Genomic DNA, 72,089 nt, shown 5'->3' with positions numbered 1-72,089 from the left:
TTTGAGCATTGTTGTTTTCTTTAACTATAGTTTTTGGAACCTTTATGGTGCCATATGGAGAACTATTTTATTCTGCTGCTGGTAGCTTTCTCAGTACAGGCTATAAATTAGATAATTTTCCTTGTGTCTGATAGCCACACACTATCAGTCAGACACATTTGCTCTCACAGGAAAATCCAGGAGAATTCAAAAGAAAGAGATAATCTTCCCACCATATAGAATCTAATGGAAATTTTTATTCCCTACTCTAATACTTACAAGAGTTGATTTAAAAAAAGTGCCATGTATTTCACTGTCCATTAAGCTCACAGGTTTGTAGACTGCTTTTTACAGAAGTCTCCTCACACTGCTCCTGTCCAGCCCCTGTCTTTTGACAGGGATACGTGCTGGCAGATACTCTGGCCGGGCTTTTTAAGGGCTCCTGAGGGGACCAAGAACTCCTGTGCATTTTGGGGAGACTTAAGGAGGTCGCCCAGCAGGGTAAGAATGGCCTCAAGAAGCAGTTAGGCTGCCATGAGTTGCAATCTGGGCTGCTGTGGCTTTCTTCGGGAATGCAAACCCAAGGGGAGATTCATTAAATGTTTTTGATAATGCAGTCCAGTGAGTGACATCCCCGAAATAGCAGGGTATGTAACCACGAGAAAAGAGATCTTTTTTCAGCCATCCGTGCTCCTGGGAAATTATCAGACACTGAGGAACAGGAACAGTATCCTTGCTTTTATTTGTTCATTTTCAAAATCCCTAAGTAGTTTACAAGGTCGTACTATAAAGTACTTTCATTTGCTGGAAGTCCCAATTGGACCAGGTTCCTGAAAAAAGAGTCTGTTTTGCCAGTAGAAATTGGTCCAGTGCAGGCCTAATGTATTATTTACACAGAGTTGTGCTCCATCCTTGCCTTTTCAGTATATACTGCCCTGCTTGACCTGGAAATAAATTCTCAGTGAGACTATAGAATAACTGGTGGGATAAGTAGCTTCAACAGCCCTTCACCCAAACTCCTGCATCTAAACTGAATTTACATGGGAAGAACTTTATATGTTTCACTTAAGAAAGGGCATCTCTGTTGTCTGCCAGTGCAAATCCCCCAGAATCAGTCTGGATCTACCCTGGAACAGGAGAGAGGTGAATCAGACCAGCAGCAGGGACTTCTTTTTTAAAGAAATGAGGCTGAACACTGAGAGCTTTGACAGTCCATTCCTGTCTTAGTGTCCATCTGAGTCAATCCAAGGAAAGTGGAGGGAAGGGTCAGTGAAATTCTCCCAGGCAGCACTGCTGGGATGGAGAGCAGAGTTGGTCTCTTATACGTCATTCCTCAGACTGCCAAGCTATGAGGACATTTCTCTGAGGCACACATGACATCCACGTTAATGGCTGAAGATGTCACTGCAATCTGAGCTATTACAGTGAATTTATCGCTGTTCTATCACTTTAAAATAAACTATGCCCTTACTAAGTGAAATTAAGAGTACTTTATCAGTGTGGGTGTGAAGCACATTTTCTTTTTGTAATTTCCTTTCTCTGAAGTGACTCTAGACTTTTGCTTATCTTACTGGGTTGATAAACTAGCATGCTGTGTTGTCAATATGCATTATAAAAATACTGTCTAGGTGGTAAGGGAGAGAATGTGTGGAAAAGACCAAGGTCACCTGGGCACAAGTATGTGCTTTGCCCCGGCTATTAAGCTGAAGCATTTTACCATTTTCACAGCTCTTTTTTAAACCCAGTTTTTGTTTTTGACTGGCTGAGTGCTTTTCCTGCTCTCTCAAACTCCCCTGCATTGCATCCAGTTTGCTCTTCCAGAACTGATTGACTAGTACAGCAGGTCACCACCCCTGCTGAAATCAGCCAACAAGCCGACCATAACCCCAGCAGATGTTTGTGGTTTATAGGCCAAATGAGAGCCCTGCAGACCAGTGAAATACCAGCACCACAGATGTGGAACCTGGCCACTCGACACGAGCAGCACAAAGCCCCGTCCTGCCCAGCTGGGCTGGGACTTCCAGAGGAGCAGAAGGTCTGAGAGACTAATTAGCCTGCAGAGCCAGCACGCTGGCCTATGCTCCATCATTCTGATCGGCACAAAGTCCTCTAATGACACGCCACATGAGCGAAGTCAGATGAGGCCCCTCTGTAACTTCACCTCGGAGTCTGGCAATCACCTGGGTTCGTGATGTTCCCCAGAATGTGCCAGCCAGCTCTGCCAGGCTCTGCCACTCACCCCAGCTGGGCTGGGGTGGCCAGCCAGACTCATTACCACAGTCTGCACTGCTCCTGTACTCCAAATGAAAAGTGGGGACGTAAAACCATGACACCTCCGAGAAAAAATGTATGTCGGGTTTTTTCTTTTTTGGTTACAGACACTGCTGGTAAATTACTGAGGAAAAGAAAGACCAGCAGATCTCAGCAGGACCCCAAAGAGATGGAGGACGGCACAGCCCATGTTCAACCAGCCTCTTTTGTGCAAAGCACATGCTATTTCTCTGATAAAAAAAAAAGCCAAGCCACGTTCTTGTGCTTTCTGACAAGACAGACACAAATGATCTTTGTGGTTAACATTACCTCCCGAAATCTGCGAGGCGCCTTGCGGCGCAGATTGCCGCTGGAGCATGGGGAAGGCCCCTGTGGTTCAGAGAGAAGGCAGGGGAACAGCAGCAGCGCCGAGACCCACTGCCAGGCACACAGAGACCGCGAGCCCGTGTCCTGCTGCCGCAACGGGCCCTTCCCACGTCCCGGCTCTGGCACCGAGCGATCTGCGGCAGCAGGAGCGGGCTGGGGCTGTGAGGGGCGGGGGCGGCAGGGATGCTCGCTGAGGAAGGAAGGTCAGACGGACGGACGGACGGACGGACGAGCGCGGTGCGGCGAGCGCGGCTGATCCCCGCCGCCCTCCGGCGCCACCTGCGGGCCGCTCCCGGGCACGGCGGCTCCCGGCGGGGCTGCCCGGCGGGATGGGAGCGGGATGGGAGCGGGTCCGAGCCCGTGGTCCCCTCAGGGGGTGGTGGGTGGCGAGAGGCGCCTCTCGCAGCCCCTGCTGCCGGGATGGCTGTGAGCCGTCAGATGTCGGCCGTGGGTGATGCCCGGGGCTCCGCGGGGTCCTGCGGACACGGAAATCTCCGTGTTCAGGGTAGATCCATCGAGGATGCCGAAGAACCTACTCGCGTCAAAGGCATTGAGATCTCGGAGAGGTTTCAAGGAAGCGAAGCGCTTCAGAAGGAATTAGAGACCCAATGTTGTCAGATTGTGTGTGGTTCAGGGGCAGAAGCGCCACTGTAGAGCTCTGGGACCAGCTCTGCCGTGTTTTGAGCTGGCAGAACAAGTCCCTGAACTGGCCCTGAAATGCCCTCACACCGAGGTTTGTGGGGCTGCAGGGTTTTACACCAGCTGTGGGCAGGTGCATCTGCTGCAGGGCTGCTCTAATGGCACACTTGGTCTCCGAAGGAATGAGATTGCCAAGGTCCCTGCCATGGGATACCTCTCATTCCTCTAGGCAGCCCTCAGGCTTCTCTTCTCCAGGCCTTGATTCCCTGCTGGGAAGCCATCACAGGATCTGGCAGCTCCAATAAACCCGGAGTCAGTGAGCTGGTGGATTTTGCCAACAAGATCCAACAGGTCTTTGTAAAAATTGAGTGGCTCTGTTGGAGACCAATATACATCATACTTAAAATAAGTCTCCTTTTATTGGTAGGAGACAGGAAACAACAAGAGTGATTAACTTATTCCTAAAGTATGTGCTTAACTCATGGAAACAGAGAAGCCTTTTTTTTTTCTGCTTTGTGCGTGGTTATTTATGATGTCTACTGAGGAGCCAGGTCCCAAAACAGTGTTCCTTGTCCCCCAGGTAAAGAGCAGGAAACTGATTTCTCACCTGTTCTTCATTATGAACTCTAGAGTTCATTGTGGATTGACATTGGCTTCTACTGTGCATAAACTTACAGCCAACCTTTGCAGGCCTGTGAGCAGTCAAATGATGTCTCAGAAAATGCTTTGTCTGCACCTGGAAATGCAAACCCTGGAAGGGAAAGCAGAGCACATTGAAAAGGAAGTGATCCCATTCCGCGATTGTATCTGATCCAAAGAATCCTTTAGAGGTGACGATTTCTTGGATTAGCCCTGTTAATCCCAGATGATGTCAGGATGATCTCCCCATGGCTCTCCTTTTGAGTTATGCTCTCAGAGCAGAGGGTGAAGCATGGTCTGCTACAGCTAGAGAGAAATGGTGTTTTTGGCAGAGGATAGCTCTGGGTTGTGCTTCCATGTAACTGCTTTTATATTCTGCTCTCCAAAGTATTCAAGCACAGAGAGTGCCTCATTGAAGAGGTTTCTTCTTCTCAAATAAAAAGGCAAATGCAGATTTCCTGCAGATTATATTTCATAGAAACAAAAACAAAACCAAAGAGGATATATATAAATAAGCCTTCTTGTAGGATGCCCTGAGTCAGGTGGGGTGTGCAAGGCACCCCTCAACCTTAAAGAGAGAAACTAATATGAGAAATTTCACTTCAGAATCAGAGTTAACCTAAACTGGATGTAGAAAGCAACTTGAAAGATAAAAAGAAACTAAAAATTAATATTTCTTCATGTCCAAAGAGTTATTATTGTAAATGTAAATGTGATCAGAGAAAAACAGTTATTTCCACAGTTCTAATAAAATTACAAAGGGGGTGTAGATCTTTAAAGAGTAGTTCCCACATACTCCTTTGGGATTTTATCTGTGAAACGTTCTGTAAACTTTCTGGATCTCTAGCTGTACTGTTAATCTCCATCATTAAAATTAATTGACAAAACACCAATTACCACTATCTTTAAAAAAAAGAATACTTTTCTGCACATTTTTTTTTCATCCAGGAATCCTTTTTGGAAAAGTACAAGAAACATTTAGGGTGAAGAGCAGTAACACTGTTTCTTTGAAATATTTTTGCTGCCCCTGTCCTGCCCATGTCCTTGACAGTCCCTTTATTTTTATGGCTTTCCCCACTTTTTCTGACTCAGAGGGCAAAAAGACCTGATCTTGTTCAGCAGGCAACACTGGGAGAAATAATGCTGTGACTCCTAGACCACCTACTTACAGGTGTGTGCATCTTTATGGCTGTTCCTAGGGCAGGCTCCATCCCCTGAGGAAGAAACCCTTCCTCAGCAGCTGTGGATAGCTTCGGAGTGCTGGAACAGAGCACAGCTAATGAATTGCCTGTTAATGCCCCATCCCTGCTTATGACAGTTAGTAAAGGCACTGGTGACAAGGTAATTTTTAATAGGATGAGCAGCGTGTCAGAATACTAATAAGGCACTAAAAGAAGTGATTTCCAGGGCAGTCACCTCATTGCTCAAGTGAAAGAGGGGATAATTCCCTCCGGCCCTTCCCTCAGAGCTCCCAAGGACTGTCACCTATAACGATCCAAATTCCACAGCCTCTTCTGAACTTACTACTTAATTGGAAAAGTACTTCAGAGGAAAAAAAAAAAAAGAAGAGAAAATTCTGTAAGCCATCGATTTTCCCAAACCTCACTGAGCTTAACTTAAGCCTTGCTTAAGGGTTCAGCTAGATTTGGAGGTTGCAGCTAGTTAAGGGTTAATTGTTCGTGTTGTCAAAATAGTCCCTGCCAATGACTGAGCCCCTCAGGGCCAGAGACTGTCTAGAAAATAGGAAAAAACAATTCAAAGACCTTGTTGGCACAGAATAAGATGAATGCCAACCCCTACACATGGACTGGCACAGGAATATTATAAAATATGCTGTGGTTGAGTTGGACCTGCTTACCTGGGCATAACTGTGGGGGAAATAAATGGATACTGAGGATGGGTAGCAAAAACAGTTGGCAGTGTGAAAAGGTTTACATGCAAAGGACGGGTGGATGGATACATCTATCCTTGCAAGGAGAGAACCACAGAAGAATGGCAAAGGAAGGCTAGGTTAAACAGTGCTACTTACCTTTCACAGCATGGAAAGAAATAAAGAAGTCAGTATGAGGATTTCTTAGCATTGCATATTAATCTGAGGATACCATTGCCCCAGTACTTCAGAGGCAGAGGAAATTTTAGAAGCATAACATGCTTACAGAAAGATAAACAGAGTTAGCTTTTCCAGAGCACAAGCCAGCTGTTAGCTGACAGGGACTGGCCAAACACCTGGGTATATCTGTGGTTTTTACATCTTCTTCTGATGCTTCCATTGAGGGCCAGTCAGAGAGATGCTACACTCTGAAATGGACTTGGAGCTCCTAGGCAACACTGCCATGGCTAAGGCAACCACATGCACACATAAGAACCAGACCAAGTCAATCCTTTGATGATACAATGGTTAACCCTGAAGATACACACACTCAGTTGTTGGCATTTTGTGAGCCTTGTGTCCTTATTTTTCACCCACTGGTGCAGTAAATGCAGGGTGCAAGACTTGATAATATTGGAAAGGTTATTCCCTTGTGTGGCAGGGAAACCATCACATCTTACCTGCTGGCAGGAAATGTATCAAGGACTACTCTGTGGAAAAATGCTGTCTGTTGTAGATCACTGGCTTAATAATGGAAAAGAAACACACTGACCCCTCAGTCTGGAAAAGTAACTACATTTTACTGCAAATGTGCCTGAAATACATTGCAAAAATTGTGTCCCGGTCAGATTTCTTTGGAAGAAACATTACAATCCTCACTTCTGCAAGGAACCCTACCAAAATCAATGAAACCATTCACTTTAAAAGCTTATTAATGTGAGAGCACGTTTACTTTACAGGAACCAGTGGCAAGAGTCCTCTCTTACCAACCAAAGATTTATCTACCTCATGAGGATTTATTGCTCTGAAGCTAAGGTTGAAACATGTATATCTGTATATCCCTGTAATTACAGTATGTGTCCTTTCAATTGCTTCATATATCTTAGAGACTCTGAGTGGCCTGATAGCTGTATGTCAGTGTGATGTGAACTGATCCTCTGAGAGCCTTTGTGCTTAAATGTAATGTTTTCCAAGGACTTAGCATCACTGATGTCCCTGGTTTTTATATTAGTATCATCCTGGTCACAGGTAGGGTTGTTAAACAGTAGCCAGTCTGCCTTTTACAAATGATAACTGCTTTTTATTCATATTTTACATTTTCCTCTAACCTCTGCCAGCAGCCCCAGCTGTTTGTTCCAAACCTCTCCTGGAAGCTTTTAGCCCTGACTTGGATTAGCTCTGCAAAAATCACTGTTGCTGTTTGGTTCATCCTGGGGGAGGAAGGGATTTGGAGGAGGAGGAAGAGGAGGAGGGAGGGAGGCAAAAATGAGCAGTGAAGCAGGGGAGGCAGCAGCCTTGTGTCAAGCAGCTTCTGACACAGAGAAACTTTCTCCACCCATAGTAGATTTGCTGTTAGAGGATCCTTTACCCTTTCTTTCCCATACCTCAGTTATGCTGGATGCAAAATCAACTGTTTTTCTGGCAATCCTCAAGCTGTGGGGTCAGAAACTTCCCTCCTTTAAGGGGACAAGAGGAACAACACACAATCTTTGTTTTTTAACATATTCTTCCAAATCAATGATCAATTGCATTTACAGAGGAAAACTGGCAGCTGTCACCACAAGTCTGACATCCTCCTGATTGACAGACACCAAAAAATCCGTGTATATCAATATAAACCAACACTCACCTGTCACCACCCAACCTGGCCCTGCACATTTACAGGGATGGGGCATTCACTACCTCTCTGGGCAACCTGTTCCAGTATTTCACCAGTCTCACTGTGAAACATTTTTTCCTTATATCTTGTCTAAATCTATCCCTTTTAGGTTAAAAACCATCACTCCTTGTCTTATTGCTACAGACCCTGCTAAACCTGATAACAAAGTTTGTCCCTATATCTTTCTTACAAGCCCTTTAGTACTGGAATGTGCTCTAAGGTCTCTCTGGAGCCTTTTCTTCTCTGGCTGAGCAACCCCAGCTATCTCAGCCCTCTCAGTCTTCACAGGGAAGATGCTCCAGCACTCTAATAATTTTTGTGGTCCTCCTCTGGACCTGCTCCAACAGTTCCATGTCCTTCCTTTGGAGACCTGGATGCAGCATTCCGGGTGGGGGTCTCACAAGAACAGTGTAAAGGGGCAGAATCCCCTTCCCCAACCTCCTGGTCACAACCCTTGATGCAGCTCAGAGCATGGTTGGGTTTCTGGGCTGTGAGTGCACATTGTTGGCTCAGGTGCAGCTTCTCAGCCACCAGAACCCCCAAGACATTCACCACAGGGCTGCCCTCAGTCCTTTCCTCCCCCAGCCTGTATTGACACTGGGAGTTTTCCCAGCCCAGGTGCAGGACCTTGTGAAGTAATGAGGAAAACTCTTTTATTTGAATTCTTGAAGTTGAGCAGTGCTGTAAAAGTCTGGGCCAAAAAATAATTATCTAAAGTGGCAAATACTAAATCAATATCTTGGTTTTATCTGAATGAGATTCTCAGGTAACAGAGTTACAAGTGATGATGAGTAGAGAGCTGGTGAGGTTTTGCTCTCCCTGGAAGCCACTGGGATAGTGCTGTGGAGTTTCAAGACAATACAGTTCATGTGGATTGCCAGTGGGGTATCATGTGAGGTGGACTTTGATGATGCTTGTGGGTCATCAAACCTTCCAACTCAGGATGTTCTATGACTCTGTAGCCTAGAGCACCTTTTACTCCTACACGTTGCAAACCAGCCAGCAATGCAGAACACACCAGGAACCTTTCTCAGAAATGCCAGCTGGACACCCAGAGCAAATGCAGAGCTTTTGGGGGCCAAGGGTGCCTACTTCCTGAACTGGATTAGATGGACATGGTGGAGTTCTGTTTCTTTGTCTGGGACTGCTGTGGACAGGCTGTGGTGGGAGAAGTTTTGGTGCACCCTTTCCTGCTTGGCTGAGGCTCACGCTCTTGACCTTGCAGGGTCAGGGGTGCCCTGTGAGGGAAGGCAAGCCAGGAGCCAAGAACTGTTTGTCTGAGTCTGCTGGGAGTCCAGAAGTTCAGCACACAACATCTCTGTCTCCTGTCAGGCGAGGCTGAGTGTCCTTTCCATGGAAACTTGGCGGGTGGTAGGGTGGTAGGTCCAGGGAAGCTGGCCAGAACTGCACTGCTGGTGCTCAGGGATTACCAAACAGGATTTTTTGCAAACCAGGAATGCAGAAAGCTCTTGTCCTGGGCAAGTCATTGTGGCCTCTCACCCCAAGGTGAAGGGAAATAAATCCTGGGCAGAAATAACATTCTGATTTACAGATGCAAGCCCCTTCCAACACGGAACATGGCAGCTTGAGCAGCTCTCTCTGTCTCAGGGGCTCAGCCTGCCTGCAAACCACAGCAAGGTCAGGAAAGGCCCTCTTTGGGTTAATTCCTTTACCCCAGCCTCACTTCAGGAAAGTTTTCATTAAGGCTGGAACGTTGGTGACAGCTATAACTAAGTCTGCCAAAGTTTTTTCCATTATGTTATATCTCCCTGTTTTCACTTTCTTGCAACTATCCAAAAGTTTCACCTAGAAGGCTGAAATTTTCCAGGCCTCCTCTCTAGCTGGAGGTGAAGGTTTTTGTGGAAAGTTGGAAAAAAATAAAAAGAGAGGGAAAAAATGATTCTGCTCTTTTTGAAACAGCAACATCCAGGCAGAGGTCATAATTTGAAAGAACAAAATTGAATAAAAGCAAACAGTACTATTGTGCACTCAGAAATTACTGACACTGAATTTTGGATGAATCTCCAAATATTTTTTTTAGTATTAGAAGATATAACTAATTTTTACCTTTTTTTTCTGCATCCTTTCCTTTTAGCTCAAGACATCTTTAAGCAGTGCTGCCTGCCTTGTGCTGCTCCCTCTTCTCTCTATGCACAGCTCCAGGCTTGACACAGGCTCTGTGACTTGAAGCTCCTCTCAAACCCCAAATCTGATCCTGGATGGTTCCTGTGGCCAGCAGGGCTCTTCCCTCAGTGCACATTTGCTCATTGCCTGAGGATAGGTCTGGTGAATTTGGGAAACCTCTGTTGTGCTGAACTCTTTGTCATGGTGGGTGTTTAACTTGCAGAATACTTCATGTGGAGCTTTAATGCAAGCATGTGTTCTGAGCCAGAGGTGGGCTGCAGACTGTTAAACCACATGGCCATGTAGCATGAAACTGTAGGTGATAAATTTACAATACAAAAATCAATTAACACAAATAGTGTTTTTATTTGCAGCCAATGTAGGTGCTGGGATTTCTCTGGTAAGCAAGCAAAGCAGAGAAATCTGAAGCTAAGTAAACTGTAGCAACTAATCATGCTTTCTAATTCAGTTTACTTCTTTAACTGGGGAGTGTCTTACTCAGATTGCTCATTTGAAATTGGTTCTGAGCTAAACAAGGGTTGCAGTTCTAGGTCCTTGCAGCTGGTGTGTGGAACTATACAATAGCCTTAAAATGAACCAGTTCACATTTGAAACCCCCTGTTTTACAGTTCTCTGCAAAAGAAGCAACCAGTCACCTCAGTAACCACCAAAGGAAACCCACAGTGCACCATTTGTTCTAACGGAGGGGTTTTTTCTTCTAATATCACAGATTGCCTTGGAGTTTTGCATGCTTTTTTGGATAGTTTTTCTCTGGAGAAAGGGGAAGACCATTGCTGCCCATGGCTCCTGTTGATGCTTCTTGTCCACAGGCAGTGATGGGACGTGGGTTTGGCTGTGAAGGACCCTTCTCAGTCCCTGCTGATGAGGGAAGGTAAAGCCAACAAAAATACCCAAGTCAATAAACTCAAGACCAAGTTGAAATACTTCAAACTGGATAAATAAAACACAGGAGACAGCTTCATGTGTGGAAATGGAAAATTAAGACCTAGAAATTTGTAGAAAAAACACCCCCTTCCTGCCTCCCCCATCCCTGCAGTCAACTCTGAGTTTGTTGCTTTCAGATTAAGGTTTTCTTGCAACTCAGCTGGGCTAGCTGACTCTGTTAAATATGCAGGAGGAGATTTGCAAACCATCCATTTCAGAACAGTACTCAAAACTCTATGATCTGACTTTCATGCTCCTGTCCCTGCACAAGATGCCCCTTCATTTGTGAGTGTGTATGAAGGCTGAGATCTTCCTGAAGCTTGCTGAGAAGCATTACAGACTAGGGCTCATCTTCAGCTTTATGCCGTCATCCCAGAGTGGGTGAGCTCTATTTGCTGGAGGAGGTACTTTATTTCAATCAGAATTCATAGCCTTAAACCTCCTGGAATGAGAGAAGAAAGCATTTTTGTTCAGAAACTCAGAAGAGCCCAGTCCTTTCAAAAGACAACTTGGTGACATGGTGGAAGGTCTTTTATTTGGCAGCTTGGTGGCTAGATGGCTTATTGAGGTGTGGAATATGCCATCATAAATTTACAGCCCCAGTGAAGGGTGTTATCATTTCTCTGTTTTGCATGCTAGACAGTGAGGTGATTGGAATCTGCATCTCCCAGGAGAAAGCTTTAAAACCCCTGCCAGGTGACACGAGGCAGAAGAATGTTTATTTTTTATTTTTTTTCAAAGAGTAAGGTGGAGATTCTTTTTCTGGTGCAGGCTTAGAAACCACTGCCCATACTCAAAATCAAGTTGTTAGGGTTTCCAGGACACTTTCCTGGTGAAGGATATGGTCCTTAGGAACCTTTTGGTGGAAGTGACATTAAAAACAGCCCTGAGGATCACAGTTTGGGATGTTTGTCCCTGAAATAGAAGTAGCTGCTCATGGCAATGGACAGACAAGTCACAGTAACAGTGGGACTGGCAGCTTCACAGAGAAAGGGTTTTGTGTCAGTGCAGGGACTTCATGGGTAAAACTTGCAGGATCTCAGCATCCCTGAGCCTCTGCCCTCTGGCTGAATTGTGCAAACTGGTCAAAGGGCTAGCAGGTAGAAGGCTAAAAGGAGATAGACAGGACATAGTCAGGAAGACAAGCTGGAAAGAATTTCACTGGCTTGGATCCACCTGAAGCTCTTTCAGTGCAACACATGGAGGAGCAGTTTGGGAAGGCTGAATGCTTTGTCAATCAGAGTGCTTGGAAGAGACTGCAAACAGAAAACCAGGTTCATCTCCTATCTCTGGGATGTGCAGTTTGCTGTACATGGTGATCACTGCATCAATGCGTATGTGTGTGTGTGTGTGTGTATAAATATATGTATATGTCTCTCTGTATAAGACAATTTATCCTATTTCACTCTGCCTAATTTTAAGCTTGTGACAGTTAAAACTTCAGGTGGATGCCAGCACCTGAGAAATACTGTCTAAAAATATTCATTCAGAGAAGAATTGATATTAATTTTTATTGTGTGCAGGTTGGTGCACTGAGGTAAAACCGAGGTGACTTGACAGAGTTAACTTAATACTGAGCATCCTTGGCAATAGGAAGAGAAGAACTGAGAACTGCAGTGGAGGCCACTTACAGCCTTCATATTGTACAGCTGCAACAGAAAATGAGTTCCCAGCTTTCTAGACCTGTTCCTTGGAACTTGAATTTCATGGCTGTCAGCATTTTCCAGTTCAAGGCAGAAAACTCCTAGCTGACATTTTGTTTCCTAGACAGTGATCTTGAAGGAGGGATCCACCTGGAAGCAGATTTTCTGGTAGAAAATACAAAGTTGTAAGAGAAGAACCAAGCTGTTCTAAGTGAGGGGAGCAAGGGACAGGGAAGCAATGATTAATATAAGGCTAGATGCTAAGTGAAGGAAGGACACAGAGGTGCGAGCAAAAGTGGCAAAATATGTGCAGAAAATGCAGAAAGTAGAGCACAGCAAAAAAATACAGAATTCCACCTGAAAGGAAGCTGCTTTCTCTTTCTCTAAGAGAAAGCAGAAGATGTGTTAACAGAAATGAAAGTGAAGAAGAAAACACCAGACATCACCAGCCGGCATCGTCTTGACTGAGAAATTCACAAGCGAGTTTTTCAGTGCCAAGAAAACACAGCACCAGGGATTCAAAAGGCATTTTGGTATCAGGCTCTGACCCTCTGGTCTTGAGCACTTCTTGACTTCTGACAGGCACTGCTTGCTCCAGTGAGGGTATCACAGAGTGCACAACATATTTTGTCTTTTCCTGGGCCACATATGCTTCTCCTTCAAAACAACTGTTGTCTTTTAGCTTTTTCCCTGTGGGGGAAAAACTTCCCTTGAATCAAAGCACAATATTTCCTGTTTGCTGCCCGTGCACCATTACACCACTTCTCCTTCCCCAGAGGATCATGGCTTTTTTGCATGCTCCAGAAAGTGGCTGCCCATCAGCATTGGAAAAAAAGGGGGTTTGGTTCCAAACACTAATGGGGAAAGAGAGGAGAATAGGCAAACACCCCCATCATCACCCACAGTGAGGGCCTCCTGCCTGCACCCACCCAAGCACAGAGGCTGAACAGTGTGCTCCCCAGGCCAACCAACATCCACCAACCCTGAGTGGATCCATGCTCACTGCTGGGGGGTTGGCAGGTGTCTGCCTGTGTGTGTGCACCAGTCCCATGCAGAATTAGGAGTGCAGGGCAAAATCCCACTCTTACCAGCAGCCCAGTAAGACTGAAGTTGCTGCTGAAAGTCATGGAGGGGTGTCAGTCATGTGGACATTTTCTTATGAAATAATTGGACAGCAAAAGTGAGGTTGCCGTGTCCCTGCAAACCTGGTTTGGCACTGGAGGGAGGAGTTTTGCCTAAAGCAGCTGACTTTTGCATGACTGTCTCTGGAAATGTAGATAAAGAACACTTCAGACTGGAGAAAAGCCCTGCTGTCGAGTTAGCTATTGGCACTCTTCATCTTCCATTTCCAAGCAACTGGATGGGCTCTGAATTTGGCTGTGTCTGGGATGGGGAAAGCAGTACAAAGGGGACTGGTAATCAAGCAGCGCCTCCAGCTCTCTAACCATAATAAAACACATTTCTGTATTCTTCTTTGGACACTGATGGCAAAAATCCTACTCTCTTAGTAAGATAGTTGAAATCTGGACTGATGATTGCATCAGTGGAAGGAAGCCAGACTTGCAATGCTGTAAGCGAGCAAAAGATCTGGATGACAATCAACATGCAGCATTATAATGAAACTTTTTGGGTTGTTTTCTTTTTAATTTTGTCTTGTGACAGCAGCCAGTTCTGATTTCACTTACATCAGGCTATGACTGACTTTAGGATGCCTCTCATGCAACAGCAGCAGCATGCCTGAAATCAAAACTAAGCATCCATGGTTTCCATTCCCCTCCTAAATATAAATTTCAAGGTGGCAATAAATACCAAAACAAAAAAGATATGTAATTTTAGTGACAGTGGAGCAAATTGATGCAGAATGTGTGTGACATTTTTTCAATTTTCCTCTTGTTTTTCCTGATGGTGTTTTGTGCTAAACATTACATTTGCAGATGCAGAATTTAAAGAACACTTTATCTTCAGCACCAAGAAACATAACATGTAATTTGCGGCTTCAGCCAAGAGCGATGTCCTTATTAGTAATGGGAATTTACTGATTAACTGCTGTTAGCAAAACATCATCTTCAAACCCGTTAGTCTCAAACTGGCAGCCGCTCTGTCGGCAGGAGCTTTTTTTATTTCGTCTCGGGGGAGTTCTGTAGAAATATTTCTAATTTAAACAGCTTTAGCCTTGGCCTTTCAGTAATTTTTATGGTCTCCACTAATAGGTTAACAATTGGTTAAGAGCAACTATCAGCTTAATGTCAAGTCATTCACAGGGAAAAGTTCAAGGAGAGAAGTAACACTATTTCAAAAGAGAGCTTATTTTTGAACAAAGAGCTCCCATCAGTTTAAAAAGCCAGAGGGATAAAAATGAATGCAAGAGAGAAAAGGAAAAATCAGCACTGGGGAGGAAAAGCCAGGGATCTGTGTGGGACCAGAAGAGGGGTGCCAGGGTTAATGGGTGGGGGTGGAGGTGCACCAGAGTGCCCCATGCTCTTCAGTGGCTGGCATGGTGTCACAGGGAACGTGTGTTTGTGGGCTGGGGAGAGCTAATGCAGATTCAGCCTCTGCTGCTTGCAGTTCTTCATGGGTGCTCCAGGTCCCTGCAGTGATTCCCAGGTTCAGAGAACCCTAAAAACCAGCACCGTCTTCTTACAAACCATCACATTCTCTTCTCTGTTTGTCCATAGTTCCTTCACCGACCTGTCCCACTTTTTTTTTGTTTGCATGTTTGTTTCAGCATATTCCCATTTTGCTTACAATTCTTGTCTTTCCTATTTTCTCCCAGTCTCAAGCAGTACCACCAGCTCCCAGTGTCTCATTTATGTCCAAGCTTTTGTCCATTCTCCTACCAGCCTGTCCCTCAGACCCAACTCTGCAACCCTGCTCAGGATAGGTCTTTCTCCTTCATGCTCTCTAGGCTCTAACAGGGTACTGAGCAAGTTTTCAAAGGATATGTGTGCTCTTGCTCTTTGCTTCTGTGCCAGGTGCCAAAGTGGCCTCCACAGCTGGGCAGGGAAGTCCTGGTGGCATGAGTGCAATCAAGAAGGCATTGGCAGATAGATGCGTCCATCAGAATGAATCCCATTGCTGGGGCATGAACAGGGCTTGTTTTTTCCTCCCAGAGATCTCATACAGACAGATCCTGGAATTATTTACTGTGTTGCAAAAGTGCACAATATTGCCTCCAGAGTAAATCTTTGAGCTCTCTGATCCTTCTCCTGGTAGTGCAGAGTGAGGCAAGGGCATGGGAAGCAGCTCTCATCTCTCAGCAGTTTTTTCCAGCTTAATAACTCATCTTGTCTGGACATAATTTTTAACCAGAAGTTTCCCTCACAATAGCAGCATATGAAAATCCTTCCTAGTGTTAGCGTAGATTGCCATGGCGAAGCTGGACAGGCTTTCCTTCCAGAAATCTGAAAAACATGGAAATATCCTGGTATATTACACTGCCCTTTTGCCTGGTAATACCAGATAAACAGTCTGTGCAGAGGGTTGTGTAAAACATCATCACTTTCCACATCCCAGCTCTTGGACCACAGGTTCCTGACAGATGTGCAAGAGGCAGACAGCTGCATGAGAAAGTGGCTCATATGGACTTGTATAGGGAGAGTCCCTGTATGGGGAAGGACAGCCAAGCCCCTGTGGCCATCACACCAGGTAACCAGGGGAAGAAAAACAAAATAAAAATTTGCATAGTAGTTACAGAAAGTACCCATATATTTTGTTTGCTTTGCATTACCAGTTTTGTCAAATGGTTTCTTGCTTTCTCCATATAGTGCATGTATATACTTTTATAAACACATCTCTATATGTATATAGACATACACACATGTCTATATACATATATATATATATATGTATATAGACACACACACATGTGTCTATATACATATATATATATATTCATCCATTGCCCAAAATCTAAATCGTGTTCTGTTTGCTGTGCAAGGCAGGAATGCTGATGTCTTATTTCCTTGTGTGATTCCTTGTGGAGCTGGGATGTGAGGCCCAGCTGGGATCTTTAGACAGAATAGTAAATGAAAGTGCCTCGTGGCCCATGTTATTCAGTGATCTTCAAGATCAATGCTGGCTTCCTGAAGTCCAGTCTACTCTGTACACTTCTTATAATCAAAGGAAGGAGCTATCTCCCTCCCCCAACTATTTATTACAGACAGTGTCTGAGCTTCAAACTGAGGCCACAGAGCCCTTTGCCGACACATAAACCCACGATGAAGTTGAATTGCTTCACCTCAGAAACCAGGCTCTAAATGACTTCAGACAGCTTCTAAATATATTCAGTCAGAAGAAAAACTTTCTTCTGGCTTTAAAGCCTGGAGAGAAAAGAACTGTCAGGTGAAAAAAAAGGCAAATTTCTCCTCGTCAGAAGAGCCAAAATACTGCACTTGATTGTTTAGGGGCACAAGGGAAATACATGGCTTAATTCAGGCTTGCTGTATGAACTGGGACCTAATTCTGTGACTCACTCAGAATATGAGCATCCATACCAGGCAGAGGAACCTCTGGCCATCAGCAAGAGTTGGCCCAGGGCCTCCTGTCAACTCTGCCAAGGCCTTTGGCCTCTCAGAAGTGGGATATCTACTTTCTCTTTCTACTGTCCCTGGAATAGAAGCACAGCAACAAGCCACAGCTGGGGATGAGCAGCAGCTGGGTTGCTGTACATCTCACAAGCCTTCATTTTTGGTCTTAGCATGCAAAGGCATAGCGTAAGAAGAAACAGCTTTAAAACTTTTTTTTTAAGTCTGTCTTAAAATTCAGGATTCATAAAGAGAGTCCAGAATCAATGAAATAAAGGGGTGTACTGGTTCATCTACTTTTTCTGTAACATTAGTTTTTGCACCTGATTTCTGTCTGATTAGGGAGAGCAATAAGAAGATAGGACCCAAAGACTATTATCCAAGGTCTGTACTCACTTTCACTGACATGGATGGCAAATTGACTTCAAGGGAAACTTCATCAGGCTGTAGATTTGAGAGCATCATGGAGGAAAGTGTAATCAAAGGGCAGAAAAGAGGGGAATCATCCAATGCAGTGTATTTCTTGGATAGTTAAAGCTGACTCTATACAACAGGGAAAGAATTTTTTATTTTCTAGGAGAAGATTTTTAATGGTATTTGAGCTATTTTTGGCTGTTCTTCAGGCTTTTCATTGAGACATTGCTAGAGTATTCCACTAGCCACCAGAGTATAAAGGGGGCAGATCAACCTTGAGATATTATGGTCTTGGGACAACTCTTGCTCTTGTTACCTCCCCAGTGCAAATCCAGAATAACCATAATGACTTCAGCTGAGCCACCTCAGATTTACATCAACACAAATGAGAGCAAGGCATGCCCGTGCAGAGGCAGCCTGAGGGATTAGGCATCTGCCTGTGTGTTGTGCCCTTGCCTCAAACTGACACCCCAGCCTTAGTTCAGTGGAGAACGAAGGAACCGCTTGCCCTGCAAATGAGCGCTGATGCTAATGTACCGCAGCAGGGATTTATCAAGAGGCTGGCACCTCGGTATCCTGCTCTTATTTGCATAGCAGAGAAAGGTGCATAAATACATGAGATTAGTTCTGCACTGGGCAGGATAGGAGGCAATTCTGGCATTGGGAGAGCTGCAGGCTCAGCCTCAGGGAGTGTGGTAGGTGAAAGTGCTTTGTGTGTTGAACACAATGAACATTGCAGATGCTAAAGACTGAGCCCAGATCCTTATTTAAAAAATAAGGTTTATTAGATAAAACATACATAGAACCAAGTAAATCCAATTCTTTATTAAAAAATACAGAAATAATTTTGCAATAGTAAAAGAAAGTACTGGCTTTTTCTATGAAACATAAATCTGAAGTTTTAGGACCTTTTTACTTTATCACAGCCGGTCCCCTTCCATACTACATTCTTCAACATACTCCATCAAATTGTGAAACCCAAGCAAAAGTCTGCTGTACAAAATTAAGAACATTTAGACCAGAAATACTCAGATTATTTAAGATGCAAACAGTATTATACAGCACACAGAACAGGCAATATACAGCTATACATTAAAACATGCCTCTAAATAGTGACAGAGAATCCACTGGAAGGAATGAGCTGCAGTTAATAAAGAACAGTGTCTGAAGAAATAGAAAAAGAATCACAGTTTCACACTATATTTGGTAAATGTCTGCACATGTATTGAAACACTGTACATACAAAGAATGATTATATTGGACCCACCCATACAGAACATGCTAAAATAAGTTATTATTTGGCTCAGATGCATGAATATTTATGAGGTGTACACATGGTGGGCAGGTGCATATCTGTGTACATACATCAGACCAGTGTGTACATACACGTAGAAAGGCACACACCTCCACAGCTGAAGACAAATCACTTCAAAAAACCCTTTGAGGCAGGGTGAGAGCAATACTAATACACTGTTTGTCATAATCGAGCCACTCCTGGGATTCCAGGCATTTTATTCACATGTTATCCCCACCTGTAAGTTCCACATTCATTTTACCTCAGCTCTCCCAAGTTTGCATATTGGCAAAGTGAATACAAAACTATCCAGTATAATGCAATGTTCACTGTTAGAGAGGATTTACTGAGGGAGGATTTGATAGCTGAGAAACAGCAAAGTATGAAAGGGTTTGCATTGTTTTTCCAATAAGTGGAACTAAGGGACAGATGTATTTTCCCTGATGATTGTTAGCATCATATGGTAATCCTGGCATAATTAACAATATATCCTGTATGTCACCTTTAGTAAGACTTTTTGGTCAAAATTGGAAAAGGCTTGTATTAAGAAGAGCTGTAGGCATCTAAATCTATGTAGGCATCTAAGCAGCCCAAATTGTTTATTATCGCCTGACAATAAGAAAAAAATAATGTTAAAATACGGTGATAAGTAAAATGAGTGGACAGCAGAGTGAACGTTAGGCTTTCCAGAATCAGAAATTACCTATTTTCAGCATGTCGAGCATTCAGCTTGAGACAAAGCTCAAGACTTATGGCAATGGTACAAATGCTCAGGCTTGGCATTGCCTGGCACAGAACTGCATTGCTGCATGGGGGCCTTGAAACTGCTCACAGGCTAAGATGCTTTCTTGTTCCTTGTTGAAAGAAAGCAAAACAAAACAGCGTTAAGGCAAAGATGTGTAAAAGATGAATACAGAAACCCTGACTGTTCTCTCGTCAGTCAGTGGGCCATGAGTAGCCTTGCACTGATGCTGGTGGGGATGATCTGGATTTATACCAGCATCAGGAAGAAAGCAGTGAAGAAGATTTAAATGCTCAAACACCCTGTAAAGCTGCGTGGTGCTATGGACTGGGGATAGGGGTGGGAGAACTCTGAGAGGAGTTGACGTGGTCTTTTCTTTCCAAGGGGTCACTCAGGCAGCATCACTGCTGTCACGGCCCACAGGGCTGCCCTTGACAATGCTGTACTGCCAGCACAAATAAATAAAGAAATAAATAAACCTTGCTGCCTTTTGCCAGCAGGAATAGAGTAGGAGGCTGGTGACAGCAGCACAGTAGTGTCAAGTAAAACCACACAGGGCAATGAAAGGAGGGGGACCATCTGAGCCAAGGACATTCAAAAGTCCTCAGCCTTATACACACCTCACATAGAGTCAGAGAATCGTAGAACAGAATCATAGAATAGTTTGCTTGAGTCATCAGCATCATTCAAGCCCATAATCTTATCATGACAGTATATTTTTAATAAATAGGAAATCTAGCTGTTTACATTCTATTTTTAATATATAGTGTGTCAGGTGAAGGAACCCTGGTGAGCTACTGTATGCGAACTGATTTCTCTGAGAGCAGTCACTGACGAGAAACTTGTGCCATGTGCTGGACAAGCTCCTGTTATCTCCTATGGGATTTGGATGAGAGCAGTCACCAATGTGTTTTTCTAATGATGTGAAATGTGGAGATGTTGTGTCTATCAACAGTAAGTGGTACAGGCTGTAATAAATTTGGGAGTGTCAGAATGCAAGACTGTGAGTGTTAACTCTTGATTGCAACCAAATTGCTTGTCTAGTCAGGTTTAACTCTCTCTAGCAGATTTTATATATGCTTGAAAAAATTAAAATATCTATATCATCCCTTTATATGTGATTCCTGTTACAAATATCTACTCTCTAAGTTTGTACAGTACCAGGAAAGAGCTGTCATTCATCTTTCAAGGTTAGTAGATATATAAACAATACCAACATTATAAAATATCTGCAAAATGTGATGAAAGATGCCCTACCTATATAGCTGCTGCAGAAATGGAGGCTTATATAGCAAATTACAGAACACTAAAAATCAAAGTTAACACACTTGGAGCCCAATTAGCAATACAAAAACTGATAGCTGTACATACATCAAAAAAAAGCCCTGTACATGCTTCACTAGCCCTGGAAGCTAATGCTGAGGAATTGGAAGAGAGCTCAGAGCAGCATTTAAAGAAAAAAATTAAAAAGTGTGGACAGGAGTTGCTCTGTTTTGTGGCCTGATTTAAGGTTGCCACTTTCCAGCTGGATAGAAACTGTTCTGCTCTCATCCTTTGCACTATTTGGAAACAGAGACCCAGAGCCAAGATCTGATCTCATTCCTACTGGTAGAAGTATGCAGTAGCCCCACAGAAGCTACAGCCATTACTGTAAACTCACACTTGTGTGCACCCATGCATGCTCTGCCCTGCATTATTGCATGTATTTCAGTGTGAAGGATGATGCTGTCATTATTGAAATGCCAGTTGCCACACAGATTTCTTTCCCGTCCTCAATATAGGCTTGCAAGCATGGCCTTCCCTCACTGCTGATTTTGTCTATCCTACCACCACCTTCCAGCTGGCCAATGCCACTTCTCTTCTTCCTCCAACTGGATGGCTCTTTCCTGCCTTCTGTTGCCCTCATCATTGGCAGTGGGCACCCCTTCTTTCCAACCAACTTTCTGATGCTGGCTGAAAGCAAGCTGGACCTTCTCCAAGGCTGGGGAAGCAATGCTGGTGGCTCTGCACACATCAATGCTCACACCTGCCTAATGGTGTGCCATTAGGTCCAAGCCTGGTCCCTGTGGCCATCAGCTACAGGGTGGGAGCCAAGGATTCATCCCAGTGAGCAGTGCAAAGAGGGACTCTTCAGAACAAGGAGAATTTTAGCGGCTTGAATATCAATAGGCAGCACAGGAAAAGATGGAAGCTAGAGGGAGAAGCTGTGCTTATCCTTCATAAAAATGCTGAGCTTTTAATGAGATATTTATTGCAAATAGTCATCAGCCAACTAGTTAAAGACTATTCTCAAGAAGTGCCTTTCATGCTGGTGAATGAAAGCAGCAGAAGAGTTTTTGTATGAGATAAAGAGTGTGTCAAAAAATGTACAGACAACCTAATTCAAAGATGTCAGTGCATGGTAGTCTCTGTCACAACAGAACTGGTACAAGATTATCCTGTAAAGGGCACTTGATTGAAAGGAAAGAAAGGGTTGCAGAAAACTAGATAAAGAGATATGGGAAATGGAAGAACAGGGAAGAGCCACAAGGTAGAGAAGGAGTTGTAGTAAGGGTGGAGGAGACACATGTGTGGTTACTGAGAGAGGGAAAGGAAGAAAAAGAAGCAATGCTGCAGGAATGGAACTGGGGAGATAAAAATGAAACTAAATACAGTGGGAAGATAGGAATGGAAAGGGGTGGGAAGCTCCAGGGATAAAACTAGATAACAGAGGAAGACTGAGGTGGAGAAGAATGAGCGCAGGGTGAAGGACTAAGTGACTTTTGAAGACCCATTTTGTTGCTATTTTCAGATTCATAAGGATGTAGTTAAGGGATGTGTGAGGACACAGATGTGGACAGCACTGGGAGAAAAGCCAGAGTACAGTGAGAGCAGAGGGTCTTGTGGGTAAGGCACTAGATTCAACCAGGAGGCTTGGGTTCAGATCCTGGGCTTCACCAAAGGCCAGGCTTAAGAGTGTTGGGAAGGAGGCAATGCTGCTCACCTTCATGGAAGTTTTCCTTCATTTTTCTCAGTTTTTCCATATTTTCCACTCACATCACTGTGGGAAATTCATGCCATTTACTTGTATTTGTTTTCAGCATTTATCTACAACAGGAAACAAAAACTGCTTCCAGGAAACCCTTCTCCTTAGGTTGTCTCTTTTGCCCTAAGAAGATGTCAAGTCTCCAAGGCAGGCTGAGCATCTCACAGTATCCCTGCACAGCACTGGACACGATCCTTACATGTTATTGTGACACAAATACTGAGGGCAAGTTTTGATAACAGCAGCCAAACCAGCTTGCATTTAAATTTCAGTATTGTCAGAGTACAGGTCTATCAAATGAGATACAGATTTTGTTTAAACTGATACGAATGTGTAACAACTCTATTAAATTTAGACCATCAATAACTCTACTATATTTAACATTTCCATTTACAGGGTCAGTGGAAGTCTGGAATCTAGGTTGGCTTCTTGTATGTACATAGACAAAGTAAGCAAAAGATTTTTTACTATTAGGTTTCTGAGAGGCATAAAATGAAAAGCTGGGTATGTTGACCTGCTACACAGCTGTGGCTGTTGCTGCTTTCTGAAGTTTTGTGCCACAAGATTAAAAAATAAAAAAAAAAAAAAAGGAAAAAAAAAGAGATTTTTTTCTTTAAATACTGACTCTTACCAAGCTGATCAGAAGCTTTCTGGATGCTACAGCATATTAGAAGAACCATGAAGAAGACAGATAGTTTTTAGATACAGTAATTTGGTTTGAGTGGAACCTGGACACGCAGATCAATTCACTGCACTGCCACTACAGCAAATGCTCAGGGCTATAAAAGACATTACAGATCAGGAAACCATCAAAGTGAGGGGATAATATTAATCACTAGTCTTTCAGTGGCTTGCATTCACTTCAATTCAGAAGTTCTTTTTCTCTCCTTCCACGTTTCAGCTGGAAGACACTAAAACCTGTGAAACTGCTCCACCCTGAAATGTCCTCATTCCTGTACCACTTGGGCTTCAGATTTTTGCTATTCCCCAATATTTTAGAGATGTCTGACAAAACGGAGTTGGTTGCACATATTTCATGTTCACAAAGGGCAGCACGATCCCACTTTTATACAACACTAAGGGAAGACTCTGGGTAATAAAGGCATGCTGTGCTATGGAGGGCAAGTTCAATCCAGACAGGGCTGCCTGTAGACAGGGCACAAACTCCATGGGAACCCCAGTGAAGTCGGGAGCCTTCCTATTTTTAAAAGCCCCTCCTTCCTAGATGTTCTGTCCTTCTATTATTTCACTCACTTCACAGCCTGTCTGTGCAGCCAGGCAAGCCTCTCTGAGCAACACACAGACACTCACACATTCTCCCCAAATGCTGCTTTTTGGCAACTGCCCACAGACCAAGAGGAGCAGGACTCTGTAGTCAGGGATGGAGTCTCTTCTGAAGTTCTTTGAGCTATTCCTGTCCGATTATGGCACTACCAAGAGACTTGACCATTTAAAGTATGATGAAGTGTGGTGGATGCTAAAGGAGCCAAAAGCTGTGGGTCACTGAGACTCATTTTGAAAAGTTTTATTTTTAAATTCCACCTCAGCCTTTGCCTCAGGAACATGTGGAAATCTCCCAGTACAGTCATGTTCAAATCAGTGCAAGTTTCTGCCTAGTGGCACAGCTGAAATCCTCAGGGCATGGGCTTTGGTTTGCTCCAAAGTGGAAAACCCAAACCACCTTCCACGAAACTCATAGCTAAAATGCAAAGCTAACAGGAGAAGGTGTTGGGGTCAGGTAGAGGTGCAGCTGGAAGAACTGTGTTCCAGTAAGCTAGCAGCTCTCCTGGGAGCAGGGGAGAGGGGGCTGGCCAGCAGCGGCTGGTCTCTGCTCTTTATAAGAGAGGATGGAATAGCTTGTTAGGCTCTGGTTACTATGGGATATGGCTGAAGCTTGACCTGGTTCATGAGCCAAGCCCCAGTCTTATGAATTCAATAGAAAAACTTATGCAGACCTCAGTGGGACCTGGGTTTGGCCTAACATGCTTTATTTAGAGTCTTGAGTGAGGGAAACATTTTTCTTCAGATTACAGTTGAAGGATTCTTGGGTTTCAGCTTAAGTCTTATGGTGGCAGCGTATTGCACACTCATATTTCTTTCTTTTTCTTTAATAAATCACTTTTCTCCTGTACTTAGCCTCTGACCAAGACCTGTCTGCTTGAACTGCAATAAACCTGGCTGGTCAATGATATCTGTGCTGAAAGCAATCTGCTACAACCACACCATGCATGCACTGGCTCACCCCCAGGCTGCCACAGCCCCCCCAGCCCCGACCCCTTTTGCTCCAGGTACCTGGTGGGGAGCAGAGTCTTTGGGAATGAAGGGAGACAGAGACTGTAAATACATCTTTCTGTAGCTGTACTTCTGAGACACAGGGATTTGCTGGAGCTGGGGCCAGAATGAGTGAGCTGTGCTTGAGTCTATCGGATTTGTGGAGTACAGATGTGATAATTCTGCTGCAACCACAAAAGAATTTACAACAGGAAGTGTTGCAGCTGTTGCTTATTAGCATTAGTACAAATTATGTGAAGCAAATTGTTAGCAGTCATGTTTCCATGATATTTAACTCATGGCAGTGAATAAAAGTGATTCTTTCTCAAGGAAAAATTTAGATTTCCAAGGGAATCGAATTCCAATTGTCCATGAAGGAAGCATGGATTGAAGAACAGCATGCAACTTCTTCAAGGCATCAGAGGCAGTGTGTGCAGCTACATGCTTGCCTTCTCTGGTAAAGGTGTGTGAATTTAGGACCATATTTCTTGGTGAGAGAGGGAAAATCCCTATGGCTCCATATGACCCAGTTGCCAGTGGAGAGGGGTAATGGTGTGTGTGTGTCATGTTCTAACTCTACCTCAGCCAAAAATCAGCACATTCTGCCCCATTGTGGAGCTGCTGAGTAAAATTCTGCCCACAGAAGTGCCTGGAAAGGGGAGGAGGATCTTGCTGATCTGCCGTTTCCCTGAATTTTTACTGTCAATGTGCTTGTTATGACTTACTTCCCTAGCAACCCCAAGCCTGTTCATGTGGAAGCAGCCTGTGCAAGCAGAGCAGCTCCATAACACAAGCTCAAGAAGGTGGATTTGGAGTAAAAATCCACACTGCAACAGAGAGTTGAACATGCAACTGACTGAAGGTGCAGACTGAAATGGGGCACAACCTGCATGTGTCTGACAGGAAAATCCCCCAGACCAAATCCCTGGGCATGACACCTCTCCCCAGCCAAACCAGTTTCAAACCAGGGGAGCAGCTGGTTTTGGTCCTTCCATACCTGCTGCCTTGCTGGATCAGCCAGCAGCAGGCAATCCTTTCGGGAACCCTCCTGTCTCCCTCCTTGCTGCTTTGGGAATAAGTGAGAAACTGGCCCTGTGGAAGGAGGTTGTAGGTCAGAGAGGGAAAGAACCTGAAAAGCATTAAATTTTCATTAATAAAAAAAGGGTACATTTATTTCTTGCCTCCCTTTCCGGTGCTGGGGGAGGATCAGTTGTATCCAGGCAGATGTCTGACCCTGGAGATGCTCCTCTGTGGGCTGAGCTGAGGAGTCATTCACAGGCTGCTTGAAGGACCTGGGGGATCTCCCTCGTGGTGTCTTTCTTTCAAACAGAAGCTATTCAAATGAAAAGAGAGAGTAGGCAGGCAAATAAAGAAGGCACTAACTAATTAACTGAGAGTTTTAGGTATGTTTTGGGGCAGTAAGAGCTGCCAGACTCCTCCCTGAGATTGCTCAGCCCCCAAGGAGTGCAGCCAGTGATGGGGCGTGCTGCATCCCATGGGCAGGAATGAGCCATGGGGTGGCTGTGCCAGGGCAAGAGGAATGGCCAGCCAGGGCTGCTGCAGCCAGGACCAGGCTTTGGAGGAGGATGTGTGCCCCTGCTGCTGATCCAACAGCGGCATTCTTTCCACACAAAAACTTTATCAGTCATTTTCTTGTTGTTTTACTAATTATTGCTGGTTTTGCTAATAATGTTCCATTTAATCTCTCGCAGCCATCCGTTCTCTACAAAGGCATGAAGTGTAACTCATGAAGACTGCTGACAACCTATGGAAATCCAGCCATCAGTTTAAGGCCAATAACAGCCCAGAGTGATGCTTTACATGCCGGTCCCAAGGGTGCCTGTCTGCATGAATCATGCTGAGCAAAGCTGCTGACGCTGCAAAGGCTGCTGCGCTCAGCCTGCCAAGCAAGGCAGTGGGCTCAGAGAGGTGGAGGCATTCCCAGAGGCATTTCTTGAAATGCAATTAGGTCTGGCTGGGGAAGGAGGCATTTGCTGGTGCGAGAGAAGAGGCAGGTGGATGGGAAGCAGCGAGGCTGGCCAGTTCTGGCAGCTGAGGCTGAGCTGGTGAGCCATGGGAGATCCAAGAAGATGGTCTGCCAGGGAGCAGTGGCTCCGTGCTCCCAGTACCCTGTAACCACCACTCAAACACGAGAAGAATGGTCCCCAAGTCCTTGGACTTCAACTGCTTGCTTTTTTAAGCAAAAAAAAGAGTGAAAGCTCACAAAGAGTTGAAACTCCCTGGAGCAACCAAAGTGCCTTTTGATCCAACTACAAGTGCTTAGAAGAAGAAAAGAGGCACATGTGTTGCTTTTAAAGGTATCACACATCCACCCACCTGTTGGGAACAGTTAAAAAATACAACTGGGTTGGCTACAGTCTGAAGGGAGAGCTGTGAAAGGAATAGCAAGCAAAGTAATTTCTACAGGCAACGCTTAAAGCAGCAGCCAATGGAGAAGCAGCTGCCATGCATACTCTGGTTCTTTAGTGCCTGTTCTGAGGAGACAGCCTGACCCTCTCAGCACAGCAGAGTTGCTTAATTACCTACTCTGACAAGACTTGAAAGATAAAAATTAGGTACAATTTCTATATTACAGCAATGGCAATAATGTTTGTGTCCTAATTGCCTCTCAAGTGAAATAAAACAACATCATGCAATGCCATGAGGAATTTTTGTCATAAGCATTACTTACATGTAAAAGGACTCCACTAACTGCCTCCCCTGTGAAAAACAGAACATTAAATATCATGGCTTGGATGGTCCTGATGTACCTACAAGTGTGATATCAAATGAGATGGCACCACTGACTGTGTGTGTCAGAAGCATACATGAAAACCACCTCAGCATGTTCAATCATGTGCATGAACATCATTTCCCCCATGGAGTCTCTTCACACGGTGTTGGTACGATCAGCCCCCTCGGCTGCACCATGCAGAGTAAGGCAGGGAGTGGAGGGAAGGGGTGACACACAGAACAGGGGTGACACACAGAACACAATCAGAAGGCTTCTTGCTGACGAAAATCTAGCTGTGGGTTGTGTTTTTTTTCCCCCCGCTCTCAGAACAAAATGTGAAGCTACAGATCCTCCAGGAAAACACAATAAAATGTAAAAATATTCTTGGAACAAAAATGTTCCACTTCCAAAATGTCAAAATTATGTTTTGACACTACTGAAAGCTGTAGTTTCAGTTAAATAGAATTTAATGTTAGAAAGTGACATGCTTTTATGAAGAGTTTTGATTTTGACAAAGTGGGATTTTCCAGCATTGAAGCCATCTGATAAAGTCTAACCAGCTCTGATTACTGATACACTACAGCAAGGTGAGGTTTTAAGTGAAGGAATTAAAATCTCATTTTGAAAAATTGAGAGAGGTTAACTAAGTTTGTAATTATGAGGGGAAAAAAAAGATTGAAGACTCTCTGAAGGAGATATTACTAATATAGAAGATTTTTACATGTTTTGGGAATTTAAGAGTGAAAAATGAACTGTACAGATTTGCTGCTGATGGAATGTCACCTCTGCCTCAACCAGACAGCTGACCAAAGAGATTTCCATTCTTTATACCACAGCCACAAAGTGATGTAGATGGGTGCAGTATTACAAGCATTGGCACGTTTAGGGTTCCCTATATTATGTCACTCAATGACATATATGACTTCTCATTTAACACAGTTGTTCAGCTATTCCTATTTAGGGTATTTCAGCATGCAGACAGGATTTGCTGAAAGCTGGTCAGTCCTGTAAAGACCCAATCCTGCAAACTTATGACAAGTTTTTTAAATTAGGAGACCAGTCTCCGAGAGTTTAGTGAAAGTCTTGTAGGATATGTTTTCTCCTATTTTTAAGAGTTTCCAGGAGTGGGCCTTTGAATGGGTATCTTTTTGTAGGAGTTCTAGTCTAGCAACATGCATCAAGTTGAATTTTATTTCATGAGGTATTTTTGGTAACATTCTTTTCTACATAAACAGAGTCAATCTTGCATACTATCAGGACCCTGTTTCTCAGTAAAGTTCAGCTAACAAGCTCTAAAATCACCTGCATGACTTACAAGCACTTGCTGCCTCTCCTTGTCATGCACTAGAGGTTTGGACTGCATGGATGTGTTCCTTCACAGTCATCCTTTGTGGATGAAAGCAAGGACATGCTCATTCCACAGATTCATACACCTTCCTCAGCCTGAGACCTGCTTTGCCCCCTCAGTTACATGGAGTGTCAGTAAGCACCTTTTAGATTTGTGTAAGAGGCAGTAGTGAATTTTTAACTCACTTGAGACAGAAAGTCCAGCACATCTGTCTGTGCCCTGAAAGCCACAGCGAGTCAGGAACCAACCCTACATCATTTGTCCTGGGCCTGTGCGAAGTGCAGGTCCTCGTGAGGAACAATCCCACCCGGCTCCTCGTTCTTTAGAGATGCAAACAAAACCAAATTGAGATTATTTTTTTTCCTGGATGCCGCAGCGTGTGCGCCAGGCTGGGGCGGCTCAGGGAGCGGAGCTGACAGCTGTGCGCGCCAGGCACGGCGGGAGCCATCCACCGCTCCTCGGGGCGACGGGAACACCCTGCCAGGAACGCTCCCTGCAACCGGGCTCTTCTCGAGTGGATTATCCTGCTGGAGCCCGCCATTCCTTGGCGGAATTTGCGGGCGTGTTCGACAGGAGAGCCGTGACGGTCAAAGCTCAGCGGAGCTCCAGCCGCCAGCCTGCTGGGGCTGCTCCCTCTAGCGGGATAAAGAACTTCAGCTGGGGAAAAAACCTTCCCCTCCCTCTTTTTAAAAATTATTTCTTCTTCTCTTTCCCCTCCTCTTTTTTTTGTTCTTGTTTGTTTGGTTTTTCATTTGTTTACGTGAAGAATTCAAGTTTTCCGGATAGTGCAAGACACGGAGCAGTTCCCATCAGACAGAACGCTGCGCTTTTCCAGCCCTGGAGCATGGAGAGCGGGGCTGGAGCCCAGGCAAGGCAGGTCAGCGACTGCTCCTCAAGAGGTGACAAGTGAGGGACTCTTGCTTTGTCTTCTAGCAGTCCTAAGCATATGCTGTAGCTGTGTTTGGTTTTGATCCCACTTCTGGTTACAAAAATAGGACTTACTATAATCATAATAATATTAATGATACAAAATAATTATTGTAATTATATACTTTTTGGCAAATTATTAACACAGAGAGGCCCAAAAAGATCCCGTTGGATTAAAAAAAGGTGACAATGCACAAATGTTAAAAAAGACAAAGTCTTTGATAAAAAAGAAGGAAAAGCAATCTGCAAATGAATGCATTTCTGTAAGGCAACATGTTACCTTTAGTCTTCCATCTAGATTTAGCTCAGATTCTGTTGTTCAAGAAACTATTAGAACTTGGCTTGCTTGAGCTTATCAATGTGGTAACACAGTTTCAGTGCTGGTCCCAATTTCAGCCCCAGGTATTTCATGATCATGTCGCTTTTCAGCAGTAACAAAGCATTGCCATCAATTTCCTGGTTTCAAAAGAGAGGAAGAGAATCAAAATGTGTTAACCCCCCCCTTTAAGTGCTGTGTCCTGACACATTAAACAAGGTGAATTAGAAACTGTGTCATTTAGGGTAGAGCTACCTGAAATGTCATGCATTTTGAAATTTCATTAAAAACCTGAAATCTGAGATGTGATAGAAGGAAGCCATAAAGGAAGGTTTAATTAAATACTATTTTTTATTCTTCAAGGAACTATAAGATAAGTTTAGGTTTTCAATTTATTTTGCAATTAAAAGTAGAATTCTTTAAAAATCAGTGTTGCTCTAAGTGCAATTCTGAGAAAAGCCAGTCGGCCTTGAGAGAAAGGCATGAATGATGGTGACAGCGAAGGATGTAGCCATATTAAACTGCTAATAACTGCTGGATCTCAGTTTCAGTTTTGTTCCCAGCTATCTGTGTGTTTCACCAGTACACTTATACCCAGTGATGCAAGTATATGCTACATGTGCATGTGTATATATATATATGGTTTTTTCTCTGATTCAAGACAGTAGTAACTTGCTTATTTAATTGCATTCATTATTAAATTTGCTAAATTTTAATTTAACCCTCATGTAAGTGGAGGAAATTGCCACCAAGCTCAGCTGTTTATCCCACAGCTGTTGGCTTGAAAATCTTTTGAAATTACAAAGTTCTACTGCAAAAGAAGCCTGAGCCCACAGACAAACAGACTCTCCTTTACTATGGGCTGTAGAACACAGATGCTTTCAGCTGTACCGTTCTTCCTTGGACCCAAAGCCTGTCTGGTTTATCCTGACTATCAGTGGATCTGCCAAAAAATACTACCCATCCCCACATCTTTCAGCACATTCACACACTTGGAGTGTCAGAGCTAAAACATCACAAGTGCTGTGTGTGTGTGTACACACACACAGATACACACACCCCAAAGCTGTCTGCACTGTGTTCTGTGGTTTTGATGGTCAGATCTTTCCACTGTGATCCATTGCCTACTTATTAAGCAACGCTATGGATCCTAATTTGCCCTGATCATTATTATTCCATTCACCAGGTGATTTATCTGATGAGCAGTTAAGGTCACTTTCTGATTAACTCAATCAATTAATGCTCCTCATTTTGCAACCCCCACTCTACCCATAATAGAAACTCTCTCCACCTCCCTGCTCTTCTTGCCATTATTTTAAGGAAGCTAATGTAAAGTAAGAATAAGTGGTACATATAATTACTATTTGCATAAGAAATAAAATAAGAACTCCTTTAACTGGGTTGCCATAGGGTAAAAACACTGTCAAAGGTCAGGTGTGGAGGCAGCTGCTTCTAAATGTTGAGTTCAGCATTTTATTATTTCCATTATTATTACTGTGTAGGGGTCAAGATTAAACTCCATGACAATAGTATGCCAGAGGGAGCATTCATATCCAATTAAATAGCCCATATTAGCCATTTGCCTATGCAGATTCTTGGCTTGACTTCTTCACAGTATTACTGTGTCAGCCCTTTTAAAAATAATTTTTAAAAAGAAGACTTTGATAACGTGGTGCCCACATGCACCTTAGCCCCAGCAGATTTTGGACCAGGTCTGGAACTGGTAACATTCAGTGCCATCAGGGCCGCCTTTGCCCTCCTCTCTTTCCTTTCCCCCTATCTTTATGCCAAGACTTTTCCACTGATGGAGTCTCCACGATCTCACATGGTGCTGCTGCAAGGTCCCTGGCCAGGGCAGCGTCTCCTTTCCGTGAGGCCAAGAGCTCTATCAGTGATGAGCCCAGCTGTCCTTGGCACACAGACATGCTGATGGAGCATGGAACAGCTGGCAGGAGTTCTGGGAAGTTCCTCAGTCTTTGGTGGACACTCTTAGGAGCTACCTGTGACAGAGCTCCTCAAGTATCTTGGCCAGAAGCAAAGCTTCTGCTCCTGGTGGGAAGAGCAGACAGAGCCAGGACATCCTGCAGTGCCTTTTGGGGCAGTGAAGGACGTGGGCTGCAGGCTGGAAGAGCTGGCTCTGAGGACTGAGGTCAATACCCAAATGGCCTGGTAGAGCAGTAGGAAAGCACACTGCCCACGTTCAGGATACATTCCCCAGCTGTTTTCTTCCTGCTAGTCCCAACTGCCTCTCTCTCCCAGCTCAGATGAGCTGATTGCCAAAGCAACTATTTCGGGTGATAGCTGGGCCTTGTCAATGACAGTGAGTGCTTCTAAGTAAATTATGCACCTGCTCCATAGAAAGATTGAACATACAGGAAGATATGGCTGAGGTTAATGGACTAATCACTTGTCTCTCACCCCTGGGGTCTTTGTGCTCATCCAGATGAGGTTTGAAGGCTGAAAAATTGCAGGGATATATATAACTCAAAGGTGTAATTGAATTGAGTTGTGTGGCAATCATACCCAGGTTCTCACACCTATGGCATATTTTACAGGGAAACCAGTGATAAGTAGAGCCCATGGGTGCTGGGTGTGTAACAAAGGATGACAGGGACAGTCTTTAGTGGCAATTTAGCTTGATCTCTTTGGTCGCAGAGCAGCTGCAGTATCATGGCATTCTCCAGTGCAGCTGGCCCATGACTGCCTGGAGCATTCCCAGGCCCTGCTGCTACATAAAAGCGTACTTTGCTACAAATGGAAACTAGACAAAATTAGAGCTTTTGCGCTTTCCATATTTACAATACAAACTTTAAAAGTTGGGGTTTTTCCTTTGGGGTATACCTCTATGCCTCAGACTGTGTCAATTCTCACTCCCTTGCATGAAGGTTTTCTCTTGATGCACAGCTCCTTCTGATATTGTAAGAAACTAATTTTATAGCAAGTTCCTTCAAGTCTGAAGGTGGCTTGTTTATCTGCCTGGTTGCCCACATGACCAATATAGGCCATGGTTTCATTATCAGCTTATAAGGCAGAAGGCAGGAAAGGTAGTCCAGTACCTAACCTGTACTTGCAGATTTGGCCCTACACCACTGTGCCTGCTGTCCTCATCCCACAGACCTGTCTGCAGAATGGCAGATGGACTCAGTGCTTTCCTAGGGTGAGCAGACACCAGGGCCTGTGTTCATCTTCATTTTCAGCTGCTCCTCAGCCACCTCCTCTCCTCTACCTGGAAACCCTGGAGGCAGAGTGTAGCTGAAGTCCAGCTCCGTCAGCTCATTCCTCAGCTCTTGTCTGCAGCTCCACATCCCCACTTGTCTCTGCTGGCACAGGGACAAGGAGTGACCAAGCCCTCTTGTTGTATCTGGGGGTGCTGGTCAAGGTCCAGGCACTTACATGAAAACCTACGACCTCCAGCTGAACACAAACAAGTCACTTCTAGGGTAAAATCCATTTTTCATAGCCAGACTGAATCGATTAAGGAGAGATGGAGAAGGCAAAAAATGTTAATAGATACTTCATATATAGCAGCAGAACAAGAGAATCCAGATCAGACAAGTCTGCTGTCTTCCCCTTTGCTAATTAAGGAAAATAAAATTTCCATCACTGGAGGTTATCCTCACAAAAGCAACTATCATATCCTCTAGAGAGTCAGCAGGTCTGTTAAATTTGGTTATGTAGTTACATAATACTGAGAGGGAAAAGATTAAAATATTGGCTGTTTTGGGTTTCTCCGGCTAAATATCTAGAGACACATAAAAAATGCTCTTCAGAGAAGAATCATATATATCCTGTGGAAAAAATTGTCATTGAAACGAGGCTTTTTTGTGCCAATCTGACAAAGAAAAATGAGCACCAGACCTTCAGTGCTTTCTCTAAGGCTTGGCATAGAAACAATTTATGCTGGAGTAGCTGGGAACGAACAGTGAGCATTTTCTAAAGACACTGTTATGGTTTCCCCATTGACGTAGAAATGAATAGAGGAGCATAACATAGCACAAAATAGAGTGGAATGGAATGGAATGGAATGGAATAAAATAGAACAGAACAGAACTGTTTCAGTTGGAAGGGACCTACAATGATCTAGTCCAACTCCCGGAGCAATTCAGGGCTGACCAAATGACACTGTGTTATCAGGGGCACTTTCCAAAAGCCTCTTTAACACTGACAAGCTTGGGGTGTCGTCCACCTTTTCACAAAGCCCATCCTGGTGTTTAACCACCATCTCAAGGGACAAGTGAAATTTCTTCAGCCCAAACCCCCCAGAGGTACTGAGCTCCTTGCCAGGCTCTGCATTCAACCAGGTTGAGGAAGCCCAAGGCAGTTGAGGGGCTGTGTGTGACGTGTGCTGGCTGTCCCTTGTGACTTAAATTAGCTAGAGGTGGTAAGGGTAGCCTTCTACATACGTGTTTTCTGAAGAGCTCCACATGAGGGCCTAAAGCTTGAGGGTCTGCATCCTTCACAAACCAAACCACATCATCCACCGTCCAGGTCAAAGGATTCTTGCTTGATGGCCGAGCTGCATCTTGTTGTTCAGGCGAAGGGCTTGAGGCTATCGGTACAAAAAGCCCACAACAGTGCATTACAATGGCATGCAGAGGGTTCCTCAGTTTGGGATAGTGAGTGTGCAGGGCTTTGGCAGCCTCACTGCAGCCCTGGACATTGGTTTTCTGAGTGCAAGGACTGGCCTGAGATGGTGGCACAGGGAAAAAAGGGGACTTGCAGAAGTTTCCAATCAGACTGCTTATTGGAAGACGTGATACCAGCTGGTGAATTGTGTTAAAAAACATGAAACCCTTAGATCCCTGCTGGGGAAGGAAAAATGTGCCAGCTGCCAGGCTCTTAAACCAAGCTGCCCCTGGTGTCTGATCTGCAGCAGCAGGGATCTTGGCTCAAGAAAACACTACCTTCACACCTGGAGAGAAAGTTCTTCAGCACTAAACAAATGAGTTTGCCATTGAATGTGAAGGCTAAAGGATAAAATCAGGATTTAGCAAACAGGGTTTTAAAATTTGCATTCAGATATTCATACTTCTTTTAGAGCTTAGCAGAAGGTTTTCAGTCTGTATCTTCCTAATCTTAGTCTCTCACAAAGCTGATGGTCCCCAGTGAATGCCAATTTGGGAAGTTACTAAAACATGTGAAGATGAACATTGTACATGTGACTTTTTAATGGTATAAGCCCTCGATGATTTAAGGCGACTTCAGCTTGCTGTAGCTTTAAATCAAGTGAATAAAGGCACATTGGAATGAAAGTGCATTTATGTTTTTATTCTTAGTCTCTGCAGAATTATAAATCTCAATCTCCACCTGAATATAATTTGTACCCCCACTTAAGCTTCTTTACAACAAGAACCATGTTGTGCTAGGTTACAGGAAAGCTGTTTCTATTTTCTTACACACACACCAAGCAAACTCTGCCTTAGCAGGCAGCAGCACACAGATGCATTAAATGTTACTTGCTCACATCTCAGCTGCTCATCTCTTTCTGTGAAGGCCCAGTTTTTAATGGGAGAAGTGCAAATGGAAAGCAAGTATCCACTGCAGAATACCAGAAATCAAACAGAAGACTGCGTGTAGAGGGAGATTGCAGACACCTAAACTAGAGCCTGGAAATGTCCCAAGTAGCCAAGAGACAATCCTTACTGCTGAGGAGAGAAGGGATGAGCTCTCCAGAGAAACACTGAGCTTAAAAAGGCAGATGAGATGTGTGAGAATCCCCATGCATGACTCCAAACACAATCCTAATGCGTGTGAGTAAATGTGCACAGTGGGTTTGGAGCTTGTGTAGATTGTCATTCTATTGACTTCAGTAGAGCTCTGGTGATTTATATTAGCTGAGACTCTGCCCATATACACCAAATAATGGGTTTATGTGCATATTTGTCCTTTTTCCCTTGGCACCATGCTCATCTTACAGTATAATGTAACGAGGTGTATTTGCAGTTACTCAGAATGAACTCCAGAAAGCAGCAGTGCTATGAATGTGCAAATCTGGTCGACGGTTTTCATAATGAGATGAGGTGTAAATATCATGATAATTGCACTCTCATTTGCTAAGTCACTGTTCTGGATACAAAGGACAAGGAACAGCCGCAGGTCCTTTTAATTAGACAGCGAGGACCGGTGTTTGTATGGACTCAGGTGACCCTGGGCTCTGCTCACAGAATAAATGCAATACACAGTGGTACAGACACCATCTGGAGCCTTGGCATGAAACAATGAAGACAGAGAGTGCAAAACGAACAGGGTAATCTTGGCCAACCCCTGGATCATCAGTAACATTGAGGAACTCTGTCAGGGACAAGAGACTTGTCAGGGAGAACTGAGACTTATCTTGGACACACAGGGGTATTTCTCCCCTTCATGATCTGTCCATGGTTTGGATGACAGCTGATCTGTGGAGGCATCGGGCACTGCATCACCTCAAACCAAAGGTCAGGAGAAAGACCAAGCTTTTGCAAACTAGTCAGAAAATAGAGGGAGGAGAGAAACGTTTGGCTGTGACCAAAAGACTGCAGAAGTTTTTCTGCTACTCCCACAACATGGTCAGGGGAAATGTGCCACTACTGAGGAGCATATTTTTTCCCTTAAATTTGCATAAATATAAGGAAAGCCCAGAGGACTTTGTCTGGGATTTATACCAGGACCAGAAAGGGCAGGCTGCAGCCCACTGACTCCTGCCTGCAACCTGCCCAGGAAAGGGCAAAGGGGAGCAGAGAGCCTCAAGTGCAGCTGGGAGCCTTCACAGGTATTGGAAGCATCTGTAACAAAAGGAAGGGGGATGAGAAGAAAAGGTTGAAGTGACAGGAGGAATCTATTCACTCCTTTGCAATCTAGCAATCAATAGCATAAATGTGATTTCTGAAAGACAAACATATAAATGACCTTTCTAAAGAGACTGCATGGCTAGAACTCTTCCAGACTCTAGCAGGTGAAGAAAACCCTTTCAAATCCATGCCCAAGGGATAGTATAATATCAGAATATACAAACAAGAATTATGTGTCAATACTAATTCTTCAAACACTTTTTTTTTCTTTATGTACCTACCTAGTATCAAGTTTTTGATTCTCGCTGCTTTTTCATTAATTAAGGGGTGTTAATTTACTTGTGTGAAAGGAGATACATTTAAATGTTATTAATAAAACTGAGATACCCCCAGTTTGCAGCAAAATATCAGGTTTTAGCTGATGAGTCTGGAAACAATCTGTTTTTCTATATATTTTATGATTTATTTTGTTGATCAATTTATTTGGCTTTTTAACACTGTAGTTTACCCATCCGAGTGTAATTTCTCAATTTACAAAAGAAAATAGATCATTTCATGTCTACATAAAGGCATGGGGTTTCTTTCAATAGCATCACTTTGGTGAAAGATTACATGAAGCACAAAAGTGTTTGATGGCAGCAGGGCAAGTGCTATACATTCTTTTCATATCTGAAGGTATTCACACTTAACCTAAGAATAAGATAAATGAGGAAGTCTCATGTCTCCTGGGTATCCTATGCCATCCTGTCATCAGAATTAATCAAGATGATAATGAATACTCAGATTACAAAGAGATGGGAGTGCTTGCGACCAATAATTATTTTTAGAGATCATAATCTAGGTCAAATCCAATTTCCTGTTTTTGACAGGTGGCAAAAATTTGTCAAATTAATGGAATGAGATATGGAAATTTAGGTAATCAGAGGGAAGCACTTTCCCCTCCTGCCTCAAAAGATATTGGGAAGGACAGTGAAGAGGTTCCTCTGCAGGGGAACGTCTCCAGGCATCCTAGTCAAGACCACTGCCCACACAGAAACAGCTGGAATTACCAGGTCAGTGGCAAAAGCTGAGTGAGCTGAGGGAAAGGGGTAGCCTGGCACAGTCTGAGTTTTCACCCCACACTTTCCTCTGCCACTCATCTCTAACCTCTGGACCCTCCTGAGGAGGAGAATGGAGACAGAGCCAACAGCCAAATGGCTGCAGAGGCCAAGGAAATAAAATGCTAAAATGGAGTTAAACCTGCAAAAGAAGGAAAGACAAATAACAGACTCCCTAAATATGTTCTTGGCAAACAAACAGAGCCCAGGGGGAGTACAGTCATTGATAGATAAGAGTGGAAAGGGAGTGACAGATGAACTTTAATATTGCTGCAGGCCTAAATGATTTCTTTGCCTCAGGGGAAGGGGGTGGGAATGAAATTTTAAAAGGTTCTCTCTGATTGCACTGGAGCAGATAATAAGGAGTAGCAGATCTACCGAAACTAAGCAGAAGTAGCAGACCCTCAAAGGTGCAGAGAAATGGGAATTATTTTAAAAAACAAGCCACCCCCCCACTATAAACAAGAAAAGGAAGAAGGCTTTAAGATACTTTTCTAAAAACCGAGGGCACATCAAGCCGGAGAAGAAGAGATGCATCAGAGAAGCAGGTGTCTGGCAGAACACAGCTACAGGATATTTGGGGCGGGGCAGGGTGTTGACAAGCCATGACCAGCAGAGAGCTCTGCAAAGATCAGGCTCAGCACACCTGTTTGCCCTGGCCGGCGCTGGCAGGACGTGTCGGGTACCACCTGCCTGGTGTCCTGCGCCTTGCGACGCGTCAGAGCGGAGTCCCTGTCCCAGCAGGGTGGCAGCCGCTCCCACGGGCAGCGTGGCACACGCTGCAACATCGAGGTGCTGCAGGAGCAGCCCGGCATCCACCTGCACCGGACGTGGCCGCGGACATTAAATATTTATCCGGGCTTTTCTTGCTTTGCCTCTGCTTTGTAGGTGAAACAAAAAGGCAGCTCGCTGGAAGCACCGAAACTTTCAGACTGAAATGTCCTCAAAAATCAGCAGGCAGGCTGTATTTGCTGAATGCAGTGCTGAGGCTCACAATGCCATCAGCAGCTGCTTTGCCTTGGGGCAGTGCTGGATCTGCCCCCCCATGAGCTGCTTGCAGCATTATTCTGGAAAAAGAGAAATTTCTACTCCCATGCCCCCAAATATTTTCAGAAAATGCATGTACTAATAAGCTGGACTACCCCTTTAACAAAGACCCTCAGGTGATAATAATTAACTGCTAATACTGGATAATAAAATCTCCATAAAAATAACAAGCTACAGGGCAAGGCTAAGGTTATTATATTGTGGTTGAACACACAATTCTTCATACTTGGGATAAAGGCTTTGTCTGTTATGTAAGCAGGCTTGGAAAGGTTTATGATGTCCTTGACTATTCCTTCCCTAATTTAAAAGCTTCAATTTGGCAAATGATGACAGGAAAGTGCATGTTTATCTGTTTGCAGCCCCAACTGGCTTTCTGAAATTATTTTTTTTACATCTTTTTTTTCAGAATTTTTTAGCATAATCAAGGGGAATTAGGCATCAAGCTTCCGATCGCATTAATGAGAGCTTTGAGGTTTAATCTCATCCATTCCGCTTGAAAGACATGTTCTGCTATGCGCTGAGATATGTTTTATGATTCTGGCTTTTTCCATGATATTTGCCCACCGTGATAAATAAGGCAAGCTATTTTTCAAAACTATCCATAAATAAACAGGATTGGTTTGAGGTTTTGGGGATAAATTCTTCCTCTTTTTAATGAGCCCGTCTCTGCCTCATAAGTATACAAACTGAAGAGGATAAGAACAGAGACTGACATGCTCCACTTACTCATCTTTGCTTACTTATGATTCAGCAACATATAAATTATGCCTAGAAAGAAGAAAAACATATGCACAGATTGTTAGGGACCTTGGCAGCAAACCCTGTGTGGGTTTGCATGTGCCTCCATGGTAGACCCTAATCTACAATGGGTGATACCAGGACTAATAAATGCCTAAAAATTAGGAAAACTCCAACAATATAAATGAATCAAAAACCATTTTAATGATGGTCATTGCATATATTTCTGTTTTAGAAAGCCTTTACTGTTGAGCTGGCCAAATGACCCAGAGACCTCAGAGGAACTATGCAAGTGTCAAATGATTGTCACATAAAAATTACTAAGCTGTTTTGGGATGGGTTCTGTTAACCCCAGGTAGTATATGTAGCAATTTCAAGTCACTTGTGACTGCTTCAGAGGCACTCATGTCATGGATGCCTCGTTCAAAAGCAATCTCTCTCTCTTTGCTCCTCAAAGTACTTTTAATGGTTTTAAGCCAGAGAAATACAGGAACCTGTAAAGCCTCTTGCATGACCACTCAATGACTTTTTGTTGATTCAGTTCTGGGAAAAAAACATGAGCCCCATTTCAGCCTTTCATTTTGTAAAGAATGCAGATTTTGTGGGAAGTCACAAAAAGGGAGATGGAGATATCTCCAGAATTTTGGCTTCCTGCTTGGCACTATGTGGAGGTTTCACAAAACACTGGCCAAGACTGGGAAATGGTGACATTCAAAGTGTAAAACAAAAAGGGAAAGCAATGCAGCTGAACAAGCTTAAGAAGCTCTGATTTTAAGCTTCAGTCCCTTGAACATAGTTTCTGTCCCCTCATACCCAGGGTTTTCTCCAAACAACACATTCTTACGCACAGAAGTTCGGTGTGTTCTGAAAATTCACAAAGTATTCAGTAAGCCACCAAGTGATCCAGAGGAAAAAGATTCTGTGAAGGGTTATATCGATGCTGGGAGCCCCCAATGCAGGGAATAATGTGCTCTGACTCCACGATTCAGAAAGGCTGAACAAATGCTTTATTAAGCTATCCTATATTACACTAATACTATACTATATTACATACTAAAAAGATACTATATTAAAGAATACTAAAGAAAAGCCCATGAGTGTCTGAGACAGCCAGGACACAGCCTTTACCCAATTGGACAAGGAATCAAAACAACCTTCACAGGTGTCAAATAACTTAATCACTTTCAGTAAACAATCTCCATAACACATTCCACATGTGCAAAACAACAGGAGCAGTGAATAGAGATAAGAATTGTTTTTATTTCTTCTCTAAGGTTCTCACTGCCTTCGCCAGGAAAAATCCTGGAAGAGAGAATTATGTCTCTCTCTGTTCAGAGAATGTGAATACCACAGGGTTACTGAGTATGAATCTACCACCTGTGGCTGAGGAAGTCTTTGAGCCACAAATTTCTGAAGGCAGAGAGGAATGCATCCACCAGCTCTGCACTTATCCCTTTCCTTGGGGCATGCTGCTGTTTCCTGCTGGAGACAAGATGTGTGGCTAGACAGACCTTTGCTCTGAACTGCCCTGGCTCTTCATATGTCCTACAAAGAGACAATGACTGATCCCAAGAAGAATGATCAAGATTTCTAAGTCAAGTAAGTATCAACATTATTAAATCTTGGTTCCTCAGAGCTGCCAACTATAAAGCTTGGTGAAAGGGTCCCAGTTCTGCTAGGAGGCTCTAAGGAAGTAGTGGGAGAGGGGTCAATGAATCCTCTGCACATTGAGCGTCTTGTCCTTCCAGTGCCTGATTATGCCAGCCTGAGAGGCACTGAACAAGATCTGAAAGAAAATTACTCTTAATTTCCTTTTCTTTGTAATTAAGGCCATTAGCTCCTAGTGACAAACTTTTACAAGCTCTTTGCAGTGTATTTCTATACTATCCACTTTGCTTTGGGTAAAGTTGGCTCTGTTAGCAAAGAATGAGGTAATTACGAGACCCAAACACTTATCAGTGGTCTCTATAATAGGCTAAACCAGGGAAGCAAGTGTGCAAAAATAATAGCAAACCAGTGATAATTTTGGGTGGGTGTTGAATATCTAAGAAGGCAAACTTAGATAAACAAATAAATACAGGAATAAATCCTTGTGATACATATTTCGGAAGAATAATGTTCTAAAATATTAAATAGTGAAACTTCAGGAACAAGAAATGACACAGATGTTGAGGAGGTGAGGAATGTGAAAGAATTAAGTAAAGATTAAGCAAAGGATACTAGAAAGAGGCTCTGGAATGGCTTCCAAGCAAGAATATGCAGAATCAATTGCAGTTTCCAAGGGAAATGCAAGGGCAAAAAGACAGTGTAATGAGATAATGGTAGACAAAAGGGCTAGGGGAACCAGTAATCTTCTGCAAATATATCAAGATTTTTAAAAAATAGTACTAGAATGGCAGTAGATTCCATTAATAAATGAGGAAGGGAAAAAAATTAATGACTTTAAAATGGCTGAGATGTTCAACTCCTTTGAATGGCTGAGACATTCAACGCCTTTTCATTCTGTCATCAGAATGAAAAATGCATACATGAAGTTTGAATAATTAGTAAGGGGTGAAGACACTATTAGCATCACTACTGATAAAGACCTGTTGACTGAGAATTTGAAAAATGCAAACAAAGTTAACTGAAGTTCAGTGAAATAGCTAACCTGTATGACGAAATTGGGTAATTTCAAGAGGAAAAAAAATCATAGCCACTAGGAACTGTAGTGGGTAAGTAGAGCAACTGCCCCAGCAAATGGTCACTGAACAAAAATACCAAGAAAGGGAAGTAGAATCATTGAATGCAGTGGTTCCCATGGCATTTCTTAAATTTGCAGATAAACTTCTTGTGACTTTGCTTCCTGAAGAATAAAAGAGCCTTAAGCAATGAGCTGAATGATTTTTAAAAACATATGTTTTATTGAGGAGTCTTTTTCAAGCAAAATCTGGCTTGGTATGTAATTAAAGGGGCAGGATGGGCACAGAGCTAGGAAGCAAAACCTCTGGCTAAATGCTTTGAGGTAGGCACTAATATTTGGGTTTGCTCTGCATCACATCTTGTACACAGCTGGTGTCACACAAATAACAGGTACCTGCCTGCAGGCAGTATAAATTTTTGGGAGGAATGCCTTATATATTAATGTCTTTACATCTGAGCTGATAATAATAGGTGTGATTGCCACACAATTATAGGTAATACATATGTTTACATAACAACAGCATTAAAAAACCTTCACTTTTATACTTAATGGTGAACAGACTGATTTTGTGTTCATAGAGGTTATTATTTCCTCTTCTAAATGGAAGCAGGAATGATCTGGATGGATTCCATCACAGAACCACCTTACTAATTTTCTTGGGAATTTGGGAATGAGTTAAGACTGCAGCACAGCACCAGCATAGCAGCACACATTGCTAAATGGAAGATGTTGCATTACCACTTCTGTTTCCTTCAAGGTAGGCCCCATTCCTTGTTGGGCTGGAGGTCTGATGCCGCAGGCCAGCAGATGGGGACCCCCCTGAAGCCATGTGGGCAGGACGATGGCTACAGGAGGAAGAGGAGCCTCCAGCAGGGTGTCCATCTGCAGGACTCTGACGCACGGTGTACGTGGAGCCCAAGGCAGCGTCGGCAGGATCCACACTGTACTGCTTCCTGCTTGGAGCATCAGCCAGGTAGTCCTCAGGTATAACTGTCTCTGCTCAGGAACACAAAATAAACATCAGTAAAACAGAAACTTTTTCAATTCAACCCTTGAAAAAATTTTTTTTAGCCAAAGTTACCATTTTTTTGTGACAAAGTATAACTCCGTTATCAACTTTCTGTACAGACAGCTGGCCCCAGGAGAGGTCCGTGCTTAGAATGAATAAACAGTGAAGGGAAACACAACCATTCAAAGTCAGTAGAGTCACAAGAGGGAAACCACAGCTTGATATGAGTCATCCATGTCAGCTTACAATATTATTTTCTGTAAAATCCTGGGCCACTTAGCCCAGGTCCAATTGGACTCATGGTGCTCCTCAAATGCACTGAGACCAGAGGATTGTAAGGAAGGAGGCAGAGGAAGACAACGGGGCAGGCAGTTTATTAGGTTCAAAACGCCTGGCAGCCAGTAGGAAGGAGTAAAGGTAATAAACCAAAGCATTCTGGCTGCAATTACCAAAATTAGTCAGAAGCATCCTCAGCTGCAGACATCCATCAGGCCCGGTATCCCACGAGGATACAGGCTTGATGACTGATGAGCACACCCAAGGTTTTTCATGGACAGTGATGTGTTATGTGTGAGTCACTTGGACCTGACTCAGTTTAAAATGTGCCAACATCACAGACAACTGCAAACCATTGCTATGATGGTTCCTGACCTCTCCATTGCAATTTTCACACTATGTAGGAGCTAAATACTTTGCTTTCCAGATTCCTGGCAATAAACCAAATTTTGCACTTCAAGACCTGTTTTGGAGACTTACACTCCCCTATGCTTAGGAGTCTAAAACACAGGCATGAGGCAGGTCTAGCTCCAGGTTTTGCAGCACACAGGTATTTTTTGCCATTTCCCCTCAAGCTCAGATTTGTCACTGACACTTCCATGCCTGTGTCACTGTCTTGCTCCTCCAGTTTCCGCATATCCGTGTCTTTCCTATTTGCTTTTTTTTTTGTCTTCACAAAAGATGGCCACAGGTCTTCCTCCTCCTTTTTCCCACTACCATTCTCCCTACAAAACCAGCTCTCCTGTCACCCAGCCCCAGTATCACTACTGGGATACAAGCAGAGCCTTTGGAAACCTCTATGAGATCCCAGACTTCACAGAACCCTGCTGGAGTTTACATTTACATTTTCACTCTTTTCCTTAAAAAAAGAAAAACAAAAACCAACAAAAAAACAACATTACTTGACAGCTGTGTACCACAGTTGATGTTAAACAAACATGATTTATCTCAACAACTCAAATGCTCACAAGTTGTGCCATACCATCACCTTGGCTTGTGTGTCAGGCCACAGCACAGATTTTTGTTACATTGTTCTATTTTATTGCTTCTTTAAAAATTTTGTCCCATTCTGGGCCAAGGCTGAACTCACCATAAGGCAAACATCAAATTTGAACGGAAGATGCAAATGTGAAATTTCCTTGCTTTTGGGCATTTGCCTTTGCAACTGCAAGTAACTTTCCTTTAGCAAGGCTTTTTTCCCTTAGATGATCTGGATTCTTACAGCATGCATTCAGGTGTCCTGCTGCTTTCTGCCAGGAATTTCTGAGCTTGATTCTCATACAAATACAGATAGGGTGTAATCCAACTGAATTCAAGGGAGTTCAGATAACGTAACACATAAGAGAAATGGGAATCAGACATTCTGAACCTTTCCCCCTCACCTGCAACAGATGCCAAAATTATACAGCGATTGAGCTAAATACCTTGCTTTTCAAACTCCTCCCAATAAACCAAAGAAAATCCAATCAAGCCTCCTCATTCAAAGGAATTTAATTACTGTGTAGAACACTTGCAATAAAAGCCTCTTATGCATAAAGAAGATGGCTCTTTCTGTAGCATCCTGCCTGCACTGCATGGAATAATTATGCCTCTTGTGAATCATTACCTCTTTATTCCAGGAAAAGAATGCTCTTTTAATATGATTACAATATGAAGAAGACATAGACTATCAAAACAACAAACAGCCCATTAAAAGAGCCCTGCTAAATAAACTGCATATAGCTGTTATTGCCATGGATGTAAATTACTCCAAAATTTTTGAGAAGACACCAAGGATTTTTTGATGGATGGCAGACTGTCTCAACAGTCTGTGTGGAATAAGACATGTACAGATATAATCTCCCTGTGGAAGGACACCCATGAATTGTGTACAAGACTACAACCAGGAGCCAATCTCTGTCAGATCTGTTCCTAACTTTTCTTGATCCAGATCAATTTAATCCACATCTCTACTTTGGGTTCCAGAATGGCAGTAATGATGCCTACTGCCATGGAACCAGCTGGATCCTCTGTTCCTCACTGTGTGAAAAACTCCCAATGGAAGGTGCTCTGGGGATTTGAGAAGTCACATTAATGTCTTCATGGGACCAAGGGGAGCAGGGATCGTCTCAAGTGACCCACTGCCCAAAAACCAAAATACCCTGTGGAAGCTTTTGTGTTCCTATTTCCAGCTCTCTGTTAGTTTGCACCACAGAGAAGCTGCATGGCTTGAGGTTCCACTGATGATGTGCATAAAAAAAATCTTCATTTTGTAAGCTCCTCCCAGAAAGCTTTGTAAAGTGCATAGCCATCACAGCTTCTAATCCCACTTTGGCCAATTAGGAAAAAACCACTTTTTTTGAGACAATAGAATAAAATGTAAGTCTCTACTGGGGTTGGAAATGCAACAGTTTATAAATCTGTAGCTTAGCTCCTCTGTATTCTGACTCACTTTCATATTTTATTTTGTAGATAGTCAGTTCCACATATTAGTGAAAAACTAGTACACAATACTTTAAAGCAGGATTTATAAGAAAGCTGCTTCAAGCTTTTGCTCTGAGCACAGCAGTCTCTGTTACAACTGCTCACCACCCTGAGATGCTTAAGCCATTTTGGCAGTTTTCCTTTCCATGAATGGTCCACAGGCATCTGGATTGAAAAGCCCAAGACTGTTACATCCAGCACACCTTAAAAAGCAACAAAGCAGAGAAAAAAGCAACAATTGCATTCCCAATTTAAAAATGTGTATTTCTTTAGCTGAGCTTGTTAAAAAGTAGCAGTCTCTAAGATCCCTAGCCAAAATCCTGAAGATGGGTCAGCTGAGAGTCAAAAGAGCCTGAGAATCTGCAGCTAACATCCCAGCTCTGGTCCAAACCTCTGGAGCGACCTTGGTCAGGTTATCTGTCATCTCTGGACCTCAGTTCTCCATTAGGATGAAGGAAAATACTTGTTTTGTCTCTCACGTCTGAAAAATGTTGAGTTCTTTGCCCCAGCAGTACTCATTTGCCTCTATGGAGTGCCACATAGATGCATACTGCATGTGTGAATGCAGAACACAAACACTGGACCTTTGGTAGCATCTGGGAATAGCCACACTCCAGAAAGACAAAAGAATTTACTCTCATTGTACATTAGGAAAGCAAATGAAAATCAATTTCAAGTCAAGCAGGAAATGAAGAATAGTATATACACAGGAAAGATGATCCCTACCTGACCTTTTCCTGAACAGATCTAATCTCTTTTTCTTCTACATCTTAAAAAAAGCCCAAACTTAGTTTGTTAGAATCTCTCCTAGAGGCAAAATCTCCCTGTACACTCCAGAGACACTCTATTCTGCCTCCTCTGCTCCCAGACCAAACATGTCTTGTGCCGCTTTCCTCACCTGCTGCTGCTCCCACATCACTGCTCGTGTTACATCTTTCTCTCCATTTACCAGTTATTTCCCTATATCTCTTTTCTATTTCTCTTTTCTATTTTCCCTCTTCCCACACATATGATTTTCACAGCCATTTTCTCCCCAGACTGTTCCCCTTCAATGTCACACTTTCATTGATCCTCCCTTTCCTGATACTCCCATGCCTTTTTCTGGGTTCATCCCCAGATTGCTGCTTGGACAGCAGAGCCCAAGGTCAGGGCAGTGAAGTGGGACCAGAGTCCCTTTCCCAGCTAACAGGCCGTATGTTGGAGCCATGAAGTGGCTGCATCTGGGTGAAGGTTTGCATGGGGCACTGCTGGAAATTCACACTCCCTGCTCTGAGCATGCTGGACACTGATCCCCAAGCCAGCAAGGTCCTCTTTGACACACAAGTAGCTTCCCAGGACAACTGCCTTTCCGTCTAGGACAATACTTTAATGTCATTTCATAACCTTTTACTTTACCACCTGCAATGCTCAATCATTTGTATTTGCTTTAATTAAATTCACCCTTAACTTCTTTTCTTCACAGTCAATACAGATTTATTTCTGTCTTTCTTTTCTCTGCCCCCACTATTCCTTTTTTGTGTCATCTCCTATTCCTCATATCATTTAGTGATGGGCTTTGCCCTCTGACCCTTCCCTATACCTTTTAAAGTGCTACCATATATTGTCTATAATGGCTTGACCAGATGTGAACTCCATATTTTAAGCAGCATGATATCATAGCTTCCTCAGACCTCTCCTTTCTCCCAGCCAGGGACAGCCTTTTTTCATCTCCCAGTCATTTTGAGAGGAGCCAGCCACAGTGTCAAAATCCTGTCGAGAGGCTCCTTCTTTGCATGGTTTTATCTTTGCCTGTATTTTATAGTTCCTGAGCCTGGCTCCTGCTCCCTGCACAAGGATGGCATCTGCCCTATCAGGGAGGTGGGAGGGGTGAGGGAGGAGTGGGTGGAGGGGAGAGGTTTAAGCAGCAGCTTAGAAACCCTGCATCTCAGCCTTCATGAAAGCAAAAATAGAAGTGGGGAAGCACAAAAAGCAAATGCTGAAATTGAGGAGGAAATCCTTCAGATGAGTTTAACCATCAGTTCAATCTAGCGTCAGCCAGAGAAGGAGAGAGCAGAAAGGTATAAACAGTATTTAAGATTGTGAAAGATATGCCTTGGCTCTGAACTGCTATCTTCTGTTTTAAACATCAACTCTTAAAAGATTTAAATTTATTTTTTTCTGTTCCTTCCAAACAGCCTCACACATTTCAGTCCAGTCAGGAATGTACCACGGCCCTTATCTTCCCTGTAGTTTGAGCCTGCATGCATCTATCTAAAGATAAGAGTCTCCTGTGACAGATTAAGACTTTCCAGCTCTGGCTGCTGTGATTTACTCTGGGATTACAGCACCAGCCCATTCCTTTTAGCTCCGTTGCCCATCCAGACATGCAGCACAATGAAAATATGATGTCACCCTTTAGCAGATGTTTCTGTTCCGTGTCAGCACCACTCTCTGGTGCATTCATCTGCCCCCTCCACAGCTGGGCAAGGACCAGGCCTTTTCCACACCAACCCGTGGCTGGACAAGGAAAGCATTCCGTGGAGTGACATCTGGTTTGTGGCAGCAGAGCCGAGCTGCTCGCTGCCTGCCAAGGCAGAGTGGCATGGAGACATGTCCCCAGGGAGTCCCAGCATCCCTGAGGCTGCTGAGAGAGGCAGTGAGAGAGCAGGCAGCCCAGGGCACCCGCCAACAGCGGGCCAGGGCTGTCACGCCTGTGGTTTTTAGTCTGTGGGAGAACATTTGCATGGGTTATAGGAACACACAGTTGCATCCACAGGGGAAAAAAAGGCGGGGGGTTAGTAGTCAGTCAGAACAGGAAAATGTAAATATGCCTCATTCGCTTGTGAATGCAGATATTATGAACACTGAAACTATGGTCACACAGTGGAGATAAAACCTGAAATTAATTCTCCAGGGTTTAGTCTGAGGCTTTACAGCACCATGTATCACCTAGCTGTGTCCTAGCTGCTAAAAAATATTTTGCAGTAACTGAAATGCTGAGTCCCCCAAGGAGAAGCTGCCAGTCAGTTAACATCAAGAATCTAAATTTTTTTAGAGAATTTTCCAAAATCCAATGTTGTCCTGATTAGGTCTTCAGCATAAGCAATTTTTTTTTCATTATTTAAACAATTTCCCTTGAGTGTTTGCAGCCCAGACAACAGCCACATTGTGCTTAATGCAGTAGAACTAGGGAATGAAACCAGCTGGGAACAGATCAACATGGTTTTATTGTCCAAACTGAATAAAGAGGTAGAGTAAATTCAAACGCTAGCTGCTGACAAATATATTAGATTTAATAATAAAAGGTGCTCGTGTGAATAAATAACCCATTGAGGAATTTTTTCCATTTTCAAAGTGCTTGGGAAGGACTGAATAAATGTATTTTGTTACAATAGAGAGGTTTTAGTCCTATGTTACAGCTCAGGCAAATTGTTTAGGCACACGCACGAGTGAAGGCAAAGGGATTTCAATGACAGAGGGATCTGGGCTGTAGTGAAAGTCTTCCTTTGGTCTCTTCCACCTGATTTCAGACCTGCTCCTCCTCTCTCTTCCCTTCTCCCTTGCCTTTATGTTATACCAAAGTGTACATCATGAAAAGAAGATTTATCAGGGCTGTAGAGTTTTGTGTCTTAGCACAGCAATGGTTCTGCGATGGCAGAGGGAGGTGGGAGAGGCTGCGATCGATCTTTTCCGCTTCCAGCTTCTAGCACTAGCTAGAGGGGTTTTTCTGTCAGGGTAGTTTATAATGCACTCTGTATCCCTATAAATCAGCATTGATAGAAGTCACAAAAAAGCTGTATACAGAATAGACTAGATGAAAATGACTGTGTTATTTGAAAATTTCAAGGTATTATATACTGGGATTCTCTGTAGATGAAGTACTTAGTGCATTTCTGTTTTGCTACCACCATGATGAATGTCCCTTAATCACATTGCTTAGTACTGGCTTAAAATATTTAACAGTGATTTTTATATTGTTTGAAAAACAAATAATTTGAGATACAAGAAGTGAGATGTCTACAGCAAAATGCAGTGACTGCAAAATAAGCTGTGCTTGCTCATTAATAAATATAATAATATCATCCAGAAATTAGGTAGAATAGTACCTATAAAGCATGAGCCTGTGCACATGTTTGTATGCAGGTATAAGATCTTTCAAAAAGTCTTTGTTTCATTTCTCCCTGCCCAGTGCTGCTGCTCTGCTGAACTTTCTGATATTTCTTCTGCCATATAAGTACAACATATATGAGCCCTGAAGTCTTAATTCCCCTTCACAAAACCTTTCTTTTCCTGTCTCCTTTGCTTCTGCTTCTGACATCTCTGGCTGACCTCAATCCCAAGCAGATAGGAACTCGCCAATTCCCCTTTGCTGAGCCTTTTTATCCCCTCCTCTTTCCATGACCCTACAAAGCCAGCTTCCCCCCACATCACTGTGCTGCACTGTCCCACGCTGCTGGGGTGCTGGACTTACCCTGGCACCCCATCCTTGGACTCATCCCCAGCCCCACTGCATTTTCCTTAAATCCAGCTTCTCCAATGAAGACCATCAAGCCACTGCCACCATTTTGTTTAAGTCACTTCTGTAACCTTTTCTCTTCCCTGAAGAAACCCACCATAAAGTACCTGATTCCCTTCCCCAAGCCACCATTTGCAGCTTATTTTCAGTCAAAGGATGTACTTCTCTTGCCCATCTGCTGGTGGTGCAACTCCTCGCCTTGCACCCTTACCTTGCTCACTGCAGTCCATGGCCAGCACAAACTGCATGCCACCACCAACAATTTGCTTCTGGTATTCTCTTAATTGCTTTAATCCCCTGGTTTGCGCTCATTTTGCCAACAGATTAATGTTCTTTAGGCAGATGATGTGTGTTATTACTTTCAGAAAGGCATTTTGATGTACTCTATATAATTACTGCAAACAAATAAATCCTAAGGAACAGGGGAGTGCTGTTGATTAAACAATGGCCAAGATTTTCCAAGAAAAAACAGTGGATGATTTCCATGGAAATGCCACTATGTGGGTTTCCATTTGTTTTTTAGTGAACTGGGAAAAGATAGAAAGAAACAGAAGGTAGATAAAGACAGATAAGGGAGGGATGACGATAAAAGGCTAAAAAAGAGAGCAACATGAGGAATGTGAAAAACTGAAGAACAGCCAAGCAAAAATCAGTAATGTCCTGTGAAAAAAATTCTGAATCTTATTTAAAACCTGTCATACTGAAACCAGATTCCCTTTCCTCACTCTGAGCTGTCTCTGATTCCTGCTTTGGAGGTGCAAGCCCAGGCCTTGCCATAGGCACCACATACCAGGCAGTCCCAGAACCAAGGGCCCTCTCAACCAGATTCACAAGCAAAAGTTCCCCTTTCTTCCAAAACCTTTCTTGTTTTACTTAATAAGTGCTGGATCTTGAGGTTCACCTTTTTTCACACTCGTATCTCTTTGAAAACCAGGTGAGTCATATTGATTTATGCTTGCAGCACTTGCAGAGGTTTCCCATCACCAGTTCTGGCCTGTGGCCCGCTCATCTGACTGCTTGAAATACTGGTATATTGGATCACAGGTATTTGGATCAATATTTTAAAAGTTTAGGAATGAAAATTCCTGTTTCAACTTTAATTTAAGCTATTTAAAATAAAAGCCTGGACTACTAACTTCAGATATCTCCTAAATGAATCATATAGCTCTAGAGAAAAGTCTTAACCAGCTAAAACAAAGTTAAAGCTAAACCTGGAGCTAAAACAGAGTAACAATCACATAATTTACCTCACTAGGGCTCTGAAAGTGTCCGTGCTTCCTTCACATGACTGCTTGTAAAGCTTGAATTAAATGCATATACCCAGGGGGGTTCTTTTCTGTAGTGGATATGATCTCATCCATCATGCTTCATGCATTTATGCCCATCATTTCATCCACTTTCCTTATGCATACCCTTTGATATGGAGAAATAAAGCATCCTTAAATTCTATTTCATAGCCTGGCTCTCTTTTCTAACCTCCATGGCTGCAGCCCAGGCAATATCCAGCACTGTTGGTGTCTGTGCCACTGAGCACATCTTGGGCTGAAGGACAAAAAGGCCTTTGGGCTTTTCCTCACCCACTGCTGAGAGCAGAGTGCCTGCCCTCCCAGGGGTAGCTTTTCAGAAGGGATGAACTTCCTTGCAGCCCCTCAAGTCGGAAGGAGGATTTCCCTGGGGCTGGCTGCTGAAGAGATGGCTGCTTACAGCTTCATTGCTTAGCATCCACAAAGAGATACAATTTCATCAACTTAAAGGAAAAGAGTCTTCATTTGTGAGCTGGCAAACAATAATCTCACAACTTAAAGGTCAGAAAGTTCAATTTATCCAATTCTCCCAATTCTATAGAGTCCAGGCAAAATACATCATACCTGAATTTTCTCTCTTCTGTCCATCTCTTATTTTTATTCCTTCCAGGATTTGCTCCTTAGTGTACATTTTATTAATTTCTTCTCATCTAGTCTGAAAGAGTCTGAATGCTGAAGCCTTTGCTGCCATGCTCATGAAACCCCTCCACAGGAGCACTGACTGACTCTCTTTTCTTTCAACCCCTTGCCTTTACTTCCTTCAACCCCCCCATCCTTTGGACCATCCTAAACTGTTCCTGTCCCTCCTCTGGGCTGCAATATGCAGCTCCAGCTGCCTCTCCTTAGCTCTGCCACAGAGTTACCACCCTGCACACCTCCTTTCAGGAAGCCAGTCCTTGGGATGGTGCTCCAGCTGCAAGCAGGACCTCAGCACCTGCGTCCTTGCTTGGATGCTTTGTCCTGTGGCCAGTTGTGTCAGGTGGGGAGGAAGGAAGGAAGGAAGGAAGGAAGGAAGGAAGGAAGGAAGGAAGGAAGGAAGGCTATCCCAGCCTTTCTCAACTGCACTACAGGCTCTGCCGTCAATCCAAAAGCCCCAAAGACCATATAAACTTTTTATATTATACTTTGTTGTGGCTGGATGTCTCTGCTCCCTCTTTAAGAGTGACCTTAATGTTTTATTTATTGTTTAAAGGATAATGATCATGGTAGAGGAATATATGAGGCAATAAATGGCCTTTGCAGGTAATTAAATGCTGAGGAGCACTGAAGCTATTGATAGCCATAAAAGCCATTTATTCTGAGTGTGCTGAGAAGCCAGGAGCACTGCTGCTGTGTTCCTCATAGCATGCAACAAGACAAGATTAAACAAGCCATGGTAGTAGAAAGGGGAAAGACAGCATTTTTCTTACCCTCTCACAGCCTGAAACTTCTGAGCTGCTGTTTATTTGGTGCTTGCAACAGAAAATATTGATTGTAATAATATGTGGTTTTGTATCATATTATTCCTTTTTTCCTAGCTGCTTTAGAAGGGCTTTGCACATGTTGGCAAGAATTATTGCCCTCCTTTGACACATACTCAAATAAAGGCACAGGAGGGAAGAGTGGCTTGCCCATACAGTCAATAGCAAAGTCTCTTATCAAAATCCAGTTCCCAGGCCAGTGTCTTGCCTACTTACTCACACTCCTATTGTGCATTGCTATTGTGCTTGTCCTACCAGCTTTTCAAGGGCTTGTGGATAGGAAGAGCCCACCTTCCTGCAGACAGAGGCACTAGCATCCTGCTGTGCTTCTGCTCCATATAGATCCCTGCTTCCAGACAGTGCCACAAAAAGAGAAGCTGTTCTCCTGCAGATAGTGGTAGGGAACTCCATATTGTTCTAAAATTGACTTGGACATGGGGAGAACAGCAAGGCTGGGGACCTTATTCACAGACCTTCCTGTCTTCCCCCATAATAAGAATAATACAGTGTGGCTACCAAAGTTGTTGCATAAAGTTTTGCTGCAGCCACATGCAGCCGTGCTCTGTGTGGAGACATCAACTGTCTAACAGCACAAAATAGCCAAGACCCAAGGTTTGGGACAGAGGGAGCAAGGAAAGGATTGGCTGAAAGGCAAAGCAGATGTTTATCAAACTTAATGCTTCCCACATAAAAGAAACTTCTTCCATTTCTGTGCCCACCATCTGTTTCACCAGAATTTTTTTAGCAAACATGGTTTCCTCTGAAGAATAATCTGATATCTCATAGGTGCATGTCCACAGTGTGTAGGTGTCCTAGAAATGTACCTTTCACAGGCTCCTATCCAAACCTCCATTAGATGAGCATGAGACAAATGATGAAATCTGAACACAGAGTGGAGACACTTTACAGGATCTCTGCTGGCTTCCCATCATTTAGCCCCTGCCCCACTTCACAGGGTTTCCTGCACAGGCCACCCAGGTCCTGCCATCATTTTAGCTCAAACTGTTCTGCTGCTCCCATGGAAAATTTTGGGGTGTAGGTCCAGAGGTTCTTCGAAGCCAGGTGTTGTGGTGACAGGTAACATCTCAGCATTTGCTGTAATGCAGACCTGAAGCTGGGCATTTCCCAGGAGGCCTGGGACTCATCCCACAGCTGCTCCTCACAAATCACTCTCATGAGCCAGACAGTCCCTTCGCAGCTGAGAAAGAGCCCTGGGGAAAGTCCCATGTGAGGGATGAGACAGGTGAGGGGCCTTGGCAAGGCTGGCAGAGCGTGGGGCTCAGGTGCAGGGAGGGCACTGCACAGCCAGCAAGGCTCACTGCAGAGGCCAGCTCTAGGCACAGCCTGATGAGTGTGTACTTCCTTGGCATGTAAAACATAGTTGTAAGTGATATATGCATATGTCAACAAATCCCACCTGGCGTGTACACAGCCATTAGCATCTGGCAGCTTGCTGTGAGCACAGGTGAGTTATGGCTTAGGGCCATGTGCTTTGGGGCAAGGTTAAGAGGTGACTCCTGTGTGGGGTAAGTGGATTAATATGACTGGACACGATGCAGGCTTCTCCTCTCCCTCCTGATGGTGTAAATCAAGAGTAACTGCACCAAAGTCAATACATGGATTAGATTCATTGGTGCAAAGGGGCTGAAAAGCACATGATTTTAAAAGAAAGGACATCTCGATTACAAGATGGGGAACAGGAGCAATGAAAAATGTGGCTGCTTTGCGTGGCTTCCTGTGGTGTGTTTTTATGGCCCTGCTCCTTCCCTGAGAGCTTTATCCCAGCAGGTGCCCCCACAGACCTGTCTGCAGCAGAGCTCCTGCTTATCTCTGGCCCTCCTTGTGACTGCACTGTGGGGAAGCCCTGTCTCTGCTCTGTGCAGCACAGGAACCCCCATGCTGACCATGCTGCAGGAAATGCTGGCTCCTGGTGGAGTGGAAGGAGATTTTGGCAATGCAGCATTAAACATAGCCTCAGTGCCTCAATCCAACCTGCCCTGTACACTTCCAGGGATGGAGCAGCCACAGCTTCTCCAGGCCACCTGATTCAGGCCCTCACCACTCTCACAGTAGAGAATTTCTTCCTCGTGGCTAATCTAAACCTACCTGACTAGCCCAGCCCATGCTGCTTCTGGGGGGGCTGTTGTTTGCACACACAAACCCCACCCCACAGCGGGAGACCCAGAAAAGAAGCTTTGCCTACACCCACATCTCTTGTCTAGTCTGAGGGAAAAAGAATGTTTTGCCCATCTTCAGTGTCTGGGGAGATCCAGTGAGGATGGTGTTGTCAGAGGCATTTCCATTGGAATTTTGTGGGGGTGGAGATGCTCAGAGTGTAAGAGCAACTGTAGAAACTCTGGCCGTGGAATTGCCTTCTCTCACACACAGCCCTGCCGTGAGAAAGTAAATGCAAATGTACATGCAAATTAAAATGCAGATGCAAACGCAAATGCCAGGCCTCCTGGGCTGCACTCCTCGGTGCTGCAGAAATCCCTTGACCTCTCAGAAGCATTCAGCTTGCTGCAAATGTCCTAGTGGAGAGGAAAGAAAAATACTGCTTTACAGTCTGGGCTCCTGCCTTTCTTCCCCTGTGTGTAAGAGTGGCAGTTGGATTTCTTTGTACAAAAAGATGATTTCTGCACTGTGTGCACAGCCCTCTCCCATTCTGGTGTGCAAAGCCTCACTGAGGGTATTCTTGGTGAACAGGTGATTCAAAAATCGTGATTGTGGACACTAAAACATCCTTCTCTCATCTGCCAGCCATTTAATCTGCCATTAAATTGAATGTGTGAGAGACAGTGTCCTCCCCAAACACCCACAGTGTTGTTAATGAAAGAAAAGGAAAAATTATTTAAGTCAGGAGAAAGACTGCAGGTGAAATGAAGGCTCATGCCCATAATTTACATCTTCCCTTTTTTCTAAACTAGCTTTTGCAATGCCATAGTAAAGCTCCAGGGCAGCTCTCCAGCCTCTGATTGTGGATGAGGATGCAGGCATGTCCCAGCTCTGTGGGGGCTGTGGGGCCAGCACACTGTCCCAGAATATGAATGAGAAGGAAGCTCAGCAATTCTATCCATCTGGGAGCTCAGAACTTGCTGCAGAGAAATGATGGCTCCTGGGTGCAGGGAAGGAGATTTTGGCAATGCAGCATTAAACATAGCCTCAGTGCCTCAATCCAACCTGGTCTTGAGCACTTCCAGGGATGGAGCACCCTCAGGTGCAGGTGCCCCTCAGGACCACCACCATCCTTGGATGCATCTGCCTCATGCCACAGCTCCTCCAGGCTTTGCCCCACATGCCCAAGCACTGAGACAGGGACCCTGCTGGTCCCAGAGGGTTTTAAGCCAGGAGAAACATCCCTGCAAGTAGCAAAGCAAACAACTCAGCAGACACAGTAATTTAGGTTTATACTCACGGGTGGAAGTGGCAGATTGGGATCCAGGCTGTCTGAGCTACAGCTGATAATATGTACCTTAGATTTGTGCTACCATAATGTGCTGGCCCAGAATTTCTCTGCTGGGACACCTCAACACGGTGGTTCTCACCCAAACACCTCCTCTGCAGCCACTGGGAAAATTCCACAAGAAAGCTCACTGCCTCCCTCTGGAAGGGTCCCACAGAGGCCTGCAGTTCCCTATCACGCAGAGCACAGAACCAAAAGGAGACAGTCATTTCTTCAGCTGGATTACATCCTGATGCAGGTGATGAAGCAGCCTACCTGCCTCGCCCCGCCCGTTTTCAGAGCGCTGCGGGCTCTCCGGCACGGCGCTGCCGCGCTGCTGGAACGGCTGGTTGCTGAAGAGGTTGTCACACAGCAGGCTGCGACACAGCTTCTTCAGGAAGCGCAGGACGTACCCGATGCTGTTCACGACCAGCAGGCTCTGGAGATGCTGCTTCCCCTCAAAAGAAGCTGAAACTGGAAAGCAAAGCAGGAGCAATTCAATGCCTGTGGATGCATGGCAGAATGAGAGCAGGGGAAATAATTTTATTCGAGTATTTGCATGTCTTAAAATATTTTGCAAAATTACCCTACCTGAGTCACACTACAAACTGGAGGAGCTTAAGGAGCTGAGTTTGTGTGACCCAGATCACCTTCCCCCTCAAGAGCTGAAAGATGCTGACTAGCATGGCCAGCCGTGCAAGGTTTTCTAGTATATGCATCCACCTGAAAATTGTATTGTGTGATTAGAATGAGGCAATCATGATACCCTGGTCTAAGGAAGGGGAGAGAATGTGATGTGCAGTGATCACCAATAGTGAAGGGTAAGCTGACTTCAGCAGTACCCATGGTTTTAAAAGATAATGGGGAGATAAGAATTAAAGGCATGGTTGTGAATGAAGGAAAGGCACCAGGATTGTACTGAAGAGAGAAGTAACAGCTTTATTGTTGATCTTTATTTACTGAGTTAACTGCATTTATAGGCAAGGGAATGTTGGCAGCTATGGTCCATCCAGAATTCAGTAAAGTATGAGAAATCTTGTATTAAATTGGAAATGGTTGCATACGAGAGGTGGGTCAAGGAATGGCAACAGGGTCTGCTGGCAGGAGACCCCAAATCCCAGAGAGAAACCAGCAGCAGTCTGTGCTGCACAAAGAGATTTTGTGGATGCTGTAATCTGGCAGACACCATCAATGGAGAAGAGGCCTGGGAAATTGCACAGAAAGTGTCAACTGATTTTGACTTTTGATTTAGTAAAAATGAGTGGAAAACAATCTGGAAATAAACATATAAAATGTTTAGAAATTTGTAACGCTTTAAAGGGGCTCAAAACAACCTGGTGGGACAAGAAATGATAATGCAAGCTTACCAGATGCCCATAAAACAGCAAGGTGACACAGTCATGAAAAACTCAGATATATTTCCAGAAGGTGTGGAACAAAACATTTCCAGGAGAGAAAATGGAGTGTTAAAGCCCCTATACAAAGTTCTGGAGAAACCTGAGATGGATGGATGGGCATCATTCTGGTCATACAGGCTGAAGAGGGGTGAATTCACACTTGCAGAAGTGCACGGGCAGACTGCACTGATGTTTGGGGAACAGAAATTTTCCCTGTGGCACTGCAGCCACCACCGTCCTGCTATGTGGGACTGTGGCAAGAAACCTGCACTCCTTTCACTGGTGCAGTGATCTTCCTCACCTGAAAGGAACCATGTATTTCAGCCTAGCAGGATGAGGGTGGCTCTCTTAGAAATACATCTATGGGTAAGAGCAGGACAATTAAAATTCCTGCCTAAACTGGTCAGGGGGCATACCTAGCCAGGAATCAAAAAAAGGGCATAAGGTCCCAGCCATGGGAGGGGTGGAGGGGTCAAAACAGACCCACCAGGATCAGTTGTAGCAAGACACATTTTATTTCAGCAGGTTTGTAGGGAGGACAGCATGATATGGCTGCCTGAAGTCTTCCACCTGGAAAGTTCTTTCCCAATTCTATAGTTTAGCTCCCATCACTACTAACAAGAAAAAATTGCAACATTAGACTTATAATTTCAGGGATAACTTCAGAGATTTCCTGTTGGTCTGAGCTGCTGAGAGGGATCATGCTCCACAGCTGGCTGAGCATCTGTGAGCCAAGCCATGGGAAGACTGGAAAGTCCCTGACAAAACTCATCTGCACCATTGGGAGTGAGGTGCAATTGCAGAGCCACACTGTGACTAGGAGGCCATTCACCCCTCTTTGATGACTAGAAGAACCATGAAATTGGGAGAAATGTTGACCAGGTGCTTTTAGTTCAGGTGAAGCTGAAGCTGAGCCAGCTCAGAGGAGCTGAGACCAAGGATTTTGGCAGGCTTGGTGCATAATACGACTCTCCTGATTGTAATGAAAATCATATATGCAGCACAGAACTAGGCAAAAATGAAACTTTGCACTGAATTGATTCAGTCTTGTGTTTCTGTGAACAAGTCTGGATCATTCTCAGAGTATTTTTGGTGTCCCTTAGGGAAGGCACACCTGTGATTACAGAGAACTTGAGGAGAGGGAAGAAGCAAGATTTATATGCTGCACAGAGGGCCAGAGCTTGGGCTCCCACACAAGAAGGTCCCAGTGGCACAGCTGAGCATCTGCAGTCCCTGCAAAACTGATTGGACTTGCAATCCTTGGCTTTGTGTTTGTGCCTGACTCATCTGCAGCAGCTCATTGGAGAGTGCTGTTCCCATATTCCCATCATTGTTTCATTCCCACTGCATCCCCATATGTCAAAAAAATGTTGTGACACAAAACTCTTGCTGTGATAGAAGAAAAGTTCACATTCACACTGAGAACCAGTCAGGGGATTCATTGTGGGACGTGGGAGGTTCATCAAGACACAGCAAGAAGTGGGAAGATGAGGGAGCTGCTAGGAAGCTCCCCTTGGTCTTTGATTCCCTCTGATATATTTATGCAGACTGTGTGCAGTCCTGCTGCACGGGAAATTGCCGTGGGACTTTTGCAATTCCTGCAGCAGAGAGCAGGTTTGGCCCATGAACTACAGGGGACACACCAACAGCTAAACTCCATTAAAGTTGTCCTTTTGTGACACACAGAATCATCGAGTTATAGAAAGATTTTGGCTGGAAGGGACCTTTACAGGTCACTTAGTCCAAGGACACCTTCAGCTAGCTCAGGTTGCTCCTATACCCACCCAACCTGACCTTGTATATATCTGAGTTTGAGGCATCCATCACATCTCTGGGCAACCTGTTCCAGAGTTCTGCCACCCTCATCACACGACGCATGCATGTGTACTTGTGTGGCAATGTGTGTCATGAAGCGGGCTGGCGTTGCTGCCCGTGCTTGACCAGCTGCATGCAAACAGCTCTCAGCCCTGGCCTCAGCACTGCTCCAAGGAGTGGCAAGAGGCAGACTCTGGAGTGCACATTCCTCGCCTGAATCACCAGTGCAATGCCCCTTACCAACATTCTTTCATCTCACTCCAAGGGGATTCCTGCAGCAGCTCATTTTACAAAGGCATAGCTGATATCCAAAGCTGGTTACCATCCCACTGATGGGAACGGGACATCCAGGCCAATTAGTATTAGGGAAGATATTAAGCCTTCAAGCACTTCCCTGCTGTCCACAAACCTCTTACCTGACACCATCTCTCCTCCGTAGCCCTGCCTGATGAGGGAGAAGACCACCTTTGGCTGGAGGGCACAGTCGATGCAGGCTTGCACTGCTTGCTGCAGGGCCACCGCCGGCCGCTCGGGGCCAAAGTGCTCCGGCAGCTGCTGCACCTTCTTTCTGTCCAGGTACGGCCCCAGGTTTGCTTGCTTGTTGACATAAATGCAGACTGTAGACATTAAATCCCAAAAAGGTTATTACAAAACAGTCCTGGGAGCATCGTGGGAAATGCTAGCATTCTACATTTTCATTCAAGTTCTTCCTTCACTGAACTGGTGAATTGTTGCCACTTGTGATGGCAGAGCCACACTTCCTTGTGCTAATGACCCATTGCCAGAGCAAAGCAAGCTGAGTTTAGATCTAGCTCAGTGTCACAGGCTAGGGTAAGCTACACACATCTAAAAAAGCTCCTATATGTGCCTGGGGTCTGCTGTCTTGAGTTCACTTTGTCCATGCAACTTGTGACCAGGAAAATGTGCTGGGAGTGCAGAATGGTGGTACCAGCAGTGACTTCACAGCAAGGAGGGAATGCCAGCCTGATGTGTGCTTTCAGATTGTTTATTTTTTTCCCTCTGTTTTTAGAGTGGTTCACTGAGAGCTGCTGTGAGAAGCACTGCTCTGAGATGACTTTTGGAAAGACTTTGGAGCCTTGCTTCTTCAAACGCAGCTGTAATTTCTGGAGGGTTATGCTGCACAGTGCCATGGCAGAAATCTGGTCTTTGGGAGTTTCCCAACCCTCCATGTCCAACTCTACAAACTGCATCAAGTTGAGGGAAACTATACATGGCATGCAGTGGTACATTTTGGGACTGCAACAACGTGACTGTGCTGCTCAGGGGTCCCTGGGGGAGTCTGCCCCAGCCTCTCCACAACCAAGCCCTGCATGCCTCCTCTCATCAGCTGCAAAGGCAGTTTCTCTACATGCCATCAGGCCTGCCAGCAATAGCCAAAAAAGTGAGTGTTCTCCTCACAACCATGAACTTATTTTAAGCTTGGCTGAGGCTAACTGCATCTCGGGGGAAGCAGGGATAGCACTGGGTAACTAAGGGCGACTAAAACACAGCCTAAAGTCAGGCTAAAGTGAGACATATTATAATAGCTGGCTGAGTGTGCTCGAGCTGTCATCTCTCAAACAATATAACATTATCTTCTGACAGAAATCAGATATGTGACAAAAAAACCCCATCAAGCAGAGTGGAGGACATGATGACAGCTGTGTAAAGTTGGAAATAATTTACAGTTTGCATCACCATAATGAAAATCTAGTGCAACTGTCACAGTGCACTCTGCTCCCCCATCTTGCAGGGACCAGCAGAAGGGGCTCAAGCAGTACATCCAGGATAAACAGGAGGATAATAGCAATCATACTTATCATTATACTGCTTCACACCTTCCAAGTGCCAAACAAACAAAGGGATAGTGCACTGAAAACACAGCAGTGGCATGCAGGAATTGCAAGGGGATGTCAGAGTGCAGCTTTCCCAGAGTGCCACACCTTGACAAATCTGCAAAATGCGGCTTCTGCGTGACAATCCACGGGTTTTGTCAGGGCTCAGCTGTGGGAGGGACTCTGCAGCTTGCAGGCAATGTGCTGAGTCCCCCACTGTGGAGCCAGGGTCCCTGCAGTCCTTCTGAAGCAGAGAGGGAGGTGAAAGCTGGCTTGAGCTTCCCTTCACCTCCTGCCAGCCCCGCTCTGGTGGGAACCTGCACGCTCTGTTGGGAGGGTGCTGGGAGGAAAGGTGCCAGTGGCATGAGGATGGGCAGGCAGAGGTGTGGGGCACTGCCTGAAATGACCCACTGAGCCCCTGCCTTTGCAGCCACCCTGGTGGTCTGGCAGGGCTGGTGGGCTGTGCCTCCCTGTCCCGCTCCAAAAGCAGCCCTGGGCACAACCTCTCAGGGCACTTCCAGCCACTCAGCTGCTGTTTGCCAAGTGCTTTGCAGACTTTGCATGTGAAGGGATAAATGAGAATAAAATATATTATTGTCATTGTTGCTGGGTTTAGTATCACTCTGCCACCAGAGCAGATGGAAAACTTCTCCTCTGTGCATCCCAGCTAAGAAATAATGGGATTTATGTGTTGTGTTTAGATTCTAATGTTATCTAATCCATTTCTCTGCTGAAATCTCAGGGTAAATCAGCTGTCTTGTTGATTTTCTTCTCATTTACATCAGTTTAAAAGCCTTGACCTATGTTACTTCTGGTAATATAAACAAAAAGAAGGAGTAAGGCTGTGTTTTCTGACTACATTTGGAAATGACCATGCCTGCTGCTGTGATAAGGCATTGGGGTTTTTGTGCTGGTAGCCCTGCCTACAGTCAGACCACAGCTCCTCCGTTCTTCTCCCCACAGCTGTAACAGATGTTTCATGTTCACACAGGGATTTAGGCTGGTCACTGCAACATATTGGATGGGGTGAAAGTGTTAGGGATAAAATGGAGCATTCATGGGGTTCTGATGTTCACATTTCAAGAGGAATGGGACTGACATCTCCATTAAACTCGATGCATGACAGTCAAAATACAATCTTGCAGGATAACTCTGCTCATTGTCACTGGTCGCTAGACTAATCTGCAAACACCCCATTTTCATGAGCTCCCCCCGTTCTGGAAAGCCCAGCATCTGGCTGTGACATCTGGCTCTCAGCCCGTGGCTCCTGCTCACCCCTTGGTCGAGGAGCACTTGAGGCTGAGTACCTGTGAGAGCCTGTGGGGTGTCCGAGTTGGGTACCGTAGCTGCATCCTGGGGGATTGAGCTAATGTCCGGCTCTGGCGTGCTTCTCGGAGGAGAGATTGCCAAAGGAGTCATCAGGACACGAGACTTCAGCTGCAGAAAATAATGAAAGTATACACAAGATAGTCCAATTTTATCCTACGTATGTCATGCCCCATGAACTCCCACTCATTAGCAATCTGCTATTGCATCACTTTCTGCAGGCCAGAAGATCCATCCTGCTCCCAGGAGGATACTGGAGCCTGAAGCCTGACTGATTTGCTGCAGACAGCAACGCCTTAAGCTACAGGATGCAAATATTATGCCACCCACCGGGTAGTTATTTACACCTGAGCAAATTGAGCCTAACACTCCAACAAATCAGTGCAATGGCATTTTACGAGCCATTTCATGTGGGTGTAAACAATGCTCCACAATGCAGAAACATGGGGTCTTTAACTGCATCATAATTTAGGGCCAAATTCTGCTCTTGGTTGCGGGGCTGTAAATCTTGCATAAATCCACTGGCACCAAGAGGCTACTCTGGGCTGACACCCATGTAAATAAGCTCACACTGTGGTCCAGATTGTGTTATTACCAGCTAGGAAATACAAACTGCTGCACTGTTGCACCCAGGATATTTGCTACCTGCAGTCCAGCTTGGAGAAGAGAAGCGTGATGTGAATTTACACTGCAATATCACCATGTCTTTATGCTGCCGGTACCTGGCAACATCTCACCAGTCAAATGATGACCAGGTCCTCATATTTAAAAAGGATTGATGTGATGGATGTGACCTAAGGGTGCCACTCTTGCTTTTCCTTTTGCTAAGAAGGGAGGTAGGGGAAAACAGAGAGCCAAGCACACAGCTTGCTAGTTTATATATTTACATGTCCTACACCAAAATGTTCTTCTGACAGGTATTTATTTCCTTTTGTTGTTTTTCAATGGACAATGTACAAAGTGTATTTTAGGTAAAAATGTAGTCAGACTACTGCCTCCAAACCAAACCTTGAACAATCCCTGATGGTGAGTAGAAGTTGTTTTGGATTAAGATTTTGTTGTCCATGACTATGAATTACAAATGTCTAAAATCATTGTCATTGTTTCATCATAATGATAAAACTAGAAAGCTGGGGAAAGGAAAGGGGAGTATGTAGGACTTGGGACATCTAAGTGAGTTTTTACCTCCCTCTTTTGCTTTCAGTCTGAAAGAGAGAAAAATATTAAATAAGTGCATCTGAGACAAGCTGTGGATTTGTTCTCCTGCCATATGGCAGTTGCAGAGTGGGGGACCCTGACCTGGCCCCTGGTTAGTGCCATTTCTCACTTGCCCGTGTTGTCCTGTTTTTGTAGAGTTGCCTTGCCTTCAGACTGGGATCAAGAATGACCAGCCACAAAGTGCTGTCAGTTTGTTTTCACAGAATCTCTGACTATGCTGAGTTGGAAGGGACCCACAAAGAATCATCAAAGCTCTGCACAGGACCATCCCCAAGAGTCACACCCTGTGCCTGAGAGCATTGTCCAAACACTTCTGAGCTCTGTCAGGATTGGTGCTCACTTCCCTAGGGAGCCTGTTCCAGTGCCCAACCACCCTCTGGGTGAGGAACCTTTTCCTAATATCCAACCTAAATCTTCCTTGATACAACTTTATGCCATTCCCTCAGGTCCTGTGCTTCTCACCAGACGGAAGAGATCAGTGTGTGCCCCTCCTTTGCCCCTTATGAGGAAGCTGTAACTGCAATGGGGTCTCCCCTCAGTCTCCTCCAGGCTGACCAGACCAAGTGACTTCAGCTACTCCTTATACGGCTTCACCTCAAGGCCCTTCACTATCTTTGTTGTCCTTCTTTAGATGTTCTCCAATACTTTAATATCTTTCTATATTGTGGCACCCAGAACTGCCCCCAGCACTCAAGGTGAGGCCACCCCAGAGCAGAGCAGAGCAGAGCAGGACAATCCCCTCCCTTGCCCAGCTGGCAACGCTGAGCCTGGTGCCCCCCAGGACACCACTGGCCCTCCTGGCTGCCAGGGCACTGCTGACTCATGTTCCACTTGCCATCGACCAGGACCCCCAGGTCCCTTTCCACAGCACTGCTTTCCAGCATCTCATTGCCCAGTCTGTCCATGTATCCATGCCAGGGGCAGAATCCAGCACTTTCCCTCACTGAAATTCGTGTGGTTGGTGATTGCCCAGTCCTCTGATTTGTCAAGGTCTCTCTTCTGGGCCTCCTTGCCCTCAAAGAAATCAACAGCTTCTCCCAGTCACAAATCTGTGACTTTGCTTAATGTCCCTTCCAGTCCTGCATCCAAGTAATTTATGAAGATGTTGAAGAACATAGGGCTGAGGATGGAGCCCTGTGGGAGACCCATCAGTGACAGGTCACCAGTCCGATGTCACCCCATTCCCTATAACCCTTCATCCCTGACTGGTGAGCCAGTTGCTCAACCCATGGCTTGATGTGTTTATCCAGCTGCATGCCTGACATTTTGTCCAGAAGGATGCTGTGAAAGAAAGTATTGTAAGCTTTACTGAATGGGAAGAGAACAGAGTTTCAAAAATCAAGGTCTCCATCCAGTTTGGGAGTTATTCCATGTAAGAAGGTGAGAAGCAGCATGATTTATTACATTCTATAGCAATATGTAAATTATTCACTTTTCTATGGCAAAGTGGGCTGGCAAAGTGAAACCCACTGTATAGCTCCTATGTTAGGCCTCCGTGCTTGTTTTTGATCACATATATATATATACACATGCATATATACAAAGAATATATATGTGCATTTGTACACACTCTATATTTATTATATAAGATAGATGTATTTATAGAGAAATGTGCAGATATAGAATCACAAAATCATTTAGGTTGGAACAGACTGCTAAGATCATCGAGTCAAATCATTTCCTAACATTGTCAGGACCACTACTATACCATGTCCCTAAACACCTACATGTCTTTTGAACACTTCCAGGGACAGTGATTCCACCATTTCCTTTGTTCCAGTGCTTGAACACCCTTTTAGTGAAGAATTTTTTCCAAACATACCATCTAAACCTCCCCTAGCATAATTTGAGGTAATTTCCCTTTTCCCTTTTGCTGGCTGTCTGGGAGAAGAGACCAGCCTCACCTGGCTACACCCTTCTGTAAGGCGGCTGTAGAGATTGAAAAGGTCTCCCCAAACCTCCTTTTCTCCTGGCTAAACAACCCCATAAGACTGATGCTCCAGACCTTCACTGGCTTTGTGGTCCTTCTCTGGACAGGTTCTAGTAATATTTAATTGCAACAAAATGTGCTCTACGGCCTCTGGGTACAGGGAAATGTCATTTTTTTAGGGGTAGTAGAGAACTGGCCTTCGTTAGATGAAAATTAAACAATGCCTGATTAGTGCAAGAGACAGCAAAAAACAGTTTAGCTACCTCCTGGCCACTGAAACTCTGAGTAGTCTCTGAATATAATGAAGGGTAAATCTCAAAGTATTCCATTTAAAGATGTTTTTCCTTGGACTGAGTCTTCTCTATCGAAAAGCCAACCCAACCAACCAGCTGACTGACTGAGAGCTTGCCAGTAGAAAGCACATATGTGTGAGAGTCAAAAAAAGCAGTGAAGAAGAGAGAAAGAGAAAGAGAAAAAGAGACAGAGGAAATCTGTCAGAGCACATTAGGAAATCCTTGTGGTAAGGCATTGGAATCAACTTTTGACTATCAAATATCATGAGTTTTAATATGCACAGCATGAGATGTAAAAGTGGTTGCTTTAAAACAAGATGTACTACCACCCTCCCACTCTTATGGACTTTCTACCAAGGAATTGAGATCAGAGAAAGCTGATCAGGGATTTTGGGTAGGAAATAAGTGTGTCTGCTTTGCCAAAGTCACCGTGCATGAGATGCAGAGAGAGTGAGCTTTTGTACTATTGATGCTGGCTACAAGTTTGTTTGAGTATGTGATGGCTGGGGATGGGGAGGACTCTGCTGAGTCCTGGAGCTTTTCTTACAATCTGCACACCTCCTCAGAGAAGCCAGGATTCATCTAACTGGTATTTATGTCATCCCCCACCAAAAAAATGAAAGAGGGTGAAGAACATTTGCCAGGCAACTTTTTTTCTTTCTGAAGATCTCTGCCAGCTTGTATAATAAAATACATGGGAAAGTAACACGATGAACCACAATACAATCTTTCCCTGCAGTTTTCTTAAACCGCTTAGATGCAAGTTCTCGTTTTTGTCCCTCCTTGTTCCCCTGTACCAGCTGTCCCTTGTCCTGAAAAAACAGTTGCTAGAAAAGGCTGGGATTCACCCCATCCCCATGGACCTTTGTCCTTCCAGACAGAGGCAGAGGCAGAGGCACCTCCAGGCAATGAGAGCTTTTGCTGCTGGAGAGAGAACCATCTCCAGCCCCTGCAAATGTGCAGTAAAGGTGAGTGTCTGAGCCAGCCTGGTCCTGCCACGTGGACTTCTGATGGCTGGACAGAAAGTTGCCATTAAACATACACCAGGGAAGCACAGAGCTTCTGAGCACATGTGTTGGGGTCCGTGGCTCTGTGCATTTGGCTGTGAGTGAGGAGACTCAGCATAACACAAGCCCAGTCACTGAGGGTAAGAGGGGAGGTCAGCTGGCAAAGGCAAACACAGCCCAAGGTCTTTCCCACCTTTTTTCTTGTGTTGTGCAATAACTTTCTTCTGCACAGCAAATGGTGCGAGTCTGCACACAGCCTCCTTCATCCCATCAGCGTTTCACAGGGAATGAGGCAGGTAACCTTGACAGGAGGGTATACAACCTTGAAATCCGTAGGACAGGTGAATAAACAGGACACCTTAAGGTTGTCTGTGCAATCTCATTCCCAATGTGTCCAAATCCTGACTGCTTATTTGTCATCATTAGCACTGACTTCCAGGGCAGCAGGGTAGCCTGTGCCCCGTAATGGAACTGTCACTCCACACGTGCGACTCTCACTGCCCACCCCACCCGGCTGATCTGCGCTGGGGCCACCTCCCCAGGTGGGAGCTGCACTGGTTGCACAGAGGGACAAACTGCCTTCGAGCTGCCCAAAGGGTGCCGTGGCTTTGTTTCCCTCTGGGAGGGACGTGATGGTCTGTGCCGCGGTGCTGCCCCATGCGCGTGTCCCTCCGATGTCCTCTAACAGGGCAAACCCCTGCAGGCTGCTCCAGCCCCTTCCCTCTTACAGCCTTTCTAGGCAGCTCTTCAGGGCTGCCCTCACTCACAGCCAGAGAAATAAAACCCATCCATCCACGCAACCTTCCCCCCTGGCTGCCAGAACAGGCTTTTTCCCAGAGATTTAGACAATCAGAAAGAATATTGTATTTTGGGGATATGTAACATTTTATGGCAAATAGCTCCACATAAGGTAGAAAACAGTTTTTGGAAAAACAGCCGATGAAATTTTACAGCCAAAGCTGTGAAAAAATAAACAGGATAGCAAGGAAAGGACTTTTCTTGGTGATGAAGTGTGATGAAATGTCATTTCAGGAAGACACAGATATTTCCTTTAATATCAATGAAAACAGGCAATGGGTCACCTGTCTATAAAGAGCATGTGATTGAAAATGTCTGTTATTCACATCTTGGTCAAAATAAATTTAAATCTAGGCTGTAAATTCCTAGTTTCTTAAAAATTCAGAAGTATTTTTCCATCTGTTCTGTAACAATTCAGCTCGCTGGCTGCTATAAAGAATTTGGTCGTCTGCCATTTGGGCAGGGAGTCATTTTTTAAAATGCATTCAAGTCTTGTGGTATCTGAAACTCACACAATTATCGAGCTAATTAAATCAAGCTAGAGCTCCCCATCAAAAAATGTAATTTTTGACTCACACTGGGGAAGTGCTTTGGGTGGAGAGGGGCTCACTTCAGCTGAGCACACAGCATACATGGGAATACACGGAAAACATTGCTTTGGTGTATGAGTCCTACAGCACAAATCAGCCAGGCCAGGAGCCGTGGGTGCTGCAGCTCAGGAGTGTCAGCCCCATCCACCTGAGCCATTGGTTACAAAAGGATGCCTTTTTATGTGCCATGCTCACCAAGAAAGAGCCTCATCTCAGATCCACTGCCGAAGGAGGGATGCTGTTCCCTCCTCCCTAAGTGCCTGGGGACAAAGAGGAGGAGAGCGTGGTACCCAGCCAGGGATAAGGTGTCCCTTTGGAAGAAGTGGGGGATACAGCAAGCAAATGCTTGGCCACATAGATCCAAAGCACTGTGTTACTGCAGCATTTCCAGGAATTTAGGTCTACCACTTCTCCCATTTATATATGTGTGGCAATTGGTGATAGAGTTTTTTCCAGGTGGATGGGTACATTTGGGATAAAACAGAACATATTCCCCAGTTTTTTTCTTTTTTTTCTTTTTCTTTTTTTTTTTTTTTTTTGGTCAAATTCCAAATCAAATGTAAATGCATGAGCAAGAAGTGAGGGGCACCAAGACAAGCAGGGACAGGGTCTGAAAAACCCTGCGTACAAGGTCATTGTGGTATTTGGCAAATCAATCTCAAACCTCAAAGACCCCATTTCAGCACATCTCCAAATTATTATTGTCCACACTGGGTGGTTTTGACCTGAACAGTCTGCAAGTCACCCAGCTTTACTGATAACAACTAAGTTACTTGAAATAAATAAATATAATAAATAATAAACTTGAAATAAGAAATACCCCAAGTAAAGCAATTCAGATGTTTCCATCCTGGAGTTTTATCCTGATATGGAAATGAAAAAATAAAAAGTATTTCTATGTCCCACATTTTACAAAACACTTGAATATTTGCCCCAGTCTTAGCTTGGAGCTCTATTGTGGACTACTTTTAGACAGAGGTTAGGGGATAGGAGGAAGAAGGTCTGGCAGGAGGTGAAAAGGAGGGAAAGGTAAAGATGAGGGTAGCCTGCTCTAGATTAAGCTCAAATCCGAGGATGACAGCAATCAAACAGCTGGTCCCTGTGTCCAGAGCTCAGCCAGCAGCACCATGCACGGGATGTTTCTTCCTCCTATGAACCAGGAGAGAGCCCTGGAAGAGCCAGGCAACACCCCGGACAAGACCTTCTCCAGGGAAGATTGTTTTATTCACTTTTCTGTCTTGAAACCACAAGCTCAAGCAGCTGTGATTTTCCAACAGTCAGCAAAGTGCCCTCCTTGTGTAACAGTCTGCATGTCTGTACCAGTGCCCACTGAAAACAAGGAACAGACATAGCAAGCATGCACACTGCCCCAGCTGGCTGGGGACAGAGACATTAACAGAGCAACTTGATGAACACAAGACCCCTTACTGAGCTGTGGCCCAGTTTCACTCCCCAGAACAAATTCTCCTTCCCTCAGCATCACAGTGCCATTTTTGCCTGGTGTGGGGCATCACAGTGGCACTACTCCCACTGCAGTGCTGAGCCCACTGCAGGTGGTGTGGTGGGAGAGACCCAGCCCAGCAGCAGCATCACAAGGGCTTAAGGCACTAAGGGATCCTGGCTTTCTTTAGTTCTGCCTTTGCCCCAAGGTTCCACAGAGAGCTGGGCAGTGAGCAGACAAATAAAGTAAAATACCATTATTTTTCTCAAATGCCCCTCTTTTCTTTTTTCCTTTGGAAAGTAGCTTTTTTCCCCCCCTCCCTTTATTTCCACTCTCCTGTGTTCCTTTCCTTCTCTTTTCAGTTTGTTCAATTTCTAATCACTGTTAGTGAGAGAAAGGAAAGTGACAAATGAGAAACCCTTCCCTGAAGGTGTGCAGCCATCCCACACAACACTGTGGAAAACATTTTCAAACGGACCAAATTAAAATAACTTTAACCCATGGGAAAATATACATAATGTGGTTCTTGGCGTGTCCTGTGCAGGACCAGGAGTTGGACTGAATGTTCCTGATGGGTCCCCTTCAACTTAGAATACTCTACAATTCTGTGTTTTTTTCCACCAGCTCACATAGAAGAGAAACCATCTTCTCTTTTGTTTTTTTTTCTCTTTTTTCTTTGCATTGCTCTGCCCCAGACTTGCACAACTTTTCCTCTGTTCCTGCATTTCAGCTGAAATTCCAGAAGAAAATGTATGAAGACCAACAGGAGGTGGAGAAGGAATGTGAAAGCCATGCATCTACCTTGTGCCCAGGTTTTCTCCCTCTCTTCTTTGGGATCTTCATGGCTGGCAGAGCACCTGGTGGTGCTGAGAAGAGGTTGTGAACAGCCATTTTGATGGGTGCTGGCTGGAGAGGGGGCCGCCCTCGCTTCTTCCCTGCCATCCTGGGGGACTGCATCTCCCCAGCAGCCAGGCTGGGGTCCAGGCACGGTGGGTGGCTCATCTGCCCTAAGAAGACAGAAAATTTGAAAAAAAAAAAAATTAGTTTTCATTTTAGGTTGTTTCTGTTTTGGGAGTTTTTTTTGTTATTGTTTTGGGGTTTTTTGTTTTGGTTTTTTTTTATCCCAAGGCAGTTTTCTCAATGCTGTCATTTTTCCTCTTACCATTGCTCACAAAGCAGCAAGAAACACACCCCACATGTACGACGCTGGGTGGGATTCACCTGACCACAGCCTCATCTTCACCTGACCACAAAACCCTTATCTTTCTTATTTCTCTCTCCTGACCAGGAGTACAATAGAGGGAGTTGCTCAGGTGGTGAGGCTTCTATTGCAGACATCCAAGAGATGAATCCCACAACCTTGGGGATACTACCTCGACCCTGCATCCTGCAGTTAAGTGTGATGAAGGCTTGATCTTGCAGCCATCAGTCAGAGGGGATTTTGAGTAGATGATCTCCTAAAGCCCCTGCCAACCTGATTTTTTTCACAAATTCTGTGGTTCTGCAAATCCTGCCTCACCTCAGAAGTTCTACTAATATCAGAATGGACTTTCCTCCTCTTCATCCACAGCACTCCTGGGTGGGGAGGCTGGACTGGGCCATGAGGCTGCCAGCAGGAGGTAGCCAAGTTAGGGGGTCAAACATTTCCTCTCTGCAATTTTATAACATCTGTTACCATGCATGTTAGTAGTGGGCTTTTGGATGTACTC

At 44.4% G+C, this 72,089-nt stretch overlaps 1 protein-coding gene across 1 annotated transcript; it reads right to left on the bottom strand.

Moving 5' to 3' along the window:
- Positions 1–29,963: 29,963 nt before the first annotated feature.
- SCML4 (Scm polycomb group protein like 4) lies at positions 29,964–71,352 on the bottom strand. Its single transcript, XM_039729421.1, has 7 exons — positions 71,182–71,352; positions 63,085–63,214; positions 60,359–60,559; positions 57,007–57,204; positions 43,020–43,277; positions 34,353–34,498; positions 29,964–30,089 (listed from the first exon to the last, which is right to left on the bottom strand). The coding sequence occupies exons 1-7, from the start codon at positions 71,335–71,337 to the stop codon at positions 29,964–29,966; spliced, it is 1,215 nt and encodes a 404-aa protein (XP_039585355.1). The 5' UTR covers positions 71,338–71,352.
- Positions 71,353–72,089: the final 737 nt, after the last annotated feature.

This window comes from Passer montanus, unplaced genomic scaffold (genome assembly GCF_014805655.1).
Source record: "Passer montanus isolate IOZ18808 unplaced genomic scaffold, ASM1480565v1 scaffold11, whole genome shotgun sequence".
Lineage (NCBI taxonomy): Eukaryota > Metazoa > Chordata > Aves > Passeriformes > Passeridae > Passer > Passer montanus.
This window is presented reverse-complemented; position numbering and strand designations above follow the sequence as displayed.

Coding starts and splice junctions, on each gene's coding strand:
- SCML4 (XM_039729421.1), bottom strand. CDS start 71,337: ATGCAGTCCCCCAGGATGGCAGGGAAGAAGCGAGGGCGGCCCCCTCTC. Junction 60,560..63,084: donor CACCCCACAGGCTCTCACAG/GTACTCAGCCTC, acceptor TAATGTCTACAG/TCTGCATTTATGTCAACAAG. Junction 30,090..34,352: donor TGGAGCTCTTCAGAAAACAC/GTATGTAGAAGG, acceptor TTTTGAAACCAG/GAAATTGATGGCAATGCTTT.